Genomic DNA, 67,545 nt, shown 5'->3' on the forward strand with positions numbered 1-67,545 from the left:
CTCTCACCAGCGTGGTCCTGCTCAGCGTAGTCAACCTGGGGCTCCTCCAGCTAGGTGGGGTGACAGGGGAGCAGGGGCTGCTCCATGGCGGGATGGCCCCGGGGGCTGGGGGGCAGGGTCTCCCCACGTGTCTCCTGCAGCGGTGGCCTGGGAGGACGGGCTGAGGCAGAGGCTCTGCAGCACAGCGAGACGGCGCTGCCCGCGTGGGTGCCACCGTCACAGCCGGCCACATGTCCTCCGCTGCCCCCACTGCAACCGCTCCGTGGAGGTGAGGGACGCGGGGCATCCCGGGAGCCTGGGGGCTCTGCGCGTGTCCAAGGGGCTGCGCACACCCGGCCCTACCCACCCCACCCCATCCCTCAGCCCCATTAACCAAGCCCTGTAGCCCTGTCCCTACACACTGTATACCCGCCCTGTCCTGCCCTATATACTGTTCCCCCACACCTAACCTGGCACACTGCACCCCACAAACCCTATCTGTAGCTTGCATGCTCAGCCCTATATGCTGCACCCCATATACACCCATCCCTATGCATTACACCTTGCACACCCAGCCCTACTCCCTGCAGCCCCTACACACCATACCCTACACCTAGCCCTATAGATTGTACCCGGCACACACAACTCTCCATGTTGCACCCTATACCCCTGTCCATACATCCTGCACACTGCACACCCAGCCCTGTGCACTCAGACAGCCCTTGCACGCCCCTTGCACACACAGACACACTCACCCCCCCCTTGCACAAGCGCACCCCCCACGCACACCCGGCCCTGCATGCAGCACTGTGCAGAAGGCGGCTGCAGCCCTGGGTGCCCCCGGCCCCATGGGGTGCACGGGACCTATGGCGGCCCCCCCCCCTCCCAGCACCGCTGTGCCGCACCAGTTTCACCAGCATTGCCTACAGCTGAAGAAACACGTCAGCTCCTACAACACCTGCTGTGTCTGCCTCTTCGTGACGGTCACCACGGACTATGTCATGGCGGTCCTGCTGTCCTGCCTCACCTACCTGGTGCTCACCCCCCTGTGGTCCATCACCACGGCAATGATCTGCACGTATCCTCGGCCCGGGCAGGCAGAGCCCTGCCCCGGCACGCACGCACACGTGCTGCACCGCCCAGGCTGTCGCGTGCAGGAGCCTATTCCCCTGCCTGCACCTAGTCCCGGGGCCAGCACCACTCATGGGTGCCCACTGCACGGGGGCCCACAGTGGTCCCCTGGCCCAGCACACCTGTGTCTGTTTGTCCCTGACTCACTGCTCCAGCATCATGGTGACCCTCCTCGCCACTGTCTACCTGAGCCTGATTGAGCCCTGGGTCTGCTGCGTCCCCCGAGCACAGGACACCCCGAGGTGCCAGGTACGGCTGCGGGGCATGGAGCATCCCGCCAGCCCGGGAGGGGGATGCAGGACGTGGCTGGACCCCAAGCCCACGTATCGATGCTCTGCATGAGTTGGTCCCACCATGCATGCACACGCGTGGACGGGGGGGTCCATCGCTGCACACACTCCCCTCTCCATCCCCTCTTGGTGCCTGATGCACCAGTGACACCCAGCAGCACTGACCTACCTGCACCGAGCCCCCAGCCCCATCACCGTGCCCAAGCCCACCCCGTCCCACCCCGCTTGGGTCCGTTGCACCGTCCTGCTGTGGACAGCACGCTGTGGGGCTGGGTGTCACCACCCCAGAGCTGCCCCCCGGGGACACAGAGGGCTCTCGCTCCTGAGCCCATGGCCCTGAGCCCTCCCTGCGCCGGCAGGACGGGACGTGCCTGCGACTTGCTTGCTCCGACCTGCCCCGGGAGCTGGTGGAGATGGGTGTTGGAGAGGGGAAATGCAGCGGGGTGGGGTAGCCCAGAGTCCCCCCAACATCTCCCCTTATTCCAGCCCCTGTCCACTCTTGGCATGGGCGGTCCTGGGGCCACCAGGGTCCATGGCCACCCTTCTCCCCCAGTCACCCTTCTCCACACAGGCTGCTACCACGGCCAAAAGCTGGCAGTACGGGCAGGAGCCAACGGCAGGTAAGCATCCCCTGGTATGGGCAGGACAGGGGGGCCATGCAAGGTCCAGGCAAGCCCCACCAGCTCAACCTTAGCCCCAGATCCCCGGGATGCTCCAGGGCAGAGGAGCACTGGGCACAGGGAGACCCTTTCCTGCCAAAAACCCCTTCAGCAGAGAAGGAAAATGGAGCACCGAGACAGGAGCCATGCACCCACCGGCCCAGGGCAGGGGTGGTTTGAAGGCTGATGGCCCCCTCGGCATCGGGGTGACTGTTTTGCCCTGAGGAGCTGGCGGAGGGGCCCACGGCAGCGCTGGCAAATCTCATTTGCTTGGTGAGGTTTTTTATTTTAAACAAAACTGTTTGACCATTGAAATCCTGCCCCCAAAAAAAGGCAAGCGGACCCTCTCAGCATGCCTGCATCGCCCACGCTGCTTTGTCAGCGTTCCCCAATACTTGGAAAAGCACTCGAAATGCAAATATTTGCACGGGTTTTTAGACAGTTTTCCACCCGTCTCTAATTCCCTGTGGTTACGGCCAGAGGGGCCGACCCTGGCAGGCACAGCGGGCTCCCAGCCGACCATCACCAGCTTCCCCATGGCCAGGACACAGCAGGGAAGGAAAATCCTCGTTCAAAGCCCTGATAGGACCTAGGAGGCCAAAACACATTCCTCCCCACACTCTCCTCTCCCACCCAGAGGCTGGGGCCGCGGTGGACAGCGGGGATGCCGAGGAGTGAGAACCTCACACCCAGCTCAGGCTGTGGCCCAGCCGTACAAGCGGACAATAAAGATCTTCACCCCAAGGTTTTGGTGATCCATGGTCACTGCTGTCCCAGGACACAGAGGGACGGACCCTGCTGAGCGGGATGGAGCGGCCAGGACGCTCCCTCTCCCAGGGGACATCCCTCGCTCTGCCCAGTCCCTGTGCCAGGCAGGACCAGCACCCCAAGAGCAATGGGACCCTGTGGCACAGAGGGATGCCTGGCACCCACCTCTGGGGGAAACCACACGCCACGGGCACCTCATGGTAGGGATGCCCATGCTCTGCATGACCACAGATGACCCTGGTACCCCCCACCCCAGGGGTTTAGGGGAGAGGCGGTGTCCCCACCCCGCCGGTGTCCCGGCAGCACCCTGCTGAGCCACTGGAAGCAGGAGGGTGGGTGCGACTCAAGAGAAACAAATAAAATGTGGAGGTCAACCAGACTTGTGAAAGGGACAGGAAAGCTTTTCCCAGGGCGCTGGCCCTGTCTGGCCCCCCCCGGCCCCCGCAAGCATCGCCCTCGTGAGGAAACCGCTGCTGAGAGTTTGGTGGAAGTGGATGGGGGGGCTGGATCCTGCTGGCAGTCACGCGAGGCTGCTGCCACCATCCGCCTTCACACGCCCTGCCACAACCCACAACCGCCCAGCGTGATGGCCTCGGCTGGACGCCTGCAAATCCCACAGCGTCACGCTCGGGACCCTCGAGCATCCCCCTGCAATGGTCAGCGTGGGGCCGTGGCAATGCCCCCAGCCCTGGCCCCAGTGTGGCAGGGATGGGGCTGGCTCCCCTCGGCCCCAGGTCTGGAGCCGCCCCGCTGATAGGGATGGCAGGGAGCCCTGCCCGCGGCTGGCCCGCAGATAAGGCCCGTGTGCTCCCCACCGATTGCCCCGGGAGGCAGCCGGTGGGGCGGGAGCCACCGTCCCTGGGAGATACGGCCGGGAGGGAGCAGCAAGCGAGGAGGGCAGGGGGGCTACTGCAGGGGTGTGAGACACCCATCCCCTGCGGGTCCCCTTCTCTGGGCAGGGGAAGGCTCCCGGGCTCCCCCGAGAGCACAGCTGGGGTGGCACAAGGTGTGGACCCCCTGGCAGAGCAATGGCCCCCTCAAATCCTCCCCTTTCCAGCAGGGAGCCTTTGCCACTGGAAAACACATCCCAGTGCCCTGCAAACCCACAGGGCTGCATCATGGGCTCGCTGTGAGGCAGGGTCAAGGTGCCTGAGTTTCCCCAGCTGTAAAATGGGGCAAGAGCCCTGCAGCACGAGGGCAGAGAGGGCTCAGTGTTTCATCGCTCTGATGCCCGGGGAGAGACCCATGCCAGGTGTTATTTATAGACCGAGCTGGCATTTCAGATGGGGACACGCTGCCCTCGCAGCCAGCCGGCTGCCTCCAGCCTCTGCCTCAAGGTCACTGGGAGAAACACCGGCCTCGGAGGGGCTGCTGGCCTCAGCCTCCCCTCCTGGACAGGGAAAATCCCCCTTCTCCCAGCACGAGGTAAGGATCATTCCCACCAGACACACCAGGCAAGCCCCCTCCGCAGCCCTGAGCCCCCTGCCCGGCCGCAGGCGATGGCACACACCAGTGGGGTGGCTGTGGGGCAGCGATGGTGGGGTGAGACCGGAGGCATGCAGCACGCTGAGGGTGTCACCCCCAGCGAGGGCTGCGTCACCCGTCTCCCCCCAGGTGGGAGTGCAAGGGAGAGCAGGGGATTTTCGTTAACCAGAGCAGCACGCTGCTTCACGGAAAAACCAGCCCCCGGATGTCTCATCATCCTCTCCCGCGAGGGAGGCACAAATGGTGCAGAGGGTGCGTGGGCAAAATGCCCCCGTGCCCCGCTCCCCGCTTCCCGCCAGCCCCGGCTCTCAGAAACACTGCCCAGCCGCGGCCGTGGGGCCGGCTCCTGCGCGCAGCCCTGGTGACACCCCCACGGACCCTCCTGCCCCCTCCCCGGGCAGGTCTGGGTGCCACCGCGGATGCTGCCACGCTGACGAGGCTCCCGTGCCGCAGGGCCAGGCTGGGGAGAGAAATGAGACGTTGGCACAACCGGGTCTGTCCCAGAGCACCTAGAGGGGTCACCCCCCAGGGAACCTGCTTGCAGGCCCTCGGCAGCCCACCTCTGCAGTTCACGTCAGCAAAATGCCTCTTCCCAAAACGGCTGAGACTGACCATATATATATACACACACATGGAAAAGCCATACATAACGTATACACATGCGTCTATAAATAGGTATATGACTTTATATACTATATAGGATCTTATATAGTGTATATAGATTGCAGTGAGCTGGGATGAGTGTGCCCTCAAGAGTGGAACAGCTCATCCTTACGGGCTTGCTTATAGCCCGAGCCGTAGCCCCAATCACGCTTCCAAACCAGTGCTCCCGCGGGACTGGCCCTGCTGTTCCTGCCCAAGGGTCCCCCCGGCCCCAAAGGTGACCAAAGGGGATGCCCAGGGCAGGGTGCTGCCCTTCGCAATGCCCAGCATCCCGTTACTGTCACTCCAAGGGTCTGTCTCCCAGCTGGAGGAGAGGAGGAGGATGGTGGGGCTTGTCCCTGGCGTGGGAGGAAGGGGAGACCACCATGAGCAGGAAGAAGCTGGATGAAACCCTTCTCCCACCTGGACCAAGGCCATCGGAGCAGCTTTGATGGCTCCAGCCTTCTCCTCTCTTTTAAACAGAGCCTCCCAGATGGGACACCTGATAACACCCCCGTCTTCTGCCCAGCCCTTCTGGCCTCCTTTCTGTTTGCTTTTCCTCCCAGCAGCCCCACGTCCGACGGTGCCGCGCTTGGCCGGAGCGGAAGCGACCAAGCCGTGGGGTTCGGCGTGGCGGGAGCTTTGTCTCCTTCAAAGGGGACAAACAAATGGCCAGCGGTCCCTAACCCGGCTGGGGGGATCCTGCGGAAACACCGCAGTCAACACCCTCGGGCGCCGCTTCCTCCCCGCTCCGAGGCTTCAGATGCAAAGAAGCGTTTCGCTGCCGTAAGGCAACGTCTGTATTTCCAGCGGGCGTCCCGGTGAAACGCTGCTGGTTTCTTAGAGCCGCCGCCAACCTCTGAATGAAAAGGCACCTTGTTGAAAAAACAGAGGGGCTTTTTTCTGCCACGGCCACCTAAAATATTGCACGTCACTGCTGATGTTTGCTTTTTGAGAATGATGAGGTAAAAACACACTCGGCGTGGGCTGTGGGCGTTTGCTTTGGTTAGGAGTTTTATTTTCATACTCGTCTGTCTCCTGCAAGAAGCTCGCAGGTGAAAATGCTGAGGCTTTTAAAAAGCCCTGCCTCAGACTGACAAATATTTTCCCAAAGAGCCAGCAGAGACGCGGCGTGTTTGTGGAAGGGGGGTGCTGCTCCCCTGATGGCCCCGAGCCCTCCTGGCTCCACGACACCCACCCGCCGTCCTCAGCCACCCCACGGGGACACCCGCAACGGCTGTGGGTCGGGCACGGGGAGCAGTCCTGCTGGCCAGGGGAAAGCCTTTGACCCTCGGTGGGTCTTCTTCAGCAGGTCAAGGCTGTCCCCCGAGTGATGTTGCCTCCCATTGCAGGTGGGAGGTGGAAAGCATCCCGAGTGCAGCTCAGTGGGAACCAAGAAAAACACCTCCCTTCCCTTCCTGTCGCCTCCACCGGTGCCGGATCCACACCAGGGTGCCGGGCAAGCATTCCCGCCCCACTGCCTGCTCCCTCTTTGGCAGGCAAGCAGGCAGAGGGACAGGAGGGGGTGGACATGACCGGAGAAGTGTGGGCACACACATGGGTGACCGTGTCGGGTGCGCATGTGGATAGGCACATACGTGTGGACGTAAGTGTGTGTGTGCCCATACTTGAGACATAGATGTGTGGGTGCATGTGGTTTTGTCCACCCGGCTGGCGTCCACGCCTGCGAGCATGGCACCCTACGGGGTGCAGGGAGCCGAGGCAGAGGGTGGCAGGGGCCCAGCATCACCGGCTCTTGCTCGCTGGCAGCAAAGCAATGCTCAACCCTGGCCAAGCCTCTCTCCTGGGTCTCACTTCTTCCCCCAAGTCCCTGCTGAGGAATAAAGCAAAGGGATAAGGCGTTTCACCCCCAGGCTCCAATGGCAAGGAGGAGGAGGGGAGGGAGGGCTGGAGCAGCACCAGTTCCTCCAGAGAGGGGTGCATCGCCACGCACCCCTTTGCCCCTTTTGCATTACGGGGTAATAAATAGAACCTCTGAATTCACATCTGGAGGAAGCTGTAAAAGCTGCTGGGACGTGCACAGGCAAAGAAAGGCGCTTTCTCCAGAGAGGGGTAATCGCACCCAACAAAACCCACAACTGCACCCAGCTGAGGAGGGAGCTGGGGCGGGTGCCTGCAGCCCCTGGGGCAGTTCTTGTGGACAGACTGAGCCAAGCAGAGCTAAAGGAGAGGCTGGTGCTGGAAACGGTCCCTGCCGACCGTTCCTTTACAGGCCAAGGATGACTAAAAGTCAGGAGGTAAGAACAAACACCAGCCTGCTCTTCACTGGGGAAGCCGACAAGGGAGCAGGAGAGGTTGTTTCCATTGGCTTGACCAGAGAGTTTTTTTACTGCAGGAAAGACTTCAACTTTCAGGCCACATCGAGACAAAAATACAAACTGACATTTTTTTTCCCCTAGGGTAAAGTCAGCTTTTCCTACCGAGCAGGCACCCGGCCCTGCCGTGTGTGCATCCCAAAGGACGCCTGCCGAAATAGGGGGGGACGGGCAAGGTTGTGCCTCCGCATAGCCCACCATGGACATTTGCCTTTGGCACCCCGTCCCTTGGAAAGGGACATGGGGGATGGTGCCCGCCCGGGGCGAGAGGCTGTGGCAGGGCAGACCAGCAGGGATGGGAAGGTCAGCAACTTGGCCGAGGCACGGGGCTGCTTATCTCTTGTTTCCAAGAGCTAGGAGAGTCATAGCCCTTCTCCAGGCACACACCTCCCGGCAGCTTTGCCCTTGGGGCGCTGACCTGCTTCACACGCCCCGGGGAAAACGACGCCCCGGGCTCACGTTTAAATCAACAGCGCCTGCTGCCTGCCTGTGCCCGGGGGGCAGGGGCTGGCTGCAAACCGCAGCCCATGGGTTTCAGCTCAGCCCCCCAGGACCCCGCAACAGCCCAAGGGAAAGACATGAGCCCCCCAGGGCTGTGCCAGGCACCCGAGTGCCGAAAGCATCCCGAGCCCTCGGGCTGCCGGAGCCGGACCGACTCCCCTGATTTGAGCACCACATCTCATCCTCTGCTCCGTAAATAAACCTACAAGGCACATGGCATCTCCTGGGCCCCCGTGGCACAAAGCTGGCACGCTGGCAGCCACGGGCAGGTGCCGCAGCCGCTGCCAGCACAGATAAGGGGCAATTAGCAGGTAGGGAGAAAGCTCCCACTCTCCCCGCTCAGCCGGGCTGCGCTAACCCCACCCCAATTAAAGCCCCCTCTTTGCTTTCAGATATTCCTGTGAGAGATTAATCCGCCCTAAAACAAAGCATTTCCAGCAGGCGGACAAGACAAAGCCAAATCTCGGGTTGCAAACGGCTCCAGCACCTGCCTGGGAGCGTTTAATTACCCTGACAATGGCTTCAAAAGCAGAAAAGCCACCTTGGCCAGGAGAGCCCTGCAATCAAAAAACCCACCGAGGCGGCACTGGCTTAGCCTGCTGCTCCTGGGCGCCTGGGGCCAGTGCCTGCAGGTTTCAAGCATTTCCCAAGAGCAGAACCATCATCCAGCCCTCTTGGGGACACTTTGCAGAGCCTGCAATGCTGCACAGGGTGCTGGCTCCTTCTTTATGTTGTTTTTTTTTCTTTCTCCTTTGGGCTGCTCTTTTGCCAATAAATGCACTTTATAAAAACACAAAGCAGAGGACAGGTCTAATCTCCTGAGTCAACATGTGCCCTTATCGCGGAGGGTGGTTCCCACTGAGCAGGCTCGGGCTGTCCTTTATCCGAAGGCAGCAACGTGTGCACGCATTGCAGAGCAAATCAGAGGCAAAATTTTCCCGGGTTTTCCAGCCCCTTCCCAGGCCCTTTTGGGAGTACAGGAGTGAGCAGAGAGGGACTCTTGCAGGACTGATCCTGCTAGAGAGGTATAGCAGGCACTGCAGGATGCCGTAGGGCAGGCGCGTGTCCAGCGTACAAAGCAGACCCCTCTCATCATATCTTTGTGTCCTTTCATGTCTCCATCCAGACATCGCTCAGAGCTCGGCTTTCCAAGGCTGTTGGATAACAGTCACTTTCCTTCTGGCTACATGGGCTTCTTGATCGAAATACCACAAATTGTGGATAGCATTCCTGGCTTTCTAGGATTCAAACCACCAAGTCTGGAAGGGAAAAATCCCAACAGCCCCCAGCTGTGGCAATTGCTGATTCAAGAAAAGTGGTTCTGAAATTGCACACTTGCAAAAATGCAAAAATGTCCTGAAATGCCTGCCTGGAGGTGCACTGAAGGAGGAGAGAGGGGCTGTGTGCTGCGCTCCAGATATAGATCCGCAAGGGGCAGAATAAAGTGGGACCGAGGAACTCCTGAGAAACCCATGATCTGGAAGCAGAGAGGCAGAGACCCTCAGGGCTGTGTCCCAGCTCCCACATGGGTCCTCTCCCCGCTGCCATCTTTTCGCTTTCCACTTCCCACCGCTCAAACCCTCTGCCCCATCTGCCGATGCGATGCCAGGGCCAGGTCCGTGGGTAGCCATCAAACACACAGGCTTTTTCGGCGGTGCAGAGCGAGACAGACCTTTGATGTGCCTCAGGGCGGCCGCGCTGCGTCCCCCTGCTTTTCAAAGGCCCATCCTTGACTATTGTGCTCACATCCTGAGCTTGTTTGTACACTCGTCCGAGGCCCCCAGCCCCGCAGCCCCCCTGCCGCAGCAACAGCCGCCCTGACCGCCAGATAAAAGCGGCCAAGCTCACTGAGCAAAGTTGCTATCAGAGCAATGACAAGAGGCACAGTCCCGCAGTGCAGCTGCCGAGATAGCAGGAGCTTTGCCGGGCTGACCCCGCGCCACTAAAGGCTCCAGGTCAACAACAGCTCCTGCTAGATCTCCACCAGCCCCGGCGGCCTGGGCACTTCGTCTGTTGGCAGGAGCGGTATCAGCCCCGCGCACGCCAAGGATTTGTCCTCGTGCTGCTGCTCTCCCCCTCGGCTGCACCTGGGTCGGGCCAGCATCTTGCCAAAAGATGTAACTGTCAGGCGGGAAGCAACGCTAAAGCCTTGCTCTTTGCTAATCCCCTCATCTCCCCGCATGCTCTGCGCAGGGATAAAGCAGGGATAACCGCCCGCCCTCCTCCCTGTAGGCAAGCTCGGGTCGTGCAAGGAGCACAGAAGAGTCCCCAGGACTTTGGGGGTTAAAATCCAGTGAAACTCAGGCTTTGCAAGCAAGGAAGCCCCGATAAAAGAGCCAGGCTGTTTTAACCCCCCTGGGGCAATGTCCAAGCATGAGCCTCTCTGCTGGGCCTCCGTGCCAGCCCCTGGCAAGCACCACCACGTCCACTTCCCTCCTTGTCTGGTGGGAGAGATGGGGAGATGAACCTCCTCACTGCAGGGAGACACCCCCCCCCAGAGATCTCTGAGGAGGGGGTCCATGGGATACCCCAGGTCTGCACGTTCATAGGAACAAGGGACCGCACCACCCTCGGCCCCACGCCTCTTCCCCAGGTGCTTGGTGCTTTCTGGCTCCTCTCCGGCTGACAGGCGGGAGCACCGGGCCAGCTGCAGACAATGCAGAGAGCCAGGCCAGACCCAGGTGCTTCCCCAGGAAGGATGCAAAGACAGACAGGTGTTATTTTGAAGGGAAGACAGAGCTGCAGCCAGCTCTCGGTGTTACCTGCCGCATTTCCACTCTCTCAAGCGCCTTTCCCTGGCTGCGTGTGGCCCACCCCTTGCCTCCTCCGCCCCTTTGCTACGGGAGAAGAGGCAGCAGATCCTCTCCCAGATGCTGGTGCCTGCTGGGCTCCCCCTCCTTCCTCAGGCTGCACCTCACCCCTCTTGCAGTCAGGGCAATTGAGAAATGCAGCAGTAAAGGCCAAAAACACAAGGTCTTCTAGAGGATGGGGATACTCATGGTGTTGTGAAATTCTTGGATATCGCACTGCTGGCTGGGGGAGACAGGAGCAGAGAGGGCAGGCTCTCCCAGGAGCTGTGCCTGCCAGCCCCAACATGGAGCGGGGTTGCAGCATGATTCCGAGGTTGCAAAAACCTGGATTTCCCAGCTCCCTTCTAGGACCTATAATAGCTGATTGCACCCCAGTGCAGCCCACGAGTTGAGCAGGGAGCACAGCCGATGCATCGCTCAAATCTGCTCCCAGGAAGGCAGGAGCTGGCACTGCCGCTTCTCCAAGAGGCTGTGATGCAGAGGAAGCGGCTGACGCACAGAGCAGAGGACCAAAGTCTTTCTTTTGTCCCCAGGTGTCTGCCTGGCACTGCACCCCAGGGTGCCTGGGATGCCTCACAGCCTCTGTTTCGCAGAGTGCACAGCCCACAGGAGACCTTTGGCTTTCTCCCACCCCATGGGCCATCACATCTCCCGCAACCCTTAGCCTCAGCCCAGCAGCGTACACTTGGCTGCAGCACCTCCGACTTGGCACTACGCTCTAGCACTTGGTTCTTGGCTTCTCCATCCCTTCCAGACTGAAGAGCCACGTTAGTCCCAGTATTTCTTGCCATAAAAGTGCTCAAGTCATCTCTCAGTGTTGTTTTTGATAAGCTGCTCACAAAGCACAGGGCATCCTTTCCAGCCTGTTTATCTCTGTGGCTCTTGTTTTCCCTCTGCTTTTTAACTGCCTTCCCAAAATGGGGGTAGGACAGCTGGTCACACGAGGGTCAGCCATGCTGCAAAACTGAAGTGAAACCGTATTTTCCTTCCCATATTTTGGTCTCATGTTTCAGCACTAATCCTGCGGGACAGACACTGTCACATCACGAGGTACTGCACAAAGGAATGCAGAGTCATTTGAGTCCGAATCAGGGGACTCACAAGCCCCTCAGGAGTTCAGAGGAAACAGGGACAAACATCTAAAATACCAGGGCCAAGTTGCAATGAGGAGGAATGCCCTGATGGAAGCTAGTCTAAAGCGAGGTGTCAGGACAAGCACGGAGGCTCCTGCAGTGAACTGCAGGCAGGAGCTGGGCCAGGCAGGGAGCAGAGCAGGCAGAAGCAAGCAGGAGCTTGGTGCAAGCTGCAGATAGCTATGGTGTGGCACAGCAGGGCTCTAACAAGTCTGCTGCAGCCAGCTCCAGAGTTTAAATGCTCCCAGTCTTTGGGAACCAGGCAGAGATCTCCAGGTGGATGGCGATGGCTCTTGATCTTTATCTTTTACCATGCTAAAATCATGCACACAGAGACCATGCATCTTGCTGGAATGAGGGATGAGAAGTCAGCAGTCACCCATCAATCCTACGTCCCCATCCCCAGCTTTGGCCATTTCCCAGCTTTGGCTATCTGCTCCTTGCAAAAGTTTTTGGCCGAGCTGGCCAGCCTGAGCACCTGGGGTCAGCATCACCTGCAGTACAGGCACTGCTTTGCCTGACCCGAGGGAGGTGGCACCAGCCGCTGACGGCAGGTAGCCACCCGACCCCCACTCCCCGCCTGCACCCAATGCAAGGTAAGGGTCGCTCAACTACTCTCGGGTACCACATCGCATTTGAAGAACCCTCATTTTAAGGTGTTTCACTGCCCATGCTGGCTGCGGTGTAAAAACATCTGAGTTTCTAGAATCTCAGCTTTCTTCTCTTTTTCCTGGCAGGTGTAGAAATGGGGAACTGCTCAGCACATGGTCAAAAATATTGTGAGAGGGAACAGAAAACACCTGCAGCGCGTACCTGTCAGGGCAGGCCGGGGCTGGCACAGCAGGGCACACAGCACCTCCTCTGCTAGCTGGAGGCACAGCGGATGGAGGCCACAGGGAGAAATAAATCGGACTGCCCCTTTCCCGGCTTGCATTTCAGCATCGCTCCCGGGGATCTCCCGAGCCTGAGCTCTGCTGCAGGTGTCCCTCCTCCGGCAGGACCTCAGTGCCGAAACGCTGCTCTGCTCAGCGGCGCTGGCCGGGGGTGATCACAGCCCTGTGCCTGGCACGGTGCGCCCCGCCAGCACGCACCAGCACTGGCGCTGCCGGAAGGCTTGGAGGGGGGAGCGCAGGAGGAACACAACAAACAGGGCAGGGCTGGGGCTGTTTTCCCCGGGGTATACTTTCCTGAGCAGCAGGCTGCATCCAGACTGTTGCGTTGAGAAATGATCAGATGATCCAGCCTGCAGGACTGATCTAATCTCTTTCTGAACTCTCCTACACTTTCGGCTTCCACCAAGGCACCCGGCAGCAGCGCATCCCACAGGGCAGCCACACGCCAAGTGACGGCAGTGTCCCCCCCACACCCAGTGATGGATGGAGCTGGAGAAGGGACAGGCTCGGCACTGGAGCTTGGCTCAAACCTTCTCCGGCAAACGGAGCTGGCGGGTCCGCCAGCACATCTTGCCCAAGAGCTGCTTTACAGGAGGCTTGTCTCCAGACAGCCGCATCGAGTTTCAGATCTAGTTAATTCCCCCTTTATCAGCGCAGGAATGTATGGCTTTTCACAAAACATAATCCTCTTTGCAATCATGTGTTCTGCCAAACTACAAACTTTCTGCTCCCGTCCTTCTTTCCCGGGAGAGGATTTGAGGCAATAATCCAGGCCTACTGATTTATTTCTTTAATGAGCAAGGGACAAATGAGCACAGCATTGCAGATGTGTGCACCCAAACCTTGAAGCGTTCCCCGGTTCCGGCACGCCTTCGAGGGATGCCCTGAGCTGAAGGACCGACGCTGGAAGTGACCTCCACTTGTGCTGGAGCCCAGGCAGACAGGGCAGAGGAAGCTGCGGCCACAGCCAGGCCGACTCATGACCGTGGGCAATCCTGGAGACAGCAAACGTCAGCGTGCTCGAGAAGGGTGAGATGTTCCACAGGGTGCTCGAGGAGGGTGAGATGTTCTGCAGGGTCCATGCAGCTGGGGTCTTTATGAGATTAGCCATCAGCTGAAAAGAAGGGGAGCAAATAATCACAGCCCTGGTAGTCCTCGGGAAGCTGTGGCAGAGAGAGCCCCTGGCAGGGGGAGCTCCCTTCGCAGCCCCAGCTGGTGCCTGGCCGAGCTGCAAGCCTCAACCCAGCATCACACTGACAACTGGAGATAGACTTGCAAGGGCATGGGTGGTTTACGGGTTCCCTAAATACCCCCCAGTATATTATTTACCAATTTCACTCTAAACCCACTTAGCTGCCTCCTTACCCGTGGCTTCACCTTATAAAGTCTACTGTTTTGTCAAACGGCCAATACGTTCTACTTCTCCTTCAGGTTCTTAGAAACAAAACAGGGAACTTCACCGCTCTGCACATGCTGGCTTTTAGAGACTGAGCTCTGCACACTGGGGAGCTCCCACTGCAGCGTGGGGTCGCTCTGCCTGCCCCAGGGAGAGGGCTGGGGGGAGGACCAGTTAATTCAGAGCTGGAGTGATCCCATGGTGTCCACCAAATGGATGCTCTCGCCAGCACAGCCTGGGTGGCCACAGAAACTGCTCTGTGGGCCACAAGCCTGACATGGGCTGTCTGTGCTTCTCGTGCTTATGCACTACTGGGGCTGGCTCTCATAAAGGCCTGCCACACTTCTCATTGTGCAAATAAAATAGAAATCTCGGGTAGCACAACATGAAGGAAAAGCACCCTGGGTGCCTCTGCTCATTCAGATCTAAAAAGGCAGCCCTGAGCACGCATGACTTGCTGGGACCTGAAGATGCTGAGTGCTTCCCAAGCCAGAGCGAGTCCTGTGTCTGGTTTGCACCACCCAGGCAGGAAAATATTTTTCCTGCCCTCTTCCCTCAAAATGCTGAGAGGCTGGGAATGATGAATCTGTGACCTGCTTCTTCTTTTGGCCGCTGCGTACTGTGGTAAAAGCATACCCGTCCCATGAAGAGGTGTTAAAACTCGCCTCCCTACACGACAGGCGGCTGCCCCGCTTCCAGCCCTTCCCGTGGGGGAAGCTGGAACCCGCATCCACCCAGTAAAACACACGCCGCTCTGCAAGCGGCTCCCGAGGGCACTCGAAGGCAATTTAAAACGAATGCGGCTTCCTTATATTCCTTCCCCGCAGCGGGGGCTGCTCAGGTAGGGCAGCAGCAACCGGCCAACACGCAACGCCGGCGGAAGGAGGTTCCCCTCCGCCGCTGCGGCGACCCAAGGGCGCCAAAGCCGCGCCCCTTCCCCAGGGCCCACCACCGCACCCGCAGGCCCAAGCCCTTCGGCTGAGCTCTGCAGGCACCGCAGCGGACGCGCGGGTACGCGCTCAAGCGGTGGCCCAGGGCCGGCAGGACACGCCGTGCCCCAGGGGCCCGAGGCGGGCTGCGGGGCGGGCCTCCGGGCGCTGAGCAGAGGGCGAGGCGGAGCCGCGCGGGGAGAAGAGGCGACCCTGCCGCGCGTGCCCGGCAGGCGCGCTGATTGGCTGCGGGCCGCGGGGGCGGGCCCCGGAGAGGGGAGGTAGAACGGCGCTGCGGCGGCCGGTGCAGCAGTTGGGCCCCGGCGCGGCGAGCGGAGGGGCGGCGGGTGAGCAGCGGGGCGCGCGAGCGGGGCCGTTGGCCACCGGCCGTTGGGCGGGCGGGGAGGGGCGGCGGCCGCCGCCGCCCTGAGGCGAGGCAGCGCGGCCGATGCGCGGGGCTGGCGCAGGGGCCGCACGGGCTGCACCGGCGGCGCTGCAGCAGCAGCAGCAGCCGCGGTTGGCGGCGGGGAGGGTGGGCGGGCGCGCACGCACGTGGCCGAGGTGGAGGCTGCCATGGCCGCCTGACCTTGAAGGTGGGTAGGGCCCCGCGGCGGGGGCAGCCCCGCGGCCCCGGCGAGGATGCGGTTGCAGGCCCGGGCGGAGGGGAGACGTGTCCTCGGCGGACGGCGTATCGCCTGGCCCGCTTATCTGGCGGCCCGCAGCCGGGCCCTGCCCGCGATACCGGGGCCGCCCAACCCCTCGCGGGAGGCTACTTCTGTGCTCTTTTTTTTCATTTTTAATTTTTTTTTCCCCTCTTTACCTTATTTTTGAGGGGTTGGGGGTTGTTGGCCGCCTCCCGGGCTGCTTGGCGGGAAGAGAAAAGGTGCCTTCCCCATGAGGCGCCTGGAGCGCGGGCGGTCGCCCCGGCCGGCGGGGGGGGGGGGAGGGGGGTCAGCCGTGAGCGGTTCGGGGTGACTGCTGCGGGGTGGTGGGCTCGGGGGGCCCTGCGCTCCCGGGCGGCCGGGGAGCATCCCTGCCAGGTGCAGTGCCCGCAGGCCCTTTGCGCTTCCCTGACTCATCCCCTGGGTTAGCTGGTCTGGCTTTTAGGAGGCCCTCCATATGCACACCCTGTTGTGCCCTGCCTGCCAGGTGGGAGCCTGGGCCTCAGATTGTCACTTGGAAAAAGCTTTTCAAAGCCGCTGGGGATTCATCTCCGTGTACTCTTGCCTTAAACAAAAGGTGAAATGAGCGGATGGCCACTATTAACCTTTGATCTTCAAATAAAATCTGCTTACATTGCAGAGCTCCCAGGTGTAAAGCTAATCCACGTGCACCTGAAGACCAGTTCAAAGCCATTTCCTAGCAGCACTGCTTGAGGGCATACTCAAGTTGCATGCTCCCAACCTAAACACCTGTCCCAACTCAAGCTGTCTAGTCACTAAATTACAAAGCTTTTTCAAGCATCTTTTCAGGAAGAAATGCTGAAGTAAATCAGTTACAGTTTACCTTTCAGATAAGTTCGCAGTCTAAAGATATCCAAACTATAAGAGTTACTGAAATGCTTTTGGAGAGTTGCTCTTGGCTATGCTGGGAGACTGTTCAAAACTGAAATTGCCTTCATAAAGTGGTAAAGAATATAGCCATCTAGGAGGGACCTTGCAGTTGGAAGTGTTTTGGCAGGGTAGGAGTTTGTGCTGCTTTGCCTTACAGCATTGTGCTGTTTTTGGCTACCATCGGAGTCTTGTCTCCATCCTGTCATTGAGGCAGACCCCAGGAACCTTAGATATGTGGTGTCCGTTGTCACAGTTGAGCAAGTGCCTCTTGCTACCACTCTCTGAATAGAGGTGGCCCTACCATTAATAAGACCCTTGGCTGAAATTAGCTGTTTGAGACTGTATTCCTCATTTATACACACACACCTCCGCCCCATCCCCAGAGTTCAATAGAAAGAGGCGGTTTGTTCATCAGAACCTATATTTGCAGTGGGAGTATGTGAACTTCTAGGCTGCATTCAGGGTTGATGTAGGTTCGCCAACATTGTGACTTACATAGAAGCATGCACATAAAATCCATGGGCAAGCATTGCATTAGTGGCAGTGACTGACCTTGGGTGCCTTATGTCGTGGCAGGGGAACAGCCTGACTTGACTTGTTGTGTTCTGAACTTCTAGGGCTTTGGTCAGGTCAGTGGGCACTCTTCCAGAAGGCAATGGACCATGCCAGAGCAGCAATCTCTAACTTGGTAAGACACAGTCCCCCTGTGCCATTTGTCTCTTGGTGGGCTGACGATACTGCAGAAGAAAGGTTCAACAGCATCCATGTCAGTATCAGAGAAGATGACGAATACAAAGCAGTGTTAGGTGCTACTGTGTGGGTTGTGAGCCAAATGTCACTGTAGCTAGCTGGCCATGATAAGGAAGTGGCGTAAGTGGTTCAGTGCTGGTGGGGTTATCGTTAACTGCTACGATGTCTTGGGTCTCTCAGGAAGCTGATAAGGAGGTGGGGGGCAAGCCTTGAACAATGTTCCAGGAGGAAGTGCTGCTGAGGAAGCTGATTAAACGCCTATCAGGACAATCAACATGTGTTCTATTATGTTACTTTGGGGGTGGGACTTCAACCACAAGTCCGGCCTTTGAATGCGACCTGTGCTTTGAAACAAATGTGCAGGAGGAGGTAGCTCAGAGCTTGCTCAGCCAAGCCCAACGGTCCTAGAGAGCTTGAACTGTAAAATGACCCTAGGCTAGGACTGCAAATGTGATGGTTTGGTCACTGAACAAGCACGGAGGATATGTGGGGTTGAGGCATGTCCTCTGCAAAGTGTGAGGGAAGCCAAGCTATCAAGCAGCTGGGCAGGTGGACCGCTAGGATAGACTGCGGTGTTGCCCTCTCTGAAATGTGAGCGGCCAGCCACTTTGTTGCGTGTAGCGTGGGCCAGAATGGAACTGCAGGTCTGAAATGACATTGGTTTCGTTTTGACCAACCAAGACGATGTCTGGTCTCTTCACCTCCAGCCACTGGAGGTGAAGTTTGAGAGTGAGCCGAGAACTGTGGATGAGCTGCTGAGATTGTAACAGGGCTTGGGCGCTTGCCACCAGCTGCTTCTCCAGTACGGTGGAGGGGGGCTGCAGGACTGTTGCTCCCAAAAGTATTCCTCTGGCCTTTTAGCCAGTCTCCTGCCTGTCCCCAGCACAACCGTGGCTGCAGGCAAGTTCAGTGGCTCTAATGGAAGCTGAGTGGTTCTGCTCAGTGCCTGGCTACACCTGGAATTGAGTTTAACTGTCTGTTCAAAGCAGCCAGCTGACTTATTGACAGCCGAATGCTTGGCCTGTGCTGGAGCAGTTTCAGCTGAGCAAGCTGTATTTGATTGGGAGCATAGGTGTAGCTGGCTGCGAGGACTGTAGGCTGGTATAGCAAACTCGTCATCACATGACTGTCTTTCAACACAGTTTGGTGGCGAGCCGACATTGTACACACGCTTCAGCATTGCCCGGCAAACGGATGGAGACAATAGCCATGTGGAGATGAAGCTGTCTGCTGATGAGGAGGAAGGAGGGGAAATTGGGAGACCAGAGCACCTGCATGCCAGCATGCCTCCTCCATGGAGGAATGGCAAGAACCTCTGCTTCCTAGTCATTGCAGCTTTCCTCCTCCTTTTGATTGGTAAGGAAGGGTGGGTGGCAACTGCGTGAAGTGGACTCTGGTATTGAGCGTATCTGAGGCTGTTAACATTTGAATCTGTGTCATTTCAGGAGGTAATTAAAGAGCCTGGATCCAGGCTGCAGCCTCTTGTCACTAACTCTAAACATGCCTAGCTCAGACTTAAGGTACAGAATCGACACAAAGAAGTGTGAAGTTTGACAGTGGAGCTGTGACTTAGCTAAAGGGCAAATTGGTCATGTGGCAAGTGTACTGGTTTTACCTTGATTAACTCTTAACAATTCTCTAGAGATGTGGGTCAACATATCAGTAAAGCCTCTGGTGCTCCTCTCTCAAGGGTTCTAACACTGCCACTGACCTAAAGTAAGCATTCTCCTTCTCCAGTGGTGCTGGAGGGACTCTGCCAAGCACAAGATCAGATTGACAGTGTACCTTAAAACATGCCAGCTCAGGCAAAATGTCAGGCTGCATATTCCTGTCTGTCCTTAGGTACGCCAGCTTGTCAAAAATGGTGAGAGAGCAGAGACGCGTCTTAACCCTGAAGCTGCTTTGCATGCACTTGTATGGTGTGGAGCTGGTTTAGTCATCTTTCTGCAGCACAAAAAAATACCTGTTCTGTCTGCAGGGTTTCTGATCGGCTACTTGAGTTACCGTGGACGAATGCAGAAGACTAGCAGGTGTCTGGATGGAAGTGGCAAGTGTGAGATGAGTCCTACCACATCTTACTTGGCGGATGATGATGAAACTGAGGAAGAAGAGGTTCCTGGCCCACCCGTCTTCTACTGGCCTGAGCTACGAACCCTGTTGTCGGATAAGCTGTCAGCCAGACATCTTGAGGACAGCTTGAGGTAACAGTTCCAGAAAGGTTAGCCACATTTATGAGAGGCACAGCCTGTGAGCAGAAGTTGGGCTCCTTTGGAGAACAAGGGCCTTAAAGATGTTGTGGGGTGGCATGTGGTTAAACGTGGGCTTAAATGGCCCATCCAGCTTGGGTTTGCAGGCTGGAGCACTGCAGTGCCTAAGCTATACATCTGTTACCTACAGGCAAAGAGCAAATAAGTACTCTTTTGAAGCTGGCCAGAGTGAAGATGAGAGCATTGCTAGCTACATTCATGACCAGTTCACCAGCTTCCTCTTGGATGAAGTGTGGAACGATGAGCACTACATTAAGCTGCAGGTCAAAGGCAGGTACGTTAATGAAGAGATGCAGATATCTTCCTTACAGCATGGATATCTGTAGTCTTGAGCAAACACGTGATTTCTGCTGAAAGCAGTGCTGAAATTGTGAGCCAGTTACCCCTCTCCAAAGAAGGCCTCAATCTAGCCAAGAAATAGCTGTTCCTGTCTCTTCTCAGGCTTTCTAAATCCAGAGGGTTTGGTAGTAGCCCTCTGGATTTTTCCTGGGACAGCTGTTTTCTCAAAACATGCTTAGGAAGTGGAGAGAAAACAAACTTGAGTAAAAACTCAGCTGAAGGGCAGATGCCCTGTGTTAGCATGGGCTAAACATAAAACTGTTAGCATGGGCGACTCTGTCTTGTCACTGAGACGGGTGTTACAGAGCTGGCAGTGGCTCCTATAGGAGCTCAGGAGGGTATCAACAGGCATTGTGTTGGCTGACAGCTCATACCCTCATGTCTTACTTGCCCCTTCATGTCGGGGGGGAAATGAGTTTGCTTAGCTCCTCTTAGGAGGGGACTAAGGCTTGGAAGCACAGATTCTTTCTGCTACTTGTCTTAGAAATTAGCCTTCGTTAATGTCTCTGAACAACCCCAGAGATTCTTGCATGGAAGTACTGGGATGAGTCTGCCTGTTTCAGGTGCTACATTAGCTTGATCAGAATTGCTCGGACACAGACTGAAATATGGGAGCTAGTTAAATATGAAGTTTATGTGTGAAAGAACATAACACTGTCTCTTTACATTTAACAGTAGCAACAACAAAGTATCTATTCTGCAAGATGGTAAAGAAGAGGAACTGGAGAGTCCAGATGCATATGTGGCATACAGCAAGAGTGGCTCAGTTGTTGTAAGTGACTCCAGAAGATCCTGGAAATGTGCTTGCACGCTTACCAGGTGGCAATGTTCAAAATATGTCCCTTCAAGATACGGAGTGTATAAAGCCCTCCCCAGTTAAAGAGCTGGGGATGGTGGTGGATAGAGTGGGGTGAGGAGTGGGCCCACATAGTTTTATTACTTCAGCAAGATGCAGAAGTAACTGTTTAAACTTCTCTGCTGGGATCCAGACAGGAACCTTGACAGAAGAACTGCTCCAACAGGCATGTTGCATGTGATCAGAGTTTACATTGCTGAGCTTGAACTCCCTACTGTTAACAGGAGTCACTGTTACTGTGACTGTGTAGGCTGCTTCAAGTATCTTGCTGGCATAGGACTACTGCATTTATAACCAGTGTTTCTGTTCCAGGGCAAACCAGTTTATGTGAACTATGGACGGAAGGCTGATTTTCGGAAGATACAGAGTGCGGGTGTTTCACTGAATGAAACGATAATCATCTTCAGAGCTGGAGAAATAACCCTTGCTGAGAAGGTAAGCTGTCTGTGCCCCAAAGCCTGGCCAAACTTGGCAGCAGGAAGCTATGCTGCCTCCTCTTGAAGACACACCTCTGTGCCTCAGTTCAAGTCTCTAGAACTCGTGTATGTAGGCTTGTGCCTGCAGGTCTGGTCTTGCTTGTTTGCACTAAGCCTCCACGTGCAGGTCTGGACACCAAGACTGAACAGAGCTGGTTACCGTTCATGGTGGCATTCTCCCTGGCCTCTGGCAGTCTTGCTGGGACAGCCAAGCATCTGGAGTGATGGAGCTGGCAGGCAGAGGGAGGCAGCCTGGGGGCTACAGGGTGCAGAGCTGGCTGGTATTGCTAGGTGCAGCAATAGGGCTGCTAGAAGCAGAACAGCCTTGCCTCCAGAGCACCTCTTGCTGCTGCAGCATCTCACTTGGCCCCTTGCTGACTGTTCACTTGGACCAAGTGAAGGTGCTGGCACTGCATGCCCAGTCAGCTGCCTTGCATGCTGCTATAATGTTCCCTCTGTAGTGAGTAGAACCGAACAGCCAAGCAGCCTAAAGGATCCAAGTCCTTCTGTATGCAAACCTGTTCTAGGTCTGACCCAGAGTTGCCCCTTAGATGAGTGCTCTGCATGCATCAGACATAGGCAGAGCTGAAAAGTGCTTCTGCAAGGGGTGCTCACTGATTCTCCAATCCCCTTCCCACTTCTCAAACTGTTGTCTAGCCTTGCAAGAGTGTTTCCTGGTGGCATATTGAAGGCAGCTGGGTTGTAGGTGCTTTAAACAGGGACCTGACTAGGCCACTCTGCCTCTATTTTCCATGTAAAGATGAGCGTCCAGTGGCTGCTTATCTTGTCTTGAGACTAACCTAGTCTTGGGAAAACAGATGAAGCATAATTTAATATCTTTCTTCTAAGCTGCTCTGAGGAGCAAGTATGAGCTGAAGGAATCATAGGGTGCGACACTAACCGTGGAGTGTCCTAACTGTACAAAAGGGTGTTAGACACACTCTGCCTGGAGTAGGACTGAGCTGCTAGTATTCAGCTTCCTTATATATCTATCACTATCAGGTAGCTGTTAAAATCTGTTGTGGAGTTGGGCATTGAGGAGCACAACCCTTCACACCATTACTCCATGTACTTGCCTTAACTCCCCTGGCTTGCAGTGCAAATGTGCAGTTAACGTTCTTCTTTGCTTCAGGTTGCAAATGCCAAAGAGGCAGGAGCCGTTGGTGCCCTGATGTACCTGGACCCTGACAGTTACAAGAACACTGATGCGCTTGTCCCCTTTGGACATGTGAGTGTGCAGCCGGCTCCCCTGTTTGTTGTTCTCATGAACCTTTCTCACTGTGGACTGCAGACTACAGCAGTCCTTCTGCAGGCCTCTGGCTCAGCAGTGCTTCATGCCCTTGTGTAGATGAAAATTGTTGGGCTCCTCTGAGACTTGAGGACTCCTCTTGCTTTTCACAGGCCCACCTTGGAACTGGAGACCCTTTCACCCCAGGCTTCCCTTCTTTCAACCACACCCAGTTCCCACCAGTGGAATCTTCTGGACTACCTCGCATTGCTGTTCAGACTATCTCTAGCCAAGCAGTAGGCAAGCTGTTCAGGTAACTGTTTCTCCTGGCTTGCAGGCTAGGCTGCTGTGGCCCTCTTGCAGGGGTGAGGATGGTGTTGAGGTGCTGTGAGCCCAGGGAGCTCTCTGCTGGTCTCTGCTGTGTATCGCAGGGAGCACTTAGCTGGAGAAATGTCACTTGTATCCATGTCTCATGTCTTAAAGACTGAACTTAATCTAGTGTGGATTTCTCTTGGCCTCTGCATCCTACCTCTTCCTGCATAATTAGTGGTACAGGACTGCAAGCTGTTTCCTGAGCAGGCCCTGAACAAGGCTGCACCTGCAGTTGCAGGCTTGCTTTTTTCACAGGATGGCTAAATGAGGTCAGAGCTGGATAATGAGTTCAAAGGATCTCTCTTTTTCCCTCAGCAAAATGGATGGAGAGGAATGCTTTCAGGATTGGAAAGGTGGCATCATGACATGTAAGGTGAAGCCGAGCAGCACGAGCAACATGACAGTGAAACTGAGTGTGAACAACGTTATGGTGGACAGGAAGATTCTGAACATCTTTGGTGCTATCAAGGGGTTTGAAGAACCAGGTAACAGCAACTGCCTTGTGGCTCAGTTTTGAGGGGAACCCTTCCTCTTTTATGATCATCAGAACATGACAGCTGCTCCCAGACAGAGATAGCCACTTCCTCAGCTGAACCAAGACCCTTCCCTAAGGGTCAAGGAAAAAGCTGAACCGCGTTGCCAGGGAAAGGCTAAATGAAAGCAAGCGGTGTGCCAGATTCAGGGATCAGTTCCTAGTACAGAAGCTCAAAGGTGGTTTTCTGATAAATGGTGTTTGCAACCTGAAGCTTGCAGCTCAGATCTTGATGTCCCCTTTATAGATCGGTATGTTGTGATCGGAGCCCAGAGAGACTCCTGGGGCCCAGGAGCAGCCAAGGCTGGCGTTGGAACTGCCATGTTGTTGGAACTTGCCCGTGTGATCTCAGACATAGTGAAAAACGGTAAATATTTGTGTAGAAAAGCATGGGGGTGAGAGGTGATGCAGGGTTAGCTCTGCAGGTGTTAACATTGGAGAGCCCAGTTGCAGAATAATCCTTTGGGAAGGCATAGGGAGTCTGACAAAGCTTCCTGAGAAGCTATTACTTGTTCAACATAGACAACTTGTCTGCAGTGAGCATTCACTTCCAAGGGACTGCCTGCTTCTATCAGGTATGACTTGAATGCAAGAATGTCCTTGGATAACACAATGCAAACCTCAGAACTTGGGCTGTCTATTAGACAGCCAGGCCTGAAGGTGGGAAAACACTGAAGTGGCTGACCAGCTGGAGCGGTGGGGGCTGCATGGTGGCACTTAGTGTGGGTACTCTTCTCTCCGGAGTTAATTTTGGGCTCAGGCAGCTAAACAAAAAAGGGGGGGAATGCAGACAGCGTTTTCCTACAAAGCTCTGCAGCATCGGGGGGCAGGGTACAGTGTCCATGCAGCCACTAGGGTGCACGTTTGTCTGCAGCAGCCAGAATGCTTCGGCTCTGAGGAGCAGGCGACTCATCAACCCAGGCCCTCAGTGCTAATCTACATCTCCATGGAGGAAGGGCAGACATCTTAGTCTCTCTCTCTTTGCAGAGGGCTACAAACCAAGGCGCAGCATCATCTTTGCTAGCTGGAGTGCAGGAGAGTATGGAGCTGTGGGTGCTACTGAATGGCTGGAGGTACTGTGTCTTTGACAGACTTCTGCGTGATGACTGCGCAGTTGTGATTTCCTGTTCCTGTGGATTAAATATCTGGTGTTGTACTGCTCATCATAAAATACTTGTTTTGTCCTAGGGGTACTCTGCCACACTGCATGCCAAAGCCTTCACTTACATTAACTTGGATGCTGCAGTCCTAGGTAACCTGCTATTCTTAAGTTTCTTGAAACTGAATGGGACCAGAATAGCTTGACAGATATCCCTTAACCTCCAGGAATGGGGGCTATGCCACAGGTTGATGCTGGGTGTTTGGCTGAAGACTGGCATGACTCCATTTATTTTCCTGTTGTCATTGAAGCTGGGAGGTTGCTGCAGCCTGAGCCAGAAGGAGGCAGCTCTGCTAGGTCCCAGTAGACTGTCCTATGTCTGTTGAAGATCCTTAGGCGACAAGCTGTAGATCAGCTGTTGGTCAGTCAGAGGGCTGAGCAGCTGTAGCAGTAGTGGTTAATGTGGTTAATTGTGCCAGCATGTCAAACACCCTTAAACACCCTTTTTTTTTTTTTGCAGGTGTCAACCACATGAAGATTTCTGCTAGCCCGTTGCTGTACACGTTGCTGGAGAGAACTATGAAGGGGGTGAGTTGAAGGGTCTTGGGCTAATCAAGGTGACTGTGGTTTTAAGGAGGAACTGAAAGCAGCCAGAGCTGTGCTGGGTCACTTCCCCAGCTGGCACCTTCTGAGGAGAAAGCCCCATTTAGGAGAAAGGGCTGAGATACTCTGGAGGGCCCTGTCTGAAGTCAGCTGGGCTCTGGGAGTTGCAGTTCATGCACGCAGAATCTAAAATCAGCAAATGCCACAGTTCAGTGGGAGGTGAATGCCTGTTGTGCATGAACTGTGCCTGCGTGGAGAAAGGTCAGGGGAGCACACCTGACTCTGGCATCTGCACAGCAATGCAAGCTCCAGCTTGGACCTGGAAGCCCAAGCAGAGGTCTCAACAAGTGCGCTGACTGTCATCTCCGTGCAGGTGAAGGACCCAACGAAGGATTCGGGAACCCTGTATGACAGAGTTGGCTCTGACTGGGTAAAAACAGTGTAAGTATTGAAATCCTGCTATTTAGAAAAGCAAATCTCTGTAAAGGAACAAACTAAATGGCTTCTGCTTTTTGTGCTGGAGTGTCATACTGCTGTCTGGGGTGGGCTGTACCTGCTGCAATGGGATCAGGCAAGTGTGAACAGTAAAACACTAGCGGTACTTAGTGCTGCCCCAAGCTGCCTGTAGGCAGCCCAGACACCTTTTTGTAGGGCAAGAACAGCCTTGCACAAAGACTGGTGGCCAGAAATGGACGAGCAGCCCTCGGCACTTGGCTGGGAATCCTTGCCAAAACCAGTCTTGTCTAGACAGGGTAATCCAGTTGGCTCAGACCTTGAACTCTAGGGCTTTTGAGTAGGGCTTTTCTCCTGGGATGTCCAAACCAGTTGGTAACTACTCAATACTTGTCTTTTGCAGGGTTCCCCTTGGTCTGGATAATGCAGCGTTCCCTTTCCTGGCCTACTCGGGAATCCCAGTGGTTTCCTTTGGTTTCTGCAATGTAAGTATTGTCTGCCTGCCTGATGTAGTCATTCCATGGAAAGTCCTGTAAGGATATCTGCTCTTGAGGATGGCAAAGCACAGGGTGCTGTCCCAAGCTCATTGTCCATGCAGGAGCCTCTCTGGGGAAGGAGCTGCAGCTTCTGGATCTGGTGGCTGTGGCAGTACTTGCTTCTCCTGGGGCATGGTTGGCCTGTTCCAGAGTCCTGAACACTTGTTTTTTGTCGGGAGAGGGGGCACTCGCTCTTCTGGAGGCTCAGATGCCGATGATTCAGAAGCTAAGAGCGCTAAAAAGATGTCAAGCTGTTGTTGCTTCAGTGAAAGACTATGCTATAGCCTGCTGGTCAGCAAGCAAAGCGCATTGGGGAAGGAGGAAGTACTAACTTGAACAGTTCAGGTCTGCTGCTGCAGCTTGGGGCTGGCAAAAATTGCATCAGCCAAGCAGCCTACTCTGTTACTGCAGGCATGCAGCTGGGAGCCTTTCTGATAACAGCTTCCTCTGCTTATGAATGCTTGGATCTTGTTAGTGTCAGACTTGTTCCATAAAAAAACTTGAGTTATCTTGCCAAGAAGGGTTGGAGGGTGCTGGCAGCACATACCAAATTGGGTGCTGGGGTTTGCCTGTGCTTCTGCAGTGAACTCTGAGGGGGAAGAGGTCTATATGGTTTTGGGTCGAACAAACTAGCAGAGTGTCCTGCTGATTGCTGGAAACTGAGGGACAAGATGCAGGAGCTCCATTCCCTTCACCTGCACTTTGAAGTTTTGCCACTCAAGTCTCACTACTTAGCAGTGCAAGGAGATGGGAGGTGGTGGAAGCAGCAAGCAAACTGTAGTGGGAGGTGAAAAATCCTAGCTGGAGAAGCACTCTTGCCTAATTTCAGTGCCTTCTTTCTTGCAGAAGGATAAGGAATATCCCTTCTTGGGCACTACTCAGGACACTGTGGAGAACCTGAAGATGACTGACAAATTGTATGCTCTTATGCGTGCTGCTACAGAAGTTGCTGGGCAAATAGCTCTCAGGCTGACCCATGATCATGAGCTCTTCCTGGACTTTGAGAGATATGGTGAAGAATTGCTAGCATTCCAGGAGAAGTTTTTGCCCTACGATAGGGATGTGAAGGTAAGAAAGGCTCAGAGTGCACTGAATCCCTGTAGACTGTTATGGGGCCATGTGCTAATAAGGCTCTGTTGCCATTGGATACGACAGGATGGACATCTTCCACCTTTGGGCATGAGAGCGTAGCAAGATATTCATCCCTGAATTGATGTTCCTTATAGAGCAGTGCAGGCAGAGTAGCTGTGCCAGACAGATTTAGCTAATTTGGCTGTGGTGAGCTCTTGAGGAAATGGATGTGGATGGTTTCTCATCTGGTTATCATTTACAGCACAGTGCAGCTTTGCATCTCATTTGCACCTCTGCTGAAAGCCTACAAGAAACTGTGGGTGGGTAGAGACGTCACTGAGCTCAGTGACCTCAGAAGAGCCTGCCAGGAACTTGCTCTGCTACTTGGTTAAACTAGCAAAAAAAAAAAACCCAACACTTTCTCTTGGTAAGAGAGCAGCAAAAGAAGAAAATCAGGTTTGCTAACAGCTCCTCCCTCACAGGCGCTGGGGCTGACCTTGAACTGGCTGTTTTTTGCCCGTGGTGACTTCCAGCGAGCTACAGATGCACTGAGAAGAGACATTGCAAGCAGTGACAGGGAAAACAGGATTGTCCGCAGAGCCCTGAATGACAGGATCATGAAGGTGGGTATCTGCAACTGGTTTTCCTTTCTTCACGAAGGAAGAGAGTGCTGGCTGGGGTGGGCCTCTTCCTTAGCAGCCATGGGCACTGTGCAGACCGGGGTCTCTTCTGCTTGCTTAGTGTCAGCGTGACTGACTTCCTGCGCTTGCTATCAGGAGAGGGTCTGGCCCTCGTAGAGCTGCTGCGGGAAGGGGCTGGGTGGGGATCAGAGATTGGGAGCTTGTGATTGGGACCAAGAAAGAAGAACTTGGGAGGGGAGGCTATAACCCTAAATTTGCACCTCTACTCCAGGTGGAGTACGACTTCCTCTCCCCATACCTCTCGCCAAAAGATGCTCCCTTTCGCCACATCTTCTTTGGCAAAGGTTCCCACACCCTGCAGAATCTGCTGGAGAACCTGCAGCTGCTGAGGACCAGCAGGGACAGCGTGGATGTGAACATGCTGAAAGAGCAGCTGGCCCTGGTGACCTGGACCATTAAAGGGGCTGCCAATGCCTTAGTGGGTGATATCTGGGATACAGACAATGAATTCTAGACACAGCAAACACTTCGTTAAGGTACAGGATTAGGGAAACCCACTCCCTAACATGGCATTATTTTTCTGTAGATTTTCTGGCAACAAATCCTTTTTGACCAAAGTTGAGCATAAAATTTAAATCTCACCTTGACAAATTCACAGGAGGCAGTTTTAAAGCAGGTACTAAGATTACCATGAAATCTCCTCTGACCAGGCTCCCATCTGACCACAGTCCAAACCGGTCACCTACAGCTGCTTGTGGGGCTTGCTCTCCAGCGTACTTGAGAACTAACAGCTCAGGTGACTCCTGAACCGGTACCTTGAGTGGGGAGGTACCTCATCTATTTAGGGTTTTAATTGCTGGCCCCCTAAACCTAGTGACAAAATAGGGAATGGATTCCTCTTAATGCTTGTAATGAGGATCCCCTCTCTGGCAGGGAGCTGCAGAGTCCAACCTGTAGTTCAAAAATAAAACAACGTAGTAGCCCGCAAGTGCTGGATTATCAGCAAGTTCTGAAGTGCCCGGCCTGCCTTACTCAACAGCAGGGTCCCAATGATGTCTTGGAGGCTTGCTTCTGCCAAGGCAGGTCTCAATACCCAGGGAAAGTGACCCAAAGATTATCTAATGTCCCCTTTATATCCTTAGCTGGCACCTCAGCGAGTCCTGCGGCATTGAGAAATGGCTCTAGACTGGCACTTCAGACCTTGCTGCTCTGGGGCCTTTTGTGAAATCGAGTCTCTTGCTGGCCAAACCCTGTTTGACTGATGCCATTTTGCAGGATGGCTCTTGTTTGGCACTGAGATATTTATTTGTTTATTTATTTATCAGTGACAGCGTTCACTATAAATGGTGTGTTTTTTTATAGAAGATAATTATCGGAAGCAGTGCCTTCCATAATTATGACAGTTATACTGTCGTTTTTGAATAAAGCAGCATCTGCTATTACAATCAAACATGATACTGGAACTTTGCATTTAAAATAATCTAAACAGGCCCCTCCGAAAAAAGTTTTTTGAAAACTAGCAATTAAGCTTTCTGTGGCAAAAACACCCCTCTGGAAGAAACCTGAAGGTGTAAACCTGGTAGCAAGTCTCCGGGTTGTGCTCCAAAATGATCCTTGAAATGCTGAAAACCCGTGTGGAAACTCAAATACTAGAAATTTGGCTTCCCTATGGTGTCCATGCCCCTCTGCGGGCTTCGGACTCCCTCTTTGTACCCCTTTTTGGATGCCATGTGCTCACACGGGGAGCACAGCTTCCTTCCTGGCCCTGGTGGAGGGGTCGCTACGTAGCCCTAGCTCCACCCATGGTGACACAAACTTCTTGTACCTCAGATCAGGCATTGGCCCAATTTTTAAATGGCAGCTTCCTGCAAACTTCCAGTACCTTATGTATCATGAAACCTAACTGACATTATCGGGGGCAGTGTCTTCCATAATGTGTAAAGAACAAGGTAGTTTTTGCCTACCACGGTGTTATATCGGAGGCAGTGACCTCCATATGTTGCACTATGGGTGTACGTAATTATCGGGGACAGTGTTTCCCATAATTGTTCTATACTTATCATGCAATGTCATCTGTGAAGCTTGATGGTTAGTATCTAACATGGATCAATTTCCTGCAGTCCTATTTTTTCACTCTCCTGTGGTGATGCAGATACAAACTTCGGTCTGTTATGTACTTCCCTAGACTCTACCTTCTCTGTAGGCTAAACTGTTTCGAATAGCTGTGCTGTCTTGAAGTGGCTTCCTGCTTCCAGTCATGGGACTGGTGCTTGAATGTTTAGCGGAAACTAGGCTATTTAGACTGTGTGCTCTGTGATTTAGTAAACTTCCTTCAAATCAGTTACAAAGACTTGGGGAATTAAAGGTGAATGTAGGGCTTGCGGCTGACTGCTGGCTGGAGGGCTCTGGTCACCGCTCTAGATGGGCGTGCGTACTAGCTAAGAGGCTGCCCTGCTTTGGCACTGGGGTGGTGCTGGTGCGCCTGCATGGGAAGCTGCTTGCTCCCCAGGTCTCGCTGGAAACTCCAGTCTTCCCTCCTGAGTGTTGTGTGGAGGGCGGAAATCTTGTGGCACCTTTCTCATGGTGCCCCTCTGCTCCCTGTTCTGCTCAGCTGAACACTGCTGCTGTGTGACACCTGCTAAACTGTGCTGCCTGTTCCCTGTCGCCAGCCCTGTGCTCTGCAAATAGTTCGATTTGGCGTTTAAACCTGAGCCCCAGCAGTATAGTCCTTGAGGGAAAGAACATTGTTCAGCTGGAGCAGAGACCTGGGCCTCCACAAGGAACGGGCGAGGACAAGCCCCCAGCCTAGTTACTGAGCTCAGTGTTTGCCAACTTGGAGGGCTGGACTTTCATCCGTCTCTAGAAGCCTGATGCCCAGGCTTGTGCAACTCTTTGTTCTTCCTTAACTACCCTGCTGTCTCCCAGGCTGCCGGTGTTACTGTTTCCTAGTGACACTTCTCTGGATGGCATTTAAGAGGTGCTGTCTGGGAGTCCTCACTGTAGTGTTTGCATGCATCTTGATGTCAGACTTAATCATGCGCTTTACAGCCAGCAAAGACAAAGCCTGTCTCCTGGCTAGGCAGCACATCCGTGACTACTGGGACGTCGGGATGCCTTGCTCGGTGCTGGCATCTGACTGGTGTGGAGTGCTAAGCTCTGTTTCTGGGTTACCTGCTGTCTGCTTAAATAAAGTTTTAAAGCTTGAACACTCAATTCCTCTCATGGGTTCTTGCAAAGCTACCGTGCTGTTGTGGCCACGGGTGAGCTCAGGCAGCTGGAGGGAGGCTGCTCTCCTGCCCCGCCAGGGCTGGTTAACTGGCAGCCTCAGTACCACCTTGTTGATGTGCAGTAGCAAGTCCAAACTTCACCGTGCTGCTCAGCTCAGAGGCCTGCCTCACTGCAGGCGACTGGGCTGAGGACTCTGGCAATGAGGTGGAGGAGCAACGTATGCAAGCCCCCCGGACCCCCTTTGCCTTTCATGGCTGTGTCCTGCCTGCTGCCTCTCAGTTACCGCATTGACCCTGTAGAGCCTGTGGTGCTGGGGTGGATGTCGGGAGGAGGGTGAAATGTCAGACTTCCCCCTGCCCGTGGCTTTGCAGGTCTCTGCTGGTGAGAAGGGGGCTGGGTAGGACTGTGGGTGGCCGTGTCTGTGTCCCATGAAGCCAGTGCTGTCCCTTGCCTTGTCCCTGCCCCTCACCACCACCGTGGAGCTCCCCGGGGTTGAGGTGCAGATGGGTATTCGGATACCGCTTAGAGCCCCAGAGAGCTCTGGCAGAGCGGGAGCTGCATCCCCAGCCCCAGAGGCCTTCTCGGGTGAGACTGCACCGGTTTGGGGCTTTGCGTTTTACACAGGCTCAGCTTTTCTCCGCTGTCTTCCCCCATCCCAGGTGCCATCTCGCCTCCTGCTTTACCAACGCTGTATCCTCTGAAGATGCACCGCTTGGGGTGGGAGGCAGCTTCTCCAAGAGCCCTGCTGGCTCCTTATGGGCTGTCCCGGCATAGCCCTGGTCCCTCCTCTTCCAACAGGGATGATTTACTTGTTGGAAACACGTTGTTTCCCGCTCCTCCCTGCCCAAACCTGGCAGGGCTCCTCTCCCTGCAGTGGCTGTGCAAAGCACCCCGGGAGGCAGGGCCGGGGCTGCGTGGGGCTCTGCTGCAGCCAGGCGGAGCCAGCCCCGCCGGGGCAGCAGGGAAGGGGGGTGCAGCCGCTCCCCACGCACCTGGGAGCAAGAATTTGGGCAGCCCCTTGGCAGGGCAGGGCAGCCCGTGCCCTGTGTCCCGTCTGCCCCCAGTCCCTGCAGCAGAGCGGTCCCGGGGCCTGGCGCTGTTCCGCGGTGAGTCTGTCCGCGTCCGTTTGCGCGTGCACCTGTCTGTCCGTCTGTCCATCCCCGCGCACCGCTCCTCACCCATTCGCCTGCCCGCCCGTCCCCGCTCGGTCCGTCCGTCCCCACCCCCCCGTCGTCCCCCCCGCCGTTACGTAAAGCGGCGACGCGGCGCCTTTAAGAGCGGGGCCGGGGGCCGGGCGGGCGCGCGCCGCCCCGGGAGCTCGCGGCGGCGGCAGGAGGCGGCGGCGCAGCAGGGGGGCGGTAGTGCGGCTCGGGGGGGCCGCGGCGGGGGGCGGCCCCGGGGGGGCTCCCCCAGCGTGCGGGGCCGGGCCGGGGGCCGGGACCGCGTGCACCATCCGGGGGCAGGGGGCGAGCGGGGCCCCGGGGGTGCCGGAGGGCGGGGGGCTGAGCCCGGGGGTGCCGGAGGGCGGCGGGGTGGCCCCGGGGGTGCAGGAGGAGGGGGGCTTCTCCCGGGGGGTGCAGGAGGCGGGGCTGGGGGCGCTGCCCCGCGGCCAGGAGCTGGTGGCCGGCGGCGGGGAGCCGGGGGGCGGCGGCGGGCCGGGCCGGTGGCACTGGGTGCCGCTGGGGGAGCGGACGGGCCTGCAGGAGTGGGGAGAGCGGCCCGGGCCGGTCACCGCCATCGGCAGCCCCAAGCCGGCCGCGGAGTCGCGGCGGCCCCGGGAGCGGGGGGCGGCCCGGGCGCGGCGGCGGGCGCGGGGCGCGGAGGAAGCGGCGGCGGAGGAAGCGGGGGGCAGCCCCGGGGCGCAGCCCCCGCGGCGGGCGCGGAGCGCGGTGCGGGGGGTGCAGGAGCACGGCCCCAAAGTCGGGCAGGAGCAGGGCCTGAGCCGGCGGGCGCAGCAGGAGCGGGGCGGGGGGCGGCGGGAGGTGAGTCCCCCGGCCCGCGCCCGCTGGTGGGTGCGGCGGGGCCGGCAGGAGGAGGGGGAGGCCCGAGGCGGGGTGCAGGAGGAGGGCGAACTCTACCCGGGGGAGCAGGAGCACCCCAGCAGCGCCCCCAGCACACGGACGCCGGCACCCCGCCAGAGCCGAAGGAAGGCCGCCCGGGTGTGAGGCCAGATCCGGCACCCGGTACCCGCCGCCCCGCGGGGGATCCCGCTCGCGACCCGGCCGCCGCCGACGTCGATCGGTGCACCCCGCCCCGACGGGCGGGCGGGCGCATCCTGCCTGGCATGCCGGCTGTGCGGAGTGCCGCCGTGCCAGTCCTCTCCCCATGGTGACACTGCAGACCCGGCGCAGGATGCGGTGGCAGCGGCCGTGAGCAAAGAGGTAAGAGGTGAGGCACGATCCCTTGCTGGGGGGCGATGCAAGGGGCAGGGGGCGTTCGGGGTTTGGCACTGCGGCACCACCCGGGTCAGCATCTGTGTGCCCGCGGCGCCTCACCGAGCACTGCTGGCACCGTGCCCTGCAGCACTGCGGGCTGCCGGTGCTGCCATCGTGCCTGGGTGCTGCGGGGCTGCTGCACCCCAGCCAGCAGCGCACCTGACCCCCCTGCTCCTGCCTGCCAGGACGGAGCAGGCAGTGGGGTCTGGTGCGAGTGGGTGCCCGCTGCCCTTGAGCCCTCCCAAACCACAGCGGAAGCCGGGGGAAGATTTTTTTTTTTCCTGGAGAAAAGGCAGCTTTGCTCTGTTCTTCCTCTTCCCCGGGCTCGTGGGAGCCCTGGCGCTGAACAGAGGATCCTTGTCCTCCGGGGCCGGCCCTGTGCCTCGGGGTGTCGTGCTGCTGCTGAAATGCGGAGCAGTGGCGAGGTGTGGGGAGATTCTGCCTGCAGGCTCAGCGGGCAGCGCCACGGCTGCGTCCGGCCACGTCGTGGCAGGTTTTTCTCTAAACACTCAGGACTCTTTGGGTACTTCTCGTCTTTGTTGGTTTGGGGTTTTTTTAATAAAACCTTTAAGTTAAACCTGGTAAGGTGATGCCAACAGCCCAGGCGAGGATCCCACCTCTCCGGGAGGGCCCTGTTCCGCTTTTCCCGGCACGGTCAGACCCCTTGCCCGCTGTGCAAGTGGCGGCTGGGGAGGAGGTTTACAGGCGGCCAGAGGAGCCCGGGCAGGGGCAGCGTCTCTGCCTGCAAAGCTGCCGCCAGCCGCGGGCCGAAGGCTGTGCTGGGGCTGGGCCGTCTGGGCAGGGCAGGCCGGGGCAGAGCCCGGCGCTGGTGCTTCCCCACGCACTCGCCTCCCTGGGACCACCTTGGCGCAGCGTTCCCCGGGGTGCCCTGGTGCCACTGGACTCCGGCGTCGGCTCGCCGTCCTACAAGGTGTGTCCCCCATTGTCAGGTGCTGCGGGCTCTGGGGGTCGTGCATCCCGCCCTTACTCAGCCTTTTGCTGGGCTGGCTCAGGGCGAAGCCCTTGAACAAAGCTTTTCAGCGCCGGGCTTTGCAAAACTCTCTGAGCAGGTCTGCACTGCCAGGCCCCTCTTTAGGGAGATGGTTCAGGACAGCCCCCGGGTGCTGCGGGCCCACCCTTGGCTGCAGCCCTGGTCCTGCTGCCAGCCCCGAGCCCGCAGCCACCCACAGAGAGCAGGGCCCAAAGCAGCCTCTGCACCCCCATCCCGCCGTGCCGAGGCCCGGGGGTGCAGGGTGGGGGCCGTGCAGGCTGTGCAACCTGTTACCAACCCCTGGAGCTACCCGGGCCTCGTTAGCCCAGTAGTTAGCCCGGTATTCGTTAGTGCAGGGCGTGGACCAGCCCTGCTGGCGGGGTATTGTGGGTATGGCTGGGGGGGCTGGCGATGCCTCCCTCCCTCCTCCAGCAGCTGCCAGCCTGCTGGGTCCACCGTGACTCAGTCTCCCCCCGGGGTGTGGGAGGCCTCTGTGGGCAGAGGAGCAGCCCCCACGGGACTGGGAACCGCTGCGGGCTTGTAGCCAAGCCCTGTCCCAGCCACCCTGCGGACCAGACCTCACCCCACGCCTCAGTTTCCCCTGAGAGGAAGCTGCTCCGTCCTGCCCCTGGAGCACCAGGGTTTTGACTCCAGTCGCCCATGAGGGATAGCAGCCGGCTGGGACAAAACATCCCAGGGGGCATCTCCCACTCATATGGGTTTTGGGGGGCAAGAGGGGGTTCTGCCCCACACGCAACCCCCACTGGGACAGGAAGGCTTTAAGGAGAAAGTCTCACTCCAGCCCTCTGCTGAGCAGCCTCGTGGGGGCACTGCCCACACTGCAGCCTGGCTAATTAGGCTGCTGTCAGTTAGCAGTAATGACCAGCAGATGCTGGATAGTCTGGCCAGGGTGCTGCTCTGCTCTGGTGCTGGGGAACGGGGGGGTTTAGCCTCCCGCTGCCCCCCAGCTCCGGGGGTCCCACCTCCCCTGCTGCTGGCACCCAGTGCAGAGGGAAGATGCCGTAGTGTGGACATGGCTCTGTGCCCATCTGGCCTGAGACCTGGCAAACTCATTTCATGCCAGCTGCAGCCCACCCCGAGGGCATGTTCTGCAGCAGCGTGGGGATGGGGGTACCGGCAGCGGCACCCCCAGGGGAGAGGGGCTGGCTGGACCTGCAGCTCGTGCTGGTGCCCCCCCTTCCCCAGCAGGACCGGGGGCAAATCCCACCCCTGCCCTGGGCTGTGGGGGGAGCAGCTCCACAAAGGCTCTTTCAGCTGCCTGGGCAGGGCAGGAGGGTGGCCCTGGGTGCTGCTGGGGCATCTGGAGGGCCTGGGGTGGTCACACAGGGGGTGCTGGGCTGGGGGGCCCATCCTGACCTCTCCCTCCCGCTTTGCCCCAGGCGGACCCCGCGGCTGGCGTCACCACAGCCCTGCCAGCCCCATGGCTGAGCTGTGACGCCGTGCCCCCTCGCACGCTGCCTGGCTCGCTGTGACACTGGGGCTGGCACTGCCGAGGGACCCCGCGGCACCGCCACCGCGGCCCAGGTGAGACGAGTGCGGGGACTGGTGGGGGCAAACCAGCCTTGCACCGGGGCAGGGTGGCAGCGTCCCCACCCTGGCAGCCTGCTGCCCTCTCCCCCTCCCCAGCACTGCCCACAGGCACGGAGCCAAGGGTGGGCAGCGTGGGCAGGGTGCTGTGGGTGCCGCGGAGCGGTGTTGCCTGCTTGTCTCCCAAAATACCACGTTATGTCCCTGCCTTGGTGGGAGAGCTCGGGGCCGAGGTGGGGATCAGCTACGGGGTCGGCAATTCCTGCCTGTCCCCTGCCTGCTCTGGGGAGCCAGGAGGCACAAGACGGGCTCAGCCCGCCCCGGCTCGACCTGTGGAGGGGATTTAGCGGAGGAAAGAGGCTTAGGGAGGGGATTGGGGTTGCGCCGGGCTCTGTCGGGGTGGGGGCCCCCCCACCTGGCTGCATCTCTTCTCCCTGGGTGGCTGCTGCTGCAGGCAAAGGCTCAGAGTGGGGGATGCTCTGTGCCGGCGAGCAGGATCAGGCTATGGGGCCAGGCTCTGGGAGCCCGGAGACGGCAGCGAGGGGGAATCTGGCACCTCGGCCTCCCCGGCCGCCCCCGCCACGGGGGTCACCAGGCCTCCATGCCGGCCCCCCAAGACCTGCTGCTTGCCCGAGCCGGCCGAGCAAGCAACGTCAGGTGCCAGCACCGAGGGAGGCAAAACACCCACCGGTACGGGGTCCCACGGGGGGAATGTGGGGTGGTGCAATCCAGCAAGGGGCTGGGACGGTCCCCAGGGAGCTGGGTGGCAGCAGCATCCCAGGGGCGGGCAGGATGCGGCCGGCAGCCATGCTCTGGTAGGAGCAGGGTGCATTTGTATGCGTGGGTATGTGCGTGCCCGCACGCCTGCGCCACGGCGGCCGGGCCGGGGAGTGTGTCACCGCAATTTGGGGCCGCCCCCAGGGCCCCGCCAGGGCTGAGCGAGCCAGCCCGGGGTGCCACCGCTGCCGCCGCAGCCGGTGAGATCACTTCCAGGTGACACGGCCACCAGGAAGGTGGCAGGCGGGCTGTGGCAGTGAGCGGGGTGATGTGCTGGAGGTGAGTGGGGACCCCATCCCCTTCTGGGAGCTTGTTTTGGGGACCCGCCGCTTCCCAGGGTCCTCGCGCAGGGTGGTGGGCTCAGGGCACGGGGGATGCTGGAAGGGATGCGGGGCCAAGCCTGGTGTCCCAGAGGACTGGGGAGGTCTGGTGTCCCCACGGAGGGGAGGGACACCCTGTGGTCAGTGTGACTGTCACTGCCCTGGGTGGCAGGGGACAGCGTGCCCCGACCGGTGGCTGTCATTGTGGAGGGAGTCCCCCCCAGGGTGGGAATTGCAGGCAGGTGGGTCAGGGGTGGCACGGCGCAATGCCATCCGTCCCCTTGCAGGGGACCGAGTCGTTTGGGTTTCAGCTGAGCCTGGGCAGGCCAGGAGGACCCGACGCGTGGGGGGGGTGACCCGAATCCATGCTCGGGGCTGGGGGGACAGGGTTAGTCCCCTCTCGGCTTGGGGACCCCGCAACATCGCTCTCACTGGGCAGGCTGGCGAGGGTTTCGGGGCAGTGCGGGGTGGCCAGGGCCGGAGGGAAGGTGGCATAGCACGTGCATCAGTCACCAGCCCGTGGCGTGCCAGCCCAGTGACGCCGGCGGGCCGCGTGCGGGGGTGGCTTGCTGCTCCCACGCCGCGGGCTCGGCCGCCTCGGCTCCGCGGCTGAGCTCACCTCCGTGGTATGGCAGGAGGAGCCGCTGAGGGGCTGCACCAGCCTGGCCCCCCCAAGCCAGGGCGGTTGCCCCTCAGGATTTGGGTGTTTCTCTGGGGGGGGAAGGATGGGCTCGTGGCCCCTGCCCTGGCAGGGTGACAGCCTGGTGTCACTCCTCTGACTACACCAGGGTCTCGGGGGATGTGGGGGGGGGGCAGGTGCGGGGGGAGCAGTGGGGGGGTCGTGGGGGCGCTTCTGGGGGTTGGAATGGTGCGTTGTGCTCTGTGGCGTTGGCATAAGGAGCAAATTGGTCCCTGGGGCTGTGCCGTGCCCCAAAGGACAGGCAGGTCCCAGGGGACTGTGGGGGGGCTGCAGGGGCCCCCTCCTGGTTTCAGCCTCCTTGCAGGCTTGCAGCTCTGGCCCAGGGGGCTCAGAGAGGGGCTGCGGCCGGGCAGTGTTGGGGTACGGGCCAGTCCCGATGTGCAGGTGGGGGGTTCCCCGTCCTGAGGGGGTGGCTTCGCAGTGCCACCTGCCCCTGCTGGGGGCCATGCCTGGTGCAGCGCCTGGCAGAGGTCTAGGAGACCCCCAGCTCCCTGCGAGGGGGTGGAGGGAGAGGATTGATCCTGGGAGGAGTTCTCCTGGCGTGCCCCCCCGGCCCCCATCCCAGCAGTGCCTGCCGGGGCCTGGCTGCTCTCCCAGCCCTGCTGTGCTTGCGCCAGTGCTGCTGGGTCGCTGCGGAGCAGCCATCTTCCCAGCACATCCCATCCCCCTCTGCTGGCGCGGGGAAGCGGGAGGGATGCTGGGGATGCTGCCAGCCCCAGAGCCCCCCCACCCCTCCGCAGGTGCCCAGGAGGGGGGTACAGTGCCCCTTCACCCACCCGCCACAAAACCCCGGCTGCTGGACGATGCTCCCCCCTCATCCTCCTCCTCCACCCAGCTGCCTGCACCGCATCCCCGCTGGCGGACTGCACCGTGCCGGGGTGGGGGGAGAAGGGGGCTGCGAGCGCAGTGCTGGGGCTGGCAGCGATGCCACCACCTCGGGTGCTGGAGTGGGGACAGCAGGCAGGCAGTTGGGCTGCCGAGCAGGGAAGAAGACAGCGGTGCCAGGCTGGGATCAGGGTGAGGATGGGTGCCTGAGGGGCTGCCCCTTGCTTCCCTTTCCCCATCTTCTCTGCATCCCTCCATCCAGCCCCCCCCTCCCCTCCATCACCGTTGCGGTCACCTTCACCCTCTCGCTGTTTTCCGGAACTGCAGCAACTTTCTGCCATGTGATCCCGAGCCCGGCTCCAGCCCTCGCCACCCCCAGGCAGGCGCGGGCGTCTCTGCAGAGCCCCCCGCTTGCTGCTGCGCCGCAGCCGCCACCGCCGCGCCGGCCATGGGCGAGAGATGCGACTACCAGCGCCTGAGCAGCGCCGAGGAGGAGGAGGAGATGCTCGGCCCCCTGCCCCACAGCTTCTCGGACAGCACCGGGCAGCGGGCCCTGCGGCCGGGCAGCAGGTGCCCCACGCCGTCCCCCCGGCAGGACGTCACCCCGGGCATGCCATGCCGGCGGGTCAGTGCGGGGGGAGCCGGCGGGAGGGAGCGGCGGGGGGCACCCGGCTGGGCTGGGTGTCCCCAAGAGGGGCAGGGTCCTGCTGTGGGCATGGGTTGGCGGTTGGCATGGGGCTGGGGGGCTGCCTGCATGGCATCTGCCCTCTCTGGCACTCGCGGTACCCTGCGGCATCTGGGGTGGCATGGGGACAGCACCCCCCCTGCACGGCTGCGCTCCTGTCCCAGCCCGCGGGAGCGAGGCTGCCTGCTGCTTCTCGCTGGGGAAACTGAGGCACAGGGGAATGGTGTGCGGCAGCGCAGCTCTGCCGGTCCCGGCACAGCTCGGGGCAGGGGCATGGTGCCCGGCGCAGGATGTTGTCAGCCAGCGGCAGCACCGCGTCCAGCTGGTGGCCCTGCGAGCTGCCCTCTGCTTATAGGGGTGTTGCTGTGGGGTGTCGGGCTGTGCGTGGGGGTGTTGTGGGGGGTGTAGGGAGCACATAGGTGCATGTGGAGGGTGCAGCTGCTGTTGGGGTGTCATCATGGGTAGGAGTAACTGGGGGTGTTTGGCCACCCGTGTGCCAGCTCAGGCAGGTGAGCGTGGATGTCACCTGTGCCCACCGGCGGGCGGAGGCGAGGAGCATGCCACGCCGGGGGCGGGCACCCGTGGGCGCACAGGGGTGCAGGCGGCTCCAGGTGTGCATCAGGCAGAGGCGGGGGAGCGGGCCGGTGCGCTGCCGCCGGCTGTTCAGCGCCGGTGTGTTTGCGCACGTGCGGCCGGGCAGGGCGGTTGCTGGGGGGGGTGCACGGAGGTGACGTGTGCGTGGGGGGGCGGCTGCGGTTGTGCAGGTGGCGAGAGGCGTGCGGGGTGCCGGGGGTTGCGCCTGTGTGGTCCCAGGGTGCACGTGAGAGTCATCACCGCCCGTGCATGAGCCTGGGTGCACGTAGGGTGCACCCCGGGGCTGCAGGGGTGGGTGTGCACGGCATGGCGCGTGTGCAGGGCACGGGGGGACGAGCGGCACCTGCGCCAGGGGGGGTCTTTGTTGCCTGCTGGGTCGTGGGGGCTGGATGGGCATCTATGACACCGCCCCGCCCCCAGGATGGGGGTTCGCTGGCAGGACTCTGCTTGCCCGTCTCAGAGCCAAAGTTGTGGTGTTACCCTCTGCACCCGTCTATCGCGGAGAGGGAAACTGAGGCACAGAGCTTCCCCCGGCATAGCGGCCAAGGCTGGGTCCCCCCACTCTTTTGGAGACCAGTACTGCCAGTGCGGGCACTGAACTGGGCAGCCTCACTTGGGATTTGGGGGCACAGGAGATGGGCTGGGGTGCAGGAGGCAGCGCACCAGCCCTGGTGGGTGCCAGTCCCAGTGGGTGCCAGTACTGGTTGATGAGGGTGATGTACCATTGCAGGGCAAGGAACCGCCCACGTACCTAGTATCCCCTGGGCTAAGGAGGGGGGAGCTGGCGCGTGGCAGAGGTTGGTGCTGAGGGCACCGTGCCCGGGTGTCCCCGGTCAATGGGCTTGTTGTGCCGGGCGCCTGTGCCGCTGGGTGCCAGCCGGGATCCCGGCGGCGGAAGCCGCAGCAGAGGCTCCTCTGCACCTAGGGATGTGCTTAACCCCCTCCTAGCTGCCCCCTGGCACAGCGATTTGGGGGGGCCGGGCAGGCGGGGCCCGCAGCAAGAGGTTGCCGCGGGTCTTTCCTCTCTCACGCTGCGGCTGCCGGCGCAGCCAGCTGTTCTCCCCAGGGAGCCCGCAGGCGGACAACAGCGCTGGGGTTGGGTGCCAGCCCCACCAGGGAAGGGGAGCGAGCCCCAGAGTGCTGGTGGCACCCCATGGCAGAGCTGCACAGAGGCTGGCAGCTGGGCAGCGGGTACGTTTGCCGAGCCAGAAGCTCCCCCCGTAGTGCCCATTGCCCTGGCATCGTGCCTGTGGCCTCGGTTGGGGAGCGGAGAGCCGGATGTCTCCTCTCCCTCCCTCCCTCCCCGCTTCCTGGGGGGGAAACTGAGGCCCAGGAGCATTTCCCAAGGCCGGGGCGAGTTTCCATGGAAATGGGAGCGGGGGTCCGGGCTCCCAGCTGCTGGCGCGGGCGCCCGCCGAACAAGGGAGAAAGCGGCACATTGATGGGAGCCCGGCCCTCTGGGCGCGCGTCCCAGCCCCAGCCGAAAATAACCCCTCCCGGAGAGCGCCGTGCGGGCAGCTGGCCGGGACCGAACCCCGCTGCCGGTTGGGGGTCCCCAGGAAGCGGCTCCAGCCAGGGGGGTGACCCCCAGCCCTGCCTGCCGCCACCCCCCCGCCCCGGCCCCGTTGCATTGGGGAAGGGGAGGGCCGGCCGGGAGGATCGAGAGCCGGACGGAAGGAGGGGGAGAGCCACAGCCTGCGTCCGGCCGAAGGACGCCCCGAGCCCCCCTGCCCGCTCTGGGCGCATATATGGGGTGGCTGAGCCCGGGTGGCATCTCCGTAGCCCAGATGACGGGGCTGCGGGTGCCCCGGCTGCGCTGAGCGGGCTCTGCCGTGGGACGCCGGCGCCAGGGAAGGGACATCGGCGGTGCCAGGGGCCGGCGGCGGGCAGCCAGGCAGGATGCGACGCTTCCAGGCTTTGCGCCGATCCTTCCCCTTCCTCACCCGCTTCCGCCTCTACCGAGTAAGTGCTGACCCCCGCCCCGGGCAGACCCTGCGCTGGCCGTCACCCGTCCCTGTCCTCGTTGCCTGCGGGCAGGGGACCAGCCGTCCCCGGTCAGCCACGGGCGCGCGCCAAAGGCCGGCGGCTGCTTTCGCCCCGCATGCCCCTGCGTGCCCCCACGCGCCCCCGTGCCCAGCTGCTTGCCGCACCCGCCGTATTTTTAGCCCAGTGCCGAGGGCTGTAATTGCGGTGACGCAGCCGAGGGACCCAAGCGCGGGGAGTGAAGACGCCGAGGGCCACATTGTCTCCTGGGGGGGGTGGAGAGGATGGAGGGGGGCTGCCCTGCTGTGGGGCCGGGCCGAGGGGTCCCACCTCCCCTCTGGCTCTCGGCAGCGGGAAGGCAGAGCTGTGTCCCTTCCCAGAGAGGTGGCAATGAAAGGAGGGGAAGAACCGGGACAGCAGGCAGGGATGGGGAGCGGCAGGGGACACGTTTAGGGGGGGCATGGGGAACCATGGGTGAGAGCTGGCCCCATCCCTTCCCTCCCCGTGCCCTGGCACGGCTAGGGGGGTGACGCCGGCAGCACTGGGGTGCTCTGTGCCTCAGCCCTGGGGCACCAGGACCCCGCAGAGGCCCTGATGTCCCTGTCGGCCCCCTCCCTGTGGCTGCCCGGCGAGGTGCCACCACCCCTGGCAGAGGAGACCCGCCGTGGGTCTGTGCCCCAGCCCAGCTGGCTGTGCGGGGGTGCTGGGGGGCCGAGAGGCAGTGCCGAGGTGGCTGTCCCTGCTGGGGACAGCTGTCCCCTCCCCGGTCAGCCTCTCCAGTCATGCAAAGGCAGCCTGGCAGGCACGGTACCAGGCATGGGGTGCCCCCTGTGCAGGCACAGTGCCAGACCGTGGGGTGCCTCTTTGGCTGGGGGCCACTGCCAGGCACATCCATCCCATGCCCTGAGGCTCTGCCCCCTCCTGTGTCCCTGGCACCACTGCCTGGGGACAGCCTGTGCTGGAGGGGAGGGGAGGGGATGGGCTGGTGTTTCTATGGGCACGATGGGGCAGAGCAGGCGTCCCTGCCTGTCCCTGGGGGTCCTGCTGATGGGGTGCCTCTTCCGACCCCCCTGAGAGCTGGAGATGGGCTCAGGAGATGAACCTTGCTAGCATCCCTCGCACCCTACCCAGGCAGCACCCCAGCCTCGGCTCTCAGCCCCTCCGGTGACTCTCCCAGGGGGGACAGGGCAGAGGGGAGCGGGGCAGGGTCCCCCCTAACCCAGCGTGGTGTCCCGGCAGAGGCTGAGCTGTAGCATGCAGGCGGAGGAGGGCACGGACTGGCTGCTGGAGCTGCTCACCGAGCTGCAGCTGCAGCAGTACTTCCTGCGCATCCGGGACGAGCTCAACGTCACTCGCCTCTCCCACTTCGAGTACGTCAAAAATGAGGATCTGGAGAAGATCGGCATGGGACGCCCCGGTGCGTACGTCCCCCCCAAACCTCCCACCGTACCCCTGGCTGGCTGCGCAGCATCTTTTGGGGAGCCCAGAGGAGCATGCGGTCCATGGGGCCGGAGGGGACCCCCACCCCGTGCTGAGTCGGTGACGGTCCCTGTGTCCTGCAGGCCAGCGGCGGCTGTGGGAGGCGGTGAAGCGGAGGAAAGCCATGTGCAAGCGGAAATCCTGGATGAGCAAGGTAGGGATGAGAGAGGGCCAGGTGTGGCAGGGAAACTGAGGCAGGCAGGAGGAACTGGACCTCTCCCAGTGCTCTTCCCCGGTGCCCCGCAATCCCCACGCTGCCAGTCCCTGGGGGCTGCCGGGGCAGAAGCCCCTGCCACGCACGCCCTGCCTGCGGCGTGACCCTGCCAGCGTGCGCTCTGGTCCCCCGTGGGTTTCTGAGTCACTTCCCGGCAAAGACGGCCCTGCCGCCCCGGCACTTGGGAAATGCATTCCCCTTGCGTTATTTGCTTCTTTGCCAGGAAACTCATTCGCAGCTAACGAGCCACAGAGTCTCTGCATCTCACCCCAGCCAGCTCTGTGGGTAGCAGCGCTGCCCGGTCCCCTGCCCACCCCGCAGCCTCGCAGCGAGGGGGCACAGCCTTGTGCCTGCAGGCTGGGCGCGCACCGGGGCAGGGGACCTTGGGATGCTCATGTATGCCCCTGATGCCATCCTTCCAAAGCTGGTGCTGCTGCCACCCTGGCACCCCCTGGCACTTTGCACCCCCAAAAGAGCAGGGCACTTGCCAGCTGGGCGCTGGGTCGTGGCCTCTGCCCTGCATGACTCATCTGGGACGGGACAGGGACAGGACGGGCTTTTAATAGAAGGCTACTCAGCCTCTCACCGGGCACAGAAATGCCACCTCCCACCCCAGCCACATGCTGGGCTCAGCCTCCGCACACCCTGCATGGGTCCTGACTGCCGAGGCTGGGATGGACCCCATCTCATGGGGCACATCATCGGTCCCAGCTGGGGGAGAGGCAGGGAAAGCCCGTCCACGTCCCCCCTGGGCTGGCGGTGGCGGCAGTGCACATTGCAAGGCCCACATCGCTGCGGGGATGTGTCACCACACTCGGCCCAAGCTGGAGGTTTCTCTTGGCTTCATGCCCAGGCACATCGCGTGGCTGCAGCCTGGCCAAGGAGTGCCCAGGGCGCTCTGGCTACTGGCCTGGTTTGCCGGGGCTGCTGGGGAGCTGCTGCAGGGCTGCTGTGAGATGCACGATTCCCTCTACACGAATCACAGCTCAGCATGCAGGCAGCTTGAGGAGCAGAGCCTGCTCCTGCAGCCAGCCTGCCCTGGGTAATAACCAGTTAGGGGTCATCATTAGGTTCCAGAGTGTACAGCCTGGGCAGGGGGTCTGAACGGCACTACTCACTCGCAGATCCAAGGACCCCAGGGTGTCTCTGTGCCCATGTCTCACCTGCCTCCATGTCCCGTAGGTGTTCAGCGGGAAGCGCCCTGAGTCGGAGCTGCCACCCCAGCCCCAGAGCACCTTCCGCAAGCCCCCCACGCCACCGCCCCCCGAAGCCGGGGGCCAGCACTCCCTCACCTGCCTCGTGCGGGAGCGGGACCTCTCGCTCTTCGAGAAGCTGGGTGACGGCTCCTTTGGCGTCGTGCGTCGTGGCGAGTGGTGCACGCCTGCCGGCAAGACGGTGAGGGGGTTGCAGGGGGGAGCTGGGTGCAGGACCACCCGTGGGGGAAGATGCTTCAGGGCTCACCCCCACTATTGCCATAGCTGAACGTGGCGGTGAAGTGCCTCAAGACGGACGTGCTGAGCCAGCCGGAGGCACTGGACGACTTCATCCGGGAGGTGAATGCCATGCACTCCCTGGACCACAGGAACCTCATCCGCCTCTACGGCGTGGTGCTCTCCCACCCCATGAAGATGGTGAGTGCGGGGGGACAGGGCCGACCCCGATGCTGCCCTGTGGGTGTCCCACATGATGGGGCAAGCAAAGCCAGGCTGGGTCTGTACCCTGAAGGTCCTCCACTGGCATCCGCAGCGGGGCACAAGAAGGCTGGAAACCAGCCAACCAGGATGCCCCTGGCCTGACCAACCTGTTGTCCCCTCCCCATGGCTCAGGTGACAGAGCTGGCCCCTCTGGGCTCCCTCCTGGACCGCCTGCGGAAGAACCAGGGCCATTTTCTCATCTCCACCCTCTGCCAGTACGCCATCCAGGTGGCCAAGGGCATGGCCTACCTGGAGTCCAAGCGCTTCATCCACCGTGACCTGGCAGCCCGCAACATCCTGCTGGCTTCCAACGAGCTGGTCAAGATCGGAGACTTTGGGCTGATGAGGGCCCTGCCCAAAAATGATGACCACTATGTAATGCAGGAGCATCGCAAGGTCCCCTTCGCCTGGTGAGCCCCGGGGAGGGGGGGACCTGGGGTTGCAGCACCCACGACCTCCTGATGCTCACGTCCTTCCCCATGCAGGTGTGCTCCCGAGAGCCTGAAGACACGCACCTTCTCGCATGCCAGCGACACCTGGATGTTTGGGGTGACCCTCTGGGAGATGTTCACCTATGGGCAGGAGCCCTGGATTGGCCTCAATGGCAGCCAGGTGGGTGCATGGCAGGGACCTGCCCCCCCGCCTCGCCCCGGCAGCAGCAGGGGGAACCTGGAACCCCCTGACAGCACCGCCTGCCCCACAGATCCTGCATAAGATAGACAAGGAGGGTGAGCGGCTGCCGCGGCCCGAGGACTGTCCCCAGGACGTCTACAACGTCATGCTGCAATGCTGGGCGCACAAGCCTGAGGACCGACCCACCTTCGTGGCCCTGCGGGACTTCTTGGTGGAGGTGGGTGAGCGGGTGGGGAGGGGGACACGGGTGTGTCCCATCAGCTCTGCCTGAGTGGGGCAGAGTTAAGGGTATCGCCGAGGCGGGAGGCGACGTTGGAGGGCTTGGGCCAGGCAGCTCTGCAGGAAGTGGCAGGTGGTGACGTGGTCACAGCAGGAGGACCCCTGGGTGCTACCTTGCCCTCGTGGAGCATCCAGGTGCTGCTGGTGCCCTTGCCCACCCCAGGGACACTGCGGCTGGGGAGGGGCTGGGAGTGGTGGTGCTGTCTCCTGCCCATTTTTGGGACTCCTCTGCCCTCTGTGGGGCTGGGCCTGGCCCCAAAGCTAGGGGGGGATGGACATCATGGGGAGCTGCGTCCCCTGTCTTCACCCCACCTCTCCCCCCAGGCCCAGCCCACTGACATGAGGGCGCTGCAGGACTTCGAGGAGCCTGACAAGCTGCACATCCAGATGAACGACATCATCACGGTCATCGAGGGCAGGTATTGCACGGGGGGGCATGGACCAGCTGCCAGCCTGCGTGGGGATAGGGGACCCCAAGCACGGGGGGCCATGGGCACTGGCAGAGCTGTGGGGAGCAGGAATGGGGATGGGGGCTCTGCCCCCCCAGCACACCTGGCCGCATACCCCACAGGTGGGCAGAGCTGCCCCTGCTCCCCTGAGAGGTGTGCAGTTCCCTGGGCGGCACAGCGCTGCAGGGCCACCCCAGTGTGGGGGCACAGCCGTGCCCGCGGGCAGCGCAGCCCTGCCCGCACTGCCCGCACCGTCTGCCCCCGCTGACTCACCCCACTGCGCCTGTGGGTTTGCCCGGCCTTGCCCCGGGAAACCGCGCACCCCAGGGCCGCTCCCTGCTGATAGCGGTGGGGACATGCCACCGGCACCCGGGGACTTGCTGCTGTCACTGGGCTGGGAGAGGCACTGTGGGCTCGGTACCACGATGGCATGACCTGTCACCCCCTGTGCCATGGGCTTCGCTCCTCGGTCCCTGCCGGCCACCCCAGGGGACCCCTCCGCCGCCCCGGGGACCTGCAGGCTGGGGGGACCTTTGGTCCCCCCGTCCCAGGACGTGCCTATCCCCCTCCAGCTCCGGGACAGCGGGGACCCCCCAAAAGAACTCGGTGTCCCTTTGCCCCACTGGCACACGGGAGGCCGGCCCCTCCAGCCCAGTGGGGATGAGGAGGAAGGCTCCGTCCTTCCCCCCTTCCCTCTCCCCCTCCCGGGGCCGGCTCCCCGCGGTTAGTCACGGCCCGGAGGTGAATCAGGCCGGATTTGTGTGTCTGCAGGGACCGGCTTTCTCCGCGGCCGCCGCCGCCAGGGATGACTCTTGCCCAGGGTCTGGCGGTTTAATTGCAGGGAGGGGAGGGGAGGGGAAGGGAAGCGGCGTCGGCGGAGGGAGGGAAGGAGGGAGGGAGGGAAGGAGCGGCGGAGGGCGGCGCGGCCGCGCCAGTGCGCCTACATCGTCCCCGCCGCCGCATCACGGCCGGGCTGGGGGTCCCGCTCCCGCGCCCCCCGCCCCGCCGCCGGCCCCAGGTGAACCACGGAGCGGGAGGTTGGCGGGACGGGGGGGACGTGGCTGCGATGGAGGGTGTCGATGGGTCGGGGAGGGCCGGGAGCGCAGTGGAGCCGGGACGCAGCCTCCCCTGCCTCAGTTTCCCCGGGGGACGCCGGTCCCCGGTGGGCACGTTTTGGGGGTCCTGGGTCTGGGCAGGCGGGGTGGGCTCTGCAGCCGGGAAGCGGCAGGAGCCGCAGCGGCTGCCGGTGCTCCCGAAGGGCGCGGAGGGGAGCCCCTTCCCCGTGCCTCAGTTTCCCCCGGGGCGGCTGCCCCCCACCGCGCTGCCGGCGGGGATGCCCGGGCAGGGAGGGGAGGGCTGGCGGGGGGGGCTCCTCCCGGGGGCCGCATCCGGCCCCGCCGAGGCCGCCCGGGGCACCGTAAACACCCCCCACCCCTTTTCAAGCCCCTGCCTGTCGTTCGGCGGGCGCCGGGCGTGCGTACGTGTGTGTGGGCAGGGGCAGGGACCTACCTGAAAGCCCCCCGGGGACCCAGCCGGCCGCGGGAGGGGGCTTTCGGGGGGAAGCCAGGGCAGAGCCGGAGCGGGTTTGCGCCGGGGGTCCGAGCCCGGATCCGGTGGGACGGAGGCTGGGAGAGGCGGGGAGCGGAGGGGCCGGCCCGGCCGCAGCATCCCTCCGGTGGTGTCGGGGCGCAGGGAGGGCGAGCGGAGGGGACCTCCCGGGGAGGGGAACCGTCTCCCCCCCGGCCCGCCGCGGGTGAGGGAGGGTGCCCGGTACCGGCTGGGCTCTCGCCGAGGGGTCCCGGCGCTGAGTAAGGCGGCTGGCTGGCGGCGAGTGGGGAAGGTAAACAGGAAAAGGGCTGAGCTGGTGGCCGGGGGTGACTCACAGGTGACTCCAGGAAACCGTGGGGCCGTGCCAGCCTTGCCGGGCTGGCACCACACAGCGCCCACCGCCCCCTGCCCGGTGCGCACCCTGCCCGCGGGGAGCGGGGGTCCCGGCAGGCAGGCAGGGAGGAGGGGGACGTGGTGGGAGGGAGGGGGGTTTAGTGTTGGAGCCCTCCCGTTGATTTGGCACAGGCTGGGTGGGGGACGCCACCTGGGGTGCCATTCCCTGCATCCTACCTGTCCGTATCCCCCCCTTCCCTGTTCCTCTGGGCTGAGTGACCGCCCTGTCCCACCCTGGAGGTGGCCGTACCTTGGGGCAGGCAGGAGGCTCCTGGCCGGCTCCTGGAGCACACTGGGCTCTTTGGGGGACCGGCACCCTGGCCACGGGAGGTTTTGCAGCTTGAGTCCCCCAGCCTGCCTGCCCATCTCCCCCTGCCCATGCCAGCCTGCATGGGGCTCGCCAATAGCATAGGAAGGGAGCAAGGGATACCCCCCAGCCCCCTGTCCCTTACCGTGGCCCCTCCAGTTTCCCTTATGGGACTAGGATATTTGAGGGTTCATCAGCAGATGCCATGCACATCCCTTGTGCCATGCCCAACTGTGTGGACCACAGGGGGACCAGCGGTGAGCAGCTTGATGCCAGCATCACCCCAAGGCTCCTGCATAATTTGGGGCAGCTGGGAGGAGGAGGAAGGGGCTCATCTTTTTGGGTGCAAATGGGGAGCTTTGTTCCCCACTGCCTACATCCCCAGTACCTCCGGGTGCAGGGACCCTGCAGGGTGGGAGGCAGAGCGCGCTGCCAGCGTAGGGTTGGGATCCTGGGCACCTGGGTTGCCCTCCCGGTTGTGCCACTGCCTGCCTGTGTGGCCTTGGGCGAGTCACCTTGCCTCCTCCCCTGTCACCGGGGCAGGCATGTGTCCCCCTCCCATCCCCTCATTGGTAACAAGGTCCTTTTTATTCCTTAGGGCTGAGAATTACTGGTGGCGGGGTCAGAATAAGCGGACCCTAAAAGTGGGCCAGTTCCCCCGAAACACGGTGACCTCGGTGGCAGGGCTGTCGGCCCACGACATCAGCCAGCCGCTTAAAAACAGCTTCATCCACACAGGCCATGGAGACACCAACCCGCAGCACTGCTGGGGGTTTCCCGATAAAATTGATGAGTAAGAAACTTTCTGTCTTCTCCGCATCCCCTGCCTGTCCCTGCCTTCCCCGCTGCCCACTGGGCACGGGAGCGAGCCACAGCTTTGCCACCTTCCCCCCCTTGAAGCATCTCTTCCCCCCTGCTGGACTGGGGACAGTGGCTCCGGGTAGGGTCCCCGTGGCTGGACTAACTCGCTCGCCTTTTCTTACTAATGGGGTCAGGGACGTGGGGGGCTGCTGTGCTTGTGGGGGGCTATCCCAGGGGGAGCACCTTCTTCCAGCTCCACAGCCCCTCGTGGCTGTCCTGGGGTGGGGGGGACATCAGTAAGCACCACCCCGGGGGTGGCCATGTTACCCCAACACTTTTTCGGTGTCCCAGAGCTGCTAAGCCTGCGCCTTTCAGCACCTGCGTGGAGGGATGCAGGGGGTGCAGCCTGGCCCCATGCTTTTTAACTGCATGAAACCTCTTAAAAAGCAAAATATGAAAAAAATCCACCAAAACGCTTTTCCCCCCTCCACTCCATCAGGAGAGACCCCGGTTGGTCTGTGATGGAGAAGGGGGGTCGGGTGCCTGTGCCCCAGGGTGCCTCATGCCCCCCTGCCAGGTGGGACTGGCTGTGCCCAGCATGGGTGCTGCGGGCACCGGGGGCAGTGGGCCAGGGCGGCTTGGCTCAGGGTAGTGGGCATGGGGGAATCTCTGCCGGTGCTGGGATGGGGGGGACGTGGGAGGGCTGTGTGTGGGGGGCAGGATAGGATTTCAAAGCCTGGAAAGCTCCCACTGAGTAGAGCCAGCTCCTGCACCGGTCTCGGTGCAGCCCATCCTCTGGGATCGTGATCCCTGCCGCTGTTTGGCTTCCCAGCCCCAGGACAGCTCTGCCGGTGCCCTGGGTCCCAGCCTGACCCCCCCCACGGTGCCCCTTGCCGCGGGCTGTACCGGCAGACCTCGGAGGGCTGAACTGAGGCACTGCGCACGCGGACCCGGCTCCTGCCCCGGCAGGCCTCCCCGCGCCCCGCTGCGTGGGCACGGGCGCTGGGTACGTGCCGCCCGGGCCGCCGAGAACGCACCGAGCTCAGCACACGCCCAGGCCTTCGGGCTGCGCCGGCTCCCGCCGGCTCCGTGCCTCACCGCGCCTGGCTTGCGACGGCTCGCCCAGGCCTCCCAGCACCCCACCGGCATGCCGTACCGGGGCACCATGCCCTGGGTGCAGCATCGCTCCGCGGCACCCTGGTGCTGGGGGGTGTCCCAGGCACCGCACCCCGCATGAGTACCCTGGGCACGCACCCTGTTTGCAGTCCCGTGGGTACAGCACATCACGCACATGGAGCCGGAGGCGGGTGGGTGACACTGGGACAGCACTGGGCTCTGTGCCATAGCACTGAAAGCCTCTGGGGTGGGGTGCTGGGAGCTTGTGGGGATATGGTACTCACCAGGGCATGGTGCATGGTGGAGGGGCTGTGGGGTGTCCATAGGGACACGGTGTGGGAGCGAGGGGTCCCACGCGTCCCCTGCTGACGCCTCGACACTCTCCTCTCTCCCCACAGGCTGTACCTGGGAAATCCCATGGACCCTCCTGACATTTTAGGTGTGGACCCAAGCGCTGCCAGACCCACCCAGCTTCCCGGCAGGGCTAAAAGTGAGCGGCTTTTCCCCTTCCCCCTGCCCGTCGGCTGCACAAAGCCCCCGTCCCCATTCCCTGCTGCCAGGGTGATGGGCTGGACCCTCTCCTTTCCACCTCTCTGCTGCCACTTGCTTTTTGCAGACTCGGGGGGAGCTGCGGTGACGGGGCACGTTGTCACCTGGCCATGTGCCACTACCAGCAGCGTGGGCGGCCGATGGCTCTGCCCGGCTGGACTCTGCCCCACTACCCTTCATCTGGGTGCCCCGTCCCTTCCCAGCCTCCTGCAGCTGGGCTCCCTGGTACGGGGGATCTCAGCGGAGTCGCCACGAGGAGGGAGCTCAGATGCTGTGCATGTGCCACAGCCCCCCTAAACCTGCAATTTTCCCTTGGGGGGCTTCCCACTGGCATCCTCTCCATGCCCCATCGGTGACGGGGGACACGGCGAAGCATGCACCCCGCTAACGAACGCCCCGGCTGCCACTTGCTCCGCGCGCTCACCCCACGCCTCCTCTCCTCTCGGGCTCTCTCTTCTCCCGCAGGGCAGCCGCCTCCGCGCCCACCTCAGCCTACCGTCCTGCTCACCAGTAAGTTGGGTGCTGCTTTTTCGGGTGCTGCTCTCCCTCCTTCTTACCCCCTTCTTTTCTCTCTTAGCTCCTTTACCCCGTCTGCACCCTGGGTACCGCTGTGTACCTATGGGTGATGGCATCTGCGGTGGGGACACAGATGCGGAGCAGGGTGGCCGGCCTGGGGCAGGGCCCCCAGCACCCTGCCTCCTGCCCTGGTGTGCATCACTGCGCCCAAGGGGGGAGCAAAGGTGGCTGAAGCTATGGGGCAATGTGGGGGCTTGGGGATTCAGGTGCGCCCCCCTTGCACCCCAGGGATGGGTGCTGGGAACCCTAACCATCTCTCCCTGTCCCCTCCTAGAGCCCTGCTACGACCCAGTCAGTGAGGAGGAGGAGGGTCTGCCGGGTGGTCTCCGGAAGCTCTGCCTGAAGAAGTCAGGCACAGGGAAGGGTCTGCGACCAGTCAAGCCGTCGGCACGGGTACCAGGCACCAAGGTGGGCGAGCGGCAACCCGGCCAACCAGCAAGCGAGGGGCCAGCGGGCAGCGAGGTGACCCTCATCGATTTCGGGGAGGAGGTGCCCCAAGGTAGCCCCTCACCAGTGGGGGAGCCAACGGCCCCCTTGTTGGCCAAGCTGGCCATGGAGGCCTTCTCCTTGCTGGACAAGACCCCACCGCAGAGCCCCACGCGGGTTCTACCCCGGCCCCTCCACCCCACGCCAGTGGTGGACTGGGACGCCCGCCCCTTGCCGCCCCCACCTGCCTATGACGACGTGGCGCAGGACGAGGACGACTTTGAGGTCTGCTCCATCACCAGCCCCCCGAGCCGGCGGGGCAAGACCAACTATGGCTTCGTGGATGAGGGCGAGCGGGGACCGGCACTGGAGGACAACCTCTTCCTGCCCCCCAAGGAGACAAAGCAGCCCAGCCTGACGCAGACCACCGAGCTCTTCGAGGAGCTGCAGCAGGAGTGCATGAAGAGGCTCAACGTCCCCCTGGGACCAGCCGCCCCCACTGACGACAAGCCCCAAATCCCCCCCCGTGTCCCCATCCCGCCCCGGCCCCTACGCCGCAACGAGCCCGGGCGCTGGTCGGGGGAGCTTTCCCCAGCCTCAGGGGGCGAGGAGGACCGGCCTCCTCAGATTCCCCCCCGGGACCCGCTGTCGCAGCCCACCTCCCGGACACCCAGCCCCATGGCCCTGCAGGTGGGCTCCCCACAGCAACGTGCCGCCCTCTGCTCCTGCCTCTCCACCTCGCCGGGGAAGCCCATGCCCACCACGCAGAGCTTCGCCCTCGACCCCAAGTACGCCACCCCCAAGGTCATCCAGGCGCAGGGCAAGGACTGCTCCAAGGGACCCTGCATCCTGCCCATCGTGAAGGATGGGCAGAAGGTCAGCAGCACCCACTACTACCTGCTGCCCGAGCGTCCTGCCTACCTGGACAAGTACGAGAAGTTTTTCAAAGAGGCCAAAAGCCCCGAGGAGGTGCCGGCGTCCCGCCTGGTCACCACAGCCACCGTCCGTCCCATGGTACAGCAGCCACCACCGGACTGCAAGGCCAACTTCTCCTCCAACAACAGCAACCCTGGGCCCAAGTGCCTGGTGAAAGCCTCCTGCAGCCTCCAGAAGATCGTCTACGATGGCCCGGATGGCTACCGCCCTGCCGACAAGATCCGACTAGTAAGTGGCATCCCTGGCATCCGTGGGCAAGAAGGGATGTGGTGGTCATGGACTCACTTGGGCAAGAGCCATTCCCACCCCGTGCCTCCATTTCCCCATGTTCAGCCCTCAAGGGGTGGCTACGAGGGGTCCCCAGACATGCTGGGGGGTAAAAGTGTCATTGCAACTCCAAAATGGGGATCGCAACCCTTTTAACCCAAATTAGCCCTACCCACAGCCCCAGGGAGGGGGAGGAAGGTGGCTGTCACTGCGCTCCCCTTGGGCTCTCTGGGCTGGGTCCATGGTGTCTGCACCCATCCTGGGGATGGTCCCAGCTCCGGGCTGATGGTGCTCCCTGGGGGCAGAGCTGGTGTGGGGTGCAGCCCCAGTGTCCCCCTGTTCCAGCCATGGGCTCCTTGCTGCCCGGGGGTGGTGACGGGCACTGACCACGAGCTCCCCCAGGTGCAGGACACCGTGCATGGTGTGACCACCGAGGAGTGCCAGGCGGCCCTGCAGAACCACGGCTGGAGCGTCCAACGGGCCATCCAGTACCTGAAGGTGCCACACACCCCTGTCCCCCCACCCCAGCTCCCGCGAGAGTGGTGGCACCCTGTCACCCCCCTCGCCATGCCCTGTCCCCTTGCAGGTGGAGCAGCTCTTCTGCCTGGGCCTGAAGTCCCGTGTTGAGTGCCACCGAGTGCTGGAGATGTTCGACTGGAATCTGGCCCAGGCCAGCTCTCACCTCCTCGATCCCTACAGCACCGCCCGCCAGAAGTAGGGGCATGGATGGTTTTTTTCTGGGGGGAGGGTGGGGGTGTCTCCATGCCATGCTGCTCTTGGCCAGCTGGCACCATCACCTCTCCTGAGTTCACGTCCTCTCCTCTCCTTACAGGCGGTGACAGCGGGTATGGGGCAAGCTGCGTTGGATCCGGAGCAGGCATCTTGCCACGGGGCCACCCCCCCGGTGCCCACCCCCACCCACACAACCTGCTGCTGGACTCTGGACTGAGCCCCCGCTTGGGGGACGGGGACACCCCGAAAGGGAGCCTGCCCAGCACCCCAGACTTGCCAGGGTGCCTGCGCCCTGGCTTCAGCAATGGGCTCCGTCCCCTGGCCCCTTGTTGAATTGTTTTTGTAAAGAGAAACGTAATTTTAATATATATATATTATATATATATAAAAAATATTCTATAGAGAGGAGGAGGGTGCCTGTGGCTATCTCCCAGGTTCATCCCTGCTGGGTCACAGGGACAGGCCATGTCTCCACGGGTGCTGGTTCCTCCCTGCAGGCAGCCGGGACTCTGACCTGCGGGACCTGCCCCAGGGATGGAGCCCAGGTGCAGGGTGCCCGGGTGGGATTCACGTGTGCTGCGGTGCCCGTCCGGCGCTGGGGATCCCCAGGGAGCTGTGTGACATAGGCACCCATAAAACCCCCCGGTCATGGCTCCCAGGCTGTTTTGGGGTGCAAAGATCTCCCCACCTGGGGCTGCTGGAGTTTGTCACGTGCTGTCCCACCCCCAGGACCAAAGCTTGAAGGCTGGGCACGGATTTGCCCCCTCTGAGCAGGCAGTGCGTGCCCACGGCAATGCCCCCGTGCAGGGCAGGGCCCCCCCTTGCCCCGGCGCCCCGCGGCATTTCAGCTCCCGGCCGCCGACTGAGTCATGCCCAGGCAGGGAGTGGCGGGACCTGCGTCGCACTCTCACCCACGCGAGGGGCGTTGTGCAACCGGATGCCACCGCACAGCCAGAGCCAGGTGCCGGTGGGGAGGTGGGGGGCTGGCCCCCATGGGGTCCCAGGCCAGGTGCCAGTGCTGCTCCCCCCGCAAGTGGGTGTCAGAGCCCCTTAGCTGGGTTCCCTGAGGTGCCGCCTAGCAGCAGCATCAGGAAGAGGTCTCCATGCAGGTGGAGGAGGACCTCGGTGCCCAAACCCACCACGTCCATGGGCATTGGTGGTACCTGGTCCTCAGGATGCCCTCTGCTCCAGAGCTGGTGGCTTCAGAGGAGAGACCCCGCCGTGCACAGTGAGTCACCTGGCAGGGAGGGCTGCCCTGACATGGCCGTGGGTCCCTCCCCTTGGCAGATGGTATCCAGCCACATCACCCATGTGCCATGTGCACCCACAGCTCTGCTCATCTCCAGTCCCCCAACCCTCCCTGAGCATGGGGACAAGGAGGTTTGCTGGTGCTGCTGCGGGCATGGCCATGCGTAGGTACTTTGGGCTTTGTGCCTCAGTTTCCCCATCTGAGGTGCAGCTACCATGGCATGGCAGCCAGGTGGGATGGCTGTCAATGAAGCGAGGAAGGCACACCACCTTCACTGACTTACTTCCCCACCTTAAATGATCCCGGAGCTGGGCTAGGCCCTGTGAAGAAGCAAACGTGTGTTTGCCACAGTGGCCCCACAGGGTCCCTTTGCACGGCCGGGTGCACCTGGCCGCTGTCCCCGGTGGAAGGTGACCTGCAACCCAGGGCAAGGCCCGGCCCCACCACCCATGCAGGAACAACCCCCCCGGCAGGCTTGCGTGGGCGTTTGCCATGATGCACAGATAACCCCGGCACGCAGGTCCCTGCCGGCGGTGCCGGGAGCGGGGCCGGGGCAGGGTTAGCATGCGGGACCCCGAGGCGGCAGCGGGAGGCTGCTCCTTCCTTCTTCCTCCTTGGCGGCGAGCCCACCCTTGTCAGGGGTTGTCAGCTGCTCGGCCGAGCGTGGCAGGGACCCGGCAGCAAACGGGGGGGTGGCTGGGGGGGCGTGCAGGGCCCACCCCTCCCAGAGGTGCTGGGGACCCCGTCACCGCTTGCCATCCCAGGGCCTTTGGGCCAGGTGACTTTGCAGCCCATTGGGTGCTCCCCAGGAGTTGGGGACCTCAACTTTGGGGTGTCAACCGTGGGGTCACCCTGGGAAGGGCCTTAAAACCTCCCATGGCAAAATGGGTGTCCCCCAGCATCAGCGGGTCCCCAGGACTGGGATGCGGCCACCTGCACGGTGGGCTGCGAGGAAGAGGAGCCGTCAGTGCCCCAGGCAGGGCACGTGGCACCCTCGTCCCCCCCGCCCGGGGGAGTGTTCACCGACGGAGCCACCCCATTGCGTAGCTCCCCTGGGACAGGGAGAGCCACAACCCTGTCCCTGCCACCGAGGAAGGGCCATGGGGTGCCGGGCCCGATGGCTGCTCTGGAGCTGGGTGCTGTGGGGTCTCTGGGTGCTGCCAGGTAAGTGCCGGGGTCGTCTGCACCGCTGCTGGTCTGACCGGGTGGCCGATACCAGATACCATCTGGGTGATGGGTGATGGGCTGTGAGCGACTCTCTGGCTGCTCGAACGCTGCAAGTTCGAACCCGAGTGCCCGGCCGGGGTTTGCCCCCATCTCTGCCCGCTGGAGCCGCAGCCTCGGCATGGTCCCCCGACTGCGGCAGGGAAGTGGGGGTTTGTGGGTCAAATGGGGACTCTTGCCCATGGGGAAGGTGCCTGTCTTGCTCTCGGCGTTGGTCTGGCTGTGTGTGCTGGGGTGGGGACCAGCCCCGAGGGTGACATGTGTCCAGGGGGCACCTTCCTCCCGCAGCAGGGAGGAGGGATGGGGGTGATGGGAACCCTGGGCTGTTTTTTTTCCCTGTCCTGCCCTCACCAACCTGCTCTGCTGCCAGTGCAAGCCGGGGAGATGGGGGGGCAGCCCCTTGCCCCCGCACTGGCCCCGGCAGAGCCAGGCAGCGGCTCCTCCGCGGCCGACAGCACCAGCGCTGAGCTGCCTCCGGACCTGGGCACGTGCCAGGTGCTCCCCACCACCGCAGTCGCCCGGCCGGACCTCCCCTCTCTCGCCGGCAGGACCACCTCCGCAGGCAACCACGGTTCAGGTAAGGCTGGCAGGCAGCTGGCCGCGGGCAGGTTCCTGCCTGCTGGGGCCACGGTGCGGTTGATCCAGCTGGGGCTGCCTTGTTTCGCCCCGCAGGCAGCCTGGTGCCGCAGGTGACGGCGAGAGCACCGGTCCCAGCCAGGACCAGTGGTGAGCAGGGGGGGCCTCCCAGCACGGCAGCTCTCCCTGGGCGTCCGGCAACACGAGGCAGCCCCCAGGCAGGGGCAGGGGCTGGGATCTCCTCTCCAGGCGCTGCCAGCCACCCGACCAGCGTCCCTCCGGCTCCCACCACTGCTTGGCAGGAGCAGCTTCTGTCCCTCGCGCCAACGGGGCATGCGATGGGTCTTGCCGTGGGCGGTGGCAGTGCTGGGCCAGCCACAGGCACATTGTCCCCAGCTCCAGGTGTCCCCGCTGTAATGGGGACAAGCAAACCACCATCAAACAGCAGCACTGCTCCTAAGCAGGCTGTGGAAGTGTCCAGCGTGGCTCTGGACAGCATTCCTGGAGAGCCAGTCCTGGAAACAACTGTCCCTGTGCAAGAGGGGACTATGGCCGAGCCACCCATGGGTGCTGCTGGTGCACTGAGAGGTGCGTCCCCAGCATCAGGCAGAGGTCTGTCCCTGCCAGTGGCTGCTCAACCAGTGCCAGGGACAAAAGCATCTTCCTCAGTCACTGGCAAATTGGCCGATGCCAATGAGTTGGTGCAGCTGGGCAATGCTGTCACTGCAGAGGGGACACTGGGGACAGCATGGACCACAGTGCCATTGCTCCCCCAGGACAAGTACAGCACAGGGATGTCACCCCCCAGCATCAGCAAGAGCTCTGCTGAGCCACACGCGATCACCGTGCTCCCATCCCAGGAGGTCGCGCCAGGGCTGGGCGAGGCCACTTCACCTCCAGCCGCAGCAGCCAGCATCTCTCGGGACACGGGCAGCCCTGTGAAGCCGGCAGCAGCCTCAGCCAGCCCTGCCGCTGGCCTCCCCGGGGGTCCCCCCCACACAGCCACAGAAGGAGCCAGGATGGTGGCCCCACCGTCTGCAGACCCCTCAAGCGCATCGTCGGCAAAGGTCACCTTTTCTTCTGCCACCATTGGCGTCGGCAAGGCTACAGAGCCAGGGACAAGTGACTTATCCAATGCCAGCCACAACGCCTTGGAGGATGCCCCTGTGCCCGCCGCTCAGCTGCCTCCAGCCCTTTCGCCCCGGCTCCCCGGTGGTGCTGTGCCGGGCACAGGAGAGACGCTTCCCCCCAGCCGCAGCGCAGCCCCCGGCACTGTCACCCACCCCCAGACCACCGCACCAGCTCCGGCCACACCAGTTATGGCGATGGATGTCACCACTGCAGAGCATGTCCCCACAGCGTCATTCCCAGCTCTGGGAAGCACCGGCACAGAGCTGGTGTCCGTCAGGAGTGAGCCCAGCACCAGAGCCACAGCAGGTACCACTTCCCCGGAGACCAAGGCCACCCCCGTGGGCCTCAGCATGAGGCTGACCCCCCACGCAGCTCCCGACAGCCCTGGGCCCTTTGCGCACTCCACGGGGTCTCTGCTCCCCCAGGCCCCCTCAGCAGGCCCTGGGACCACCACAGCAGAGGTGGCTGCAGGCGGATCCCCTCCAGCCAGACCCAGCGTGACCACGTCCTTGTCCCTCACGGGCGCTGACAGGGTCCCTCGAGCCGCTGCTGCACCGACACCTTCCTTCGGTGTGTACGACACGGGGACCGGGCCAGCTGCCCATCCATCCTCCCTCGTTAGCAGCACTCCAATTAGTGAAGCAGGGATGGGAACAACATCGCTGGCCAGTGGCAATGCCACCACAATGCTGTGGGACACCAGAGCCACCCCAGCTGTGCCTGACGCATCTCCCAGCCGCAGCCAGCCTGGTCCCACCGCGGGCTCAGCACCCCCGGCAGCTGGTGTCACCCCTGGGCCTGCACCAGCCCCACCGCTCCAGGCTGGGCCCCGACGCGGGGCAGCTCTGGGGGCAGAGACGTGGTCACCCAGCGCTGCACCAGGCACGGGCACGGCTGTGCCAGGCACCCCGGGGGTACCCAGAGCAGCCACTGTCCCCGAGGCACCGCGAGCAGGAGTCCCCCCTCTCCTGGAAGGCAGTGCCACTGCAGGGATGGCTCTGGGGGTGTCCCCATCCAGCATCCCCCAAGAGATGGCAGCAGGCGTGTCCCCACTGTCCCCAGGCACCCCACTGCCAGCAATGGGTGCTTCGGGTGACCCCCGCCCCGATGGCAGCACCGCAGGGCAAGCGGTGGGGACAGCGTCCCTGGAGGTGGGCATGGAGGAGAACCCAGGTGCCAGTGCAGCGGGGCCAGCTCCCAACCACGCGATCGTCACTGCCGGGCCATCACCAGAGCCACCTGCCCAAGGGACCGATGCTCCTGAAACCAGGCCCCCAGCGGATCTGCCTCTCCTGGCTCCCAGGGGCGGTCGCTCGGCCCCGCCAGCCATGGCTAACCCCAGCCCAGCGCCAGCCACGGCTAGCCCCCTCCCCAACGCCACCACTGGCAAGACACCCCAGCCTGTGACACCGCTGCCCCCCGAAAACACAGCCGTGGAGGGAGGCGGGGGCAGGTCCCAGCCGGCCGGAGATGGCAGCACCACGCAGGCAGCTCCAGGCTCAACCCTGGTTGAAAACACAAGGGTGGGTGCCGTGACAGGTACCCCCTACAGCGGTGACACCACCCTGGGGACAGCCCTGCCGGTGTCACCCCCTGCCACAGCCAGTGTCGCTGCTTGGCCAAGCGCAGCTGCATCGGACCACAGCTATCACACTGCTGAGCCCACCATGGACACGGGCATGGGCTTGGACATGGACACGACTTCTCCCACCATGGAGAACAGGGCTGTGGGGCTGCCCCTGGGGTTGCCCACTCCTATGGCTGGGGTGGCTGAGCCAGGCACCAGTCATGCCACCGCGTCGGCACGCTCTGCCCCGGGCAGCAAAAGCCCTACGGCAGTGGCCGTTGTGGGCACGGTGTCACCCACAGCTCTGGAGCCTTCCCCTGGCCTCGCACACAGCACTGCTGAGCCAGATGTCAGTGTGTCCCCTCCTGTCCCCGGGAACACCCATCAGGTGATGGTGGCACCCTCTGTCACCCCCACCATCACTGTCACTGGTCCAGCAGTGGGAGTGGTTGATGCCAGTCTCGACAGGGTCACGACATCTGCTTCTGCTGTCCACAACAGTACCTCCACTCCACGCAGGCCCCGTGTCACCCTGAGGCCACCCCCTGAGGCCACCGATAGCACCCACGACCCAGCCTCCAGGGCTTTCAGCCCGGTTGCTGAGGACAAGCCCATGGCTGGCGTCTCCTTGCTGGCTGTTGGCCACACACGTGCATGGGAGACTACAGCCACGTCCTGGTCAGATGCCAGGGGTACCACTGCCTGGGCGGGCACCACCCCCTCTGAGAGCGGCACCGAGGGTGCAGCACCCCCAGCCGGTACCAACAGCACCCATGTGCCTGTCTCCAACACCGCTGGCACAAGCCCAGCCACCACACCAGCCACCAGCGTGTTCCCCAGCAACACCATCCCACCAGCCACGTCAGCCTTCATGGTGACCGGGGCCACCACAGCCATGCCGTCTGCCACGGCGAAGGCCACCAGCACCAGCAGTGCCCTGTCCCTCTCTGTAATGCACGACGAGGCAGGCGGAGGCGGTCGACATGTCCCGTCCCCAGCAGCACGTACCCCCTCAGCGGAGACAACTGCCGGGTCCTGGGGCGTCCTCAGTCCCAGCCCTGCCATCGCGGTGCCTGGTTCACCCCTCCCCAGCCTGCACAGCCCAGCGGAGGAGCCAGCAACAGTCCCCTCGTCCCTTGGTGTTGGTGCAACTGGGGAGTCGGCAGCCAGACAGACTCCTGCCGAGCCGGCAACAGTCGCCGCTTCTCCCATGGCCATCAACAACCATGCCATGCGACAGGCAGCGAGCACGTCACCTCCCGGCTTCTGGACATCTCTAGGGGCACCTGCCTGGGGGGAGAAAACAGCCGACACTGCAGGCAGCACCGCAGCCATCACTGCAGGCAGCACCACGACCATCACTGCAGGCAGCACCGGAGCCGTCACTGCAGGCAGCACCACGACCATCGCTGCAGGCAGCACCGGAGCCGTCACTGCAGGCAGCACCACGACCATCACTGCAGGCAGCACCGGAGCCATCGCTGCAGGCAGCACCACGACCATCACTGCAGGCGACACCACAGCCATCACTGCAGGCAGCACCACGACCATCACTGCAGGCAGCACCGCAGCCGTCACTGCAGGCAGCACCACGACCATCACTGCAGGCAGCACCGCAGCCATCACTGCAGGCAGCACCACGACCATCACTGCAGGCAGCGCCGGAGCCATCGCTGCAGGCAGCACTGCAGCCATCACTGCAGGCAGCACCGCAGCCATCACTGCAGGCAGCACCACGACCATCACTGCAGGCAGCACCGGAGCCATCACTGCAGGCAGCACCAGAGCCATCGCTGCAGGCAGCACCAGAGCCATCACTGCAGGCAACACCGGAGCTGTCACTGCAGGCAGCACCGGAGCCGTTACTGCAGGCAACACCACGACCATCACTGCAGGCAGCACCGCAGCCATCGCTGCAGGCAGCACCACAGCCATCACTGCAGGCAACACCACGACCATCACTGCAGGCGGCACCACAGCCATCGCTGCAGGCGGCACCACGACCATCACTGCAGGCAACACCACGACCATCGCTGCAGGCAACACCACGACCATCGCTGCAGGCAGCACCGCAGCCATCGCTGCAGGCAGCACCACAGCCATCGCTGCAGGCAGCACCACGACCATCGCAGCAGGCAGCACCACAGCCATCACCGCAGGCAGCACCACAGCCATCGCCGCAGGCAGCACCACGACCATCGCTGCAGGCAGCACCACAGCCATCGCTGCAGGCGGCACCACGACCATCGCTGCAGGCAGCACCACAGCCATCACCGCAGGCAGTACCACGACCATCGCTGCAGGCAGCACCACAGCCATCACTGCAGGCAACACCACGACCATCGCTGCAGGCAGCACCGCAGCCATCGCTGCAGGCAGCACCACAGCCATCGCTGCAGGCAGCACCATGACCATCGCAGCAGGCAGCACCACAGCCATCACCGCAGGCAGCACCACAGCCATCACCGCAGGCAGCTCTACAGCCATCGCTGCAGGCAGCACCACAGCCATCAGTGCAGGCAGCACCACAGCCATCAGTGCAGGCAGCACCACAACCATCAGTGCAGGCAGCACTGCAGCCATTGCTTCAGGCAGCACCACAGCCATCAGTGCAGGCAGCACTGCAGCCATTGCTTCAGGCAGCAGTGTGGCTCTTGCACCCACAGCCCCAGCGAGCCCAGCCAAGGAGGCGGGAGGTCTCCCAGCCCCAGGCACCATGGCACCGGGGAGACCACCAGCCACCACCAGCCCTGCCACCGCCCCAGCTCTTGTCTTTGGGACACAGAGGGGACCGATCACAGCACCAAGCACATCTGCCCACACCACCGTTGGCCACAGAAATCCTGCCCCTGAGCTCCGACCCACCCAGAAGTTTATCAGTAAGTAGATTTTATTCTTCCCAAAGCAAGGAGCGGGAAGGGGTTGTCAGCAACCAAGCACCATGATGGCGGAGGGTTTGGCCCGGCCCGGGGTGACTCGTTTGCATTGCATGTTCGGCTGCCAGATTCATGGGGAAAGATGAAATAGGACATCTGAGAGCATCCTATTCCAAGTTAAAAACTGGGTTAAAAATTGGGTTACAAGCCATCAGAGCGCTGGTCCGGCTGGGGGGAGCACAGGCACAGCATCCCAGCGGCACACAGGCGAGTTTATCCTGGCCACAGGAAGGATGGAGCAGACATTAATGGTTTTTCACCTTTTCGATTAATCTCCTGCCCATGTCAGTGCCAGCGGCCTCGCTCTACCCCTTTGGCACCAAGGGAGGGGACCGAGAGTACGTCCAGAGGACAGTGGATTTTAACTCCCCCCTGCTCAAGCCAGAGATTGGGTTCCCTTTCGGGAAGTCGCTGCGGGACGCTCTGTATGTGAGTTCCCCCCTCGCCGAGCACGTAAGGAATGTGCAGCCTCTTTGGTAGAAAAAACCCTACAGAAATGGAGCAGAAACCAAATTTCATCTGAATGTTAATTTTTTTGCAATTTAAAATGGCTGGTTTCTGCTCACCCATGGAGGCTAAAAGCCATCCCAGGAGCTGCCTGGGATGTCAACAAATAACGAGTTATTTTGGTTAGTTTACAGACAATGGACAAATCATTTTCCCACCCACGGACAACTATGTCCCCTCCAACCCCAACCCACCTCCCCAGGGCTTCCGTGGCCAGGAGGGTTTGCCGATGGTGGCCGCCTTTTGGGACGACGCAGATTTCTCCCAGGGTGTCGGCACCACCTGGTACCAGGTCAGGGCCACCAAAGGTGTTCTCCTGGGAGAGCCCAGCTCCCAGCTCACCCATTTAACCCTCTCTCTTGCCAACCGGCAGGAGTACTCCACCCTGAGCTCTACCCGAGACCCCTTTGTCCATGACGTGGAAGCAAAGATTGAGAAATACCTTCAAATCCCCTACATAGCAAAATGGACCTTGAAGGTGACATGGGAGAAGGCTCCAGCATACCCGTCCCAGCGGGATGATACTCAGGTGAGCAGTGGGGGACCCAGGTGACGGAGGGGACTGTCACCAGCGATGGCCGGGGCAGGTCTGGGCTGCTGGTCTCCCGTGGTTTGATGCGGACGTTTCAGGTCTCACCGCCTCAGTCTGTGCTGCGGGGAGAGCAGGGGAGGCTTTGGGGGTGCTAAGGGGGTGCCTTGGGTTTCTCCAGACAAGCACCTACCAGGCGGTCCTAACCACCGATGGGAACCATTCCTTCGCCCTGCTGCTCTACCAGGACAGTGGGATGCGGTGGGACTACACCAAACTGGCTGCGGGCAACGTGCTGATCGGCTTCTCCAGGTGCTGTGCACATGTGTGGCTGCATTTTGGGACAGCAGGGCTTTCTCCCAGGACTATGTTGGGACCATCAGAGATGTTATCCCCAGGACAGCCCAGTTCCCACCCCTGGAGCAGCCCTGTCCTGTTTAAACCCTCTGTCCTGCAAACCGCAGCAGTTCCTACTCCAGCTGCTCTACGGGGAGCGGAGGAGGGTTGGGAGGGTGACCCCAAACCTTGTCTCTCCACACAGCGGCGATGGCTATGCCCAAAATAACGAGCTGACTCAAAAGCCACCAGCTGTCAAGTACCGACCGGACCAGCACAGCAGCGCTGGCACCGGTATGGCACCAGGGGAGCCCTCGGAGTGGGTGGGGAGAGAGGGAGCCGTGTGCTCCGCGCTGGGAGCATGTCCCCAGCACACATCCCCAGCACGTGTCCCTGTGAGGCCATGGGCCAGCGAAGCCTCCAGGCAAGAGCTGGCCACCAAGAGCAGGGCACGGGTGTCCCGTGTCCTGCTCTGGATTGCCATGGCCACACCGGCTCTAGAGGGAGCCTGGAGACCTCGTGTGAGGTCAATGGCTGGGGACGGCTGTCCCATGGGATCCCGCTCAGGACAAGGTGAGACCCCGGCCAAGCTGTGCTGTTCTCCGTTTGCTCCCCCAGATGTGCGCGGGCTGTGGATATACAGGCTGGACAGTCGCTCCCGGGTGAACTACAGGCTGCAGTGCCTGGCATGGCTGGACGCAGAGCCAGCGCCGGCTGCCTGGAATGGCCAGCTGCTGCCATGCCCCTGCTCCCAGCCCCAGGCAGAGCTGGACCCCCGCTACCGCTGGAGCAGAGGTGCCAAGCGCGGCCCCCCAGGGCCGGCAGGGGGTCCCCTCCTGCTCTGGGGGCGGCCATGATCCCCCCACACCATTTCAGGTCTGGCGGATGCCTCCGTGAGGATGCTGCGCACTGCGTCCCCCAGCCCGGCCGGAGCCGGGGTGCGGTGTCTGTACCGAGATGGGAGCTTGCTCGAAGGTTGGCAGGAGAGAGCGTGGAGCACCCCCATCCACCCCACCGCTGGTAAGCAGGCACCGGCGCTCCCTCACCCTAAACACCCTGAGCACCAAGCGCTCTGCAGGCGCAGCAGGGGCACCGACACCCCCCAGCGCCCGGCCGCCTTCCTCCGCAGACGGGGAGCTGGAGGCATTCGACTGGTGCTGCCGGCGCGTGGGGAAGCCCCTGTTCTGCGCCAGGTTTGCTGAGAAGAGACCGAGGATCGGCTGCGAGGGATATGTGCCACCCACCCCCGGTGAGTCCCCAGGGCTCTACCTCCTCTGTGCCAGGGTACTGAGCGGGTGGCATGGCTGCACGCGGACCCCATGCATTAACCACACTTTGCAGCATCCCGGTAGGGACTGCTGAGCCCAGCGCAGCACCAGCATTTGCTTTTCTTCTTCCCCCCAAAACGGCTCTGTCTCCTTTGGACCCCAGCTGGTGCCTTCGGGGACCCCCACATCACCACCCTGGATGGACTCACCTACACCTTCAATGGACTCGGGGACTTTGTCCTGCTGCTGGCCAGCGATGCCCAGACCAGCTTTGTGCTGCATGGGCGCACGGCCCAGACGGGCACAGCCCAAGCCACCAACTTTGTGGCCTTCGCTGCCCAGTATATCTCTGCCACCACCACAACAGTGAGTAGGAGTGACCTGGGTATCAGTTTGAGCTTCTAACGGGAGACACCCCTCTGGTAGGTTGGGCATCGCCTCTGCATCACCTACAAGTGGCCAGGACCCGAGGAGCATCCCCTCTCCTCTTCCTGCCACCTCCCACAACCCCTACAAAGTGCTAATAGCGGTGGGTTGGACTAAGACTAACGGGACACAGCTCTAACACCTCTTGCAAGCTGGCCAGCAAGGGCCTGGAGCTCTGCAGGAACATGATCTGCTCCACTCTCTTCATTGCACACTCTTCGCCCCGACCACCGGTCTCCTCCGGACACGTTAGCACAAGCGCGTACTCTTCCTTGTTTTGCAGAATTGCTCCCTACACCCATTTCAGTAAGCAAAATCTCCTGGTGTCACCAGAAGCAGCTGTTGAGCAGTGTGAGGAGGGAGCTCAGAGCCTGGAGCCCACCGGCACAGCTCTCCACGCTGCCCCGGTCAGCCGAGCAGCGGTGGTGGCCTGTGCATGCCCCATGCCAGCAGTGATGGGGACAGCTTGCTGTCCTCTTCTGCGCAACCATCAAAGCTCCTTTATCATGTGTTTGCTGGGGTGAAGAGCATGCCAACACGGCTCCTGCAGCTGAACCTCTCTGGCAGGGCTGGAGGAGGATGGGGTTTAGCTCAAGTGTCCCCAGCACAGGGGGAGGGCAGGAAGGGACGAGCAAAGGGACTGACTGGGACATCCACCATGACTTGCAGGTTGAGTGGACCTTGGGGAGCCAGGGTGACATCCAAGTTCTCCTGAACGATGAAACCATCCAGTTTTCCTATTCCCAAGGTGAGCAGGATGTGCTGTTAAATGTTAAATGTATCTGGGGGGGGACGAGGGGTATCCCCATCCCACGGGGACCAGCCCTGCCCAGCACAAGAGCAGTCATCCTGAGCTCCATCAAATGTCTCCCACTTGCTCCCTGTCTCGGACTCGGCTGGGGTGGATGGGGAGCGCTCCCTTCCCCAAATTCAGGGGCATCGTTTCAGACCCCAGCCTTGCATGGACTCTCCCTCTGTGCTCTCCTTCTCTTGCAGACATGGGTGCCAAGGTGTACTACAGCCCTGGTGTCCTGCTGGTCAATGCCTCCTCCGTCACAGCTGTCTTTGACGGGGCCATCGCCATCTCCATCTCGGCCGCCTCCGGGATCCTCAACGTGGTCTGCAGCCTGGCCGATCGGTACCGCAACAGCACCAAGGGCCTCCTGGGTGAGGACTTCTGGCACTGCTGCAGAGCTGGGGTGCAAAGTCCCCTTCCCACCCTAAAGCAGGCTGGAGAATGCTGGGGGATTGTGCTTCTGAGGGCAGGGACCCCTGGGTCTAAACTAAACACTGGCCAGCACCAGAGAGGAGGTCAGCCCCCGCATGGGGGATGCCAGTCCTCTCGTGATGCTCCACCAGGTGTGTGGGACCACGACCCCGCAGACGACTTCCAGATGCCGAACGGTACCAGCATCCCTGTGAACAGCAGCGAGGAGGAGATCTACAGCTACGGGATGACCTGTAAGTCTGGGCTCAGGATCCACCTTGACGATCCCCCCGTTCCTGCGCCTTCTGGCCATGCTTTGGCTGGAAACATTTAGACGCTTGCCTGCTCAGGCAAAGTGATGCCAGGGAAGCCCTTT

The 67,545-nt window shown here is 61.5% G+C and overlaps 3 protein-coding genes across 4 annotated transcripts in view; all 3 read left to right on the forward strand.

The window, feature by feature from the left end:
• The first annotated feature begins 15,214 nt into the window (after positions 1-15,214).
• Positions 15,215-30,941, forward strand: TFRC (transferrin receptor). The gene is made up of 19 exons (XM_075157139.1): positions 15,215-15,299; positions 17,123-17,193; positions 18,398-18,611; positions 19,234-19,456; positions 19,653-19,796; positions 20,537-20,633; positions 21,030-21,152; positions 22,326-22,421; positions 22,595-22,734; positions 23,109-23,278; positions 23,573-23,692; positions 24,313-24,398; positions 24,514-24,577; positions 24,945-25,012; positions 25,401-25,468; positions 25,884-25,965; positions 26,863-27,084; positions 27,570-27,710; positions 28,000-30,941. The coding sequence occupies exons 2-19, from the start codon at positions 17,161-17,163 to the stop codon at positions 28,240-28,242; spliced, it is 2,334 nt and encodes a 777-aa protein (XP_075013240.1). The 5' UTR covers positions 15,215-15,299; positions 17,123-17,160; the 3' UTR covers positions 28,243-30,941.
• Positions 30,942-32,963: 2,022 nt separating this feature from the next.
• Positions 32,964-54,613, forward strand: TNK2 (tyrosine kinase non receptor 2). 2 transcript variants are annotated; one of them, XM_075157140.1, is made up of 17 exons: positions 32,964-33,344; positions 35,783-35,927; positions 43,054-43,231; positions 43,377-43,447; positions 44,690-44,902; positions 44,986-45,138; positions 45,334-45,611; positions 45,687-45,813; positions 45,905-46,051; positions 46,438-46,532; positions 49,409-49,603; positions 51,126-51,217; positions 51,742-51,786; positions 52,127-53,442; positions 53,884-53,979; positions 54,068-54,195; positions 54,314-54,613. In XM_075157140.1, the coding sequence occupies exons 3-17, from the start codon at positions 43,069-43,071 to the stop codon at positions 54,318-54,320; spliced, it is 3,126 nt and encodes a 1,041-aa protein (XP_075013241.1). In that variant the 5' UTR covers positions 32,964-33,344; positions 35,783-35,927; positions 43,054-43,068; the 3' UTR covers positions 54,321-54,613. The 2 variants fall into 2 exon arrangements, with proteins under 2 accessions (XP_075013241.1, XP_075013242.1); XM_075157141.1 differs by lacking the exon at positions 35,783-35,927.
• An 8,063-nt stretch (positions 54,614-62,676) lies between these two features.
• MUC4 (mucin 4, cell surface associated) overlaps positions 62,677-67,545 on the forward strand; it is an 8,784-nt gene continuing 3,915 nt past the window's right edge. The window contains exons 1-13 of the mRNA XM_075157680.1: positions 62,677-62,839; positions 63,150-63,325; positions 63,531-63,695; positions 63,777-63,916; positions 64,092-64,244; positions 64,474-64,562; positions 64,887-65,063; positions 65,145-65,288; positions 65,398-65,552; positions 65,621-65,902; positions 66,632-66,710; positions 66,959-67,129; positions 67,322-67,423. Coding sequence (XP_075013781.1) covers positions 62,677-62,839; positions 63,150-63,325; positions 63,531-63,695; positions 63,777-63,916; positions 64,092-64,244; positions 64,474-64,562; positions 64,887-65,063; positions 65,145-65,288; positions 65,398-65,552; positions 65,621-65,902; positions 66,632-66,710; positions 66,959-67,129; positions 67,322-67,423 — 1,996 coding nt within the window. The remainder of the gene's footprint in view (positions 62,840-63,149; positions 63,326-63,530; positions 63,696-63,776; positions 63,917-64,091; positions 64,245-64,473; positions 64,563-64,886; positions 65,064-65,144; positions 65,289-65,397; positions 65,553-65,620; positions 65,903-66,631; positions 66,711-66,958; positions 67,130-67,321; positions 67,424-67,545) is intronic.

This window comes from Calonectris borealis, chromosome 9, assembly GCF_964195595.1.
Source record: "Calonectris borealis chromosome 9, bCalBor7.hap1.2, whole genome shotgun sequence".
In the NCBI taxonomy this organism is placed as follows: domain Eukaryota; kingdom Metazoa; phylum Chordata; class Aves; order Procellariiformes; family Procellariidae; genus Calonectris; species Calonectris borealis.

Excerpts from the sequence above, each read along its gene's own strand:
- TFRC (XM_075157139.1), top strand. The coding sequence starts at position 17,161 with ATGGACCATGCCAGAGCAGCAATCTCTAACTTG. Across the intron at positions 21,153-22,325 it reads AAATAACCCTTGCTGAGAAG|GTTGCAAATGCCAAAGAGGC; the intron begins GTAAGCTGTCTG and ends TCTTTGCTTCAG. Across the intron at positions 24,578-24,944 it reads CTTGGATGCTGCAGTCCTAG|GTGTCAACCACATGAAGATT; the intron begins GTAACCTGCTAT and ends TTTTTTTTGCAG.
- TNK2 (XM_075157140.1), top strand. The coding sequence starts at position 43,069 with ATGCAGGCGGAGGAGGGCACGGACTGGCTGCTGGAGCTGCTCACCGAG. Across the intron at positions 45,814-45,904 it reads TTGGCCTCAATGGCAGCCAG|ATCCTGCATAAGATAGACAA; the intron begins GTGGGTGCATGG and ends CCTGCCCCACAG. Across the intron at positions 51,787-52,126 it reads GCCTACCGTCCTGCTCACCA|AGCCCTGCTACGACCCAGTC; the intron begins GTAAGTTGGGTG and ends GTCCCCTCCTAG.